Source organism: Pinus tabuliformis, chromosome 5_2 (genome assembly GCF_031772625.1).
Source record: "Pinus tabuliformis cultivar Carrire ecotype Pingquan chromosome 5_2, CPIR1, whole genome shotgun sequence".
Classification (NCBI taxonomy): Eukaryota; Viridiplantae; Streptophyta; class Pinopsida; order Pinales; family Pinaceae; genus Pinus; species Pinus tabuliformis.
The window spans coordinates 684983161-685055249 of record NC_142306.1 but is presented as its reverse complement, the minus strand read 5'-3'; the positions used below and the strand labels follow the sequence as shown (position 1 = coordinate 685055249).

The 72089-nt window shown below is 36.8% G+C and overlaps 2 protein-coding genes across 2 annotated transcripts; both read left to right on the top strand.

The window, feature by feature from the left end:
• The first annotated feature begins 24583 nt into the window (after nucleotides 1-24583).
• LOC149160963 (putative protein phosphatase 2C 8) lies at nucleotides 24584-26680 on the top strand. Its single transcript, XM_089436851.1, has 3 exons — nucleotides 24584-25406; nucleotides 25589-25694; nucleotides 25786-26680. Exons 1-3 carry the CDS (start codon nucleotides 24726-24728, stop codon nucleotides 26103-26105), a joined length of 1107 nt encoding a protein of 368 aa, XP_089292977.1. The 5' UTR covers nucleotides 24584-24725; the 3' UTR covers nucleotides 26106-26680.
• Nucleotides 26681-35926: 9246 nt separating this feature from the next.
• On the top strand, nucleotides 35927-38109 carry LOC149160962 (uncharacterized). The gene is made up of 2 exons (XM_089434744.1): nucleotides 35927-36116; nucleotides 37763-38109. Exons 1-2 carry the CDS (start codon nucleotides 35927-35929, stop codon nucleotides 38107-38109), a joined length of 537 nt encoding a protein of 178 aa, XP_089290870.1.
• The last annotated feature ends 33980 nt before the right edge of the window (nucleotides 38110-72089 follow it).

Sequence of the window (72089 nt, the reverse complement as noted above, 5' to 3'; positions counted from 1 at the left end):
TGGTTTGTTGTTTTTATTTATTTTATTATGGTGAATATTTGTTGGAGTAATTAAATTTTGTAGTTTATAAGTTATATATATTAGGAAATTATGACTTAATAAGAGCTTAGACTTTATAAGGAGTCTACATTCTATTGTTTTATTTTATTTTATTTTATAATTTTTATCTGTTTATTTTATTATGGTGAATATTTGTTGGAGTAATTAAATTTTACAGTTTATAAGTTATATATATCAGGAATTTATGACTTAGTAAGAGTTTAGACTCCATAAATTATGACTTAGCTAGAGCAGAGGCTCAACAAGGGTGGGGGAGCCTATTATTGGTCAAAGATGTCCCATATGTGATTTGAAACTAGGTGAAGGGGATAACATCCCATTGTGCCAACCACTCGGTCATCTTATGAGAAGACTATTTTTAGATTCTTGTTACATCTTTCTCCATCTTTCAAAGTATCTTGAAGTAAAAATGAATGAAGCCATGTGTCTAGATATAATACAACAAATTGAGTGTATTAAATTAACATAAAACAAGTTAGAAAATCTTGAATTAATTGATGTAGTTCAGTTGTATGTAATGATTACAAATAATCTTATGCAATTCAATACAAGAACTTCTCAACTTAGATTTATAGTTTAGTTGTATACAATGTATTTGTAACACCTACCACATACAAATCGAATTAAAAAATACAATAATTGCAAGTATTATCATTTACCTTACCTTGTGATTGTTGATCTTTACCGCGCATTGCACTTTCCAAGGCTTACCTATACCGAGGCTCAATGTATAAATATCAACGGGTCATATTGGTTTACAATTAATGATTCACGAGAAACTCCATTGGGATTGTCATACTTAATTTGATTTGATTCATTAATAGCAGTACTATATTATGCATTGTACTAGCATGGTTAATGCCTCTACATGAAATCGCCAGAGGGATTGGTTGGCATGCGAAATCTAGTCTGATCTGCCCCCTCCAATCTGGGGTTGGCGATTTGACGGCTCGGAGTAGCTAGGGTTTAACCTCGTAACTGTTTCTCCCGTGTTCTGCCATCACTGGAGTCATTTAGTGATGTTGTGTTCTGGATTCTCTGCTCTACAACTGTGCTGGTCATCTGCTACACTGAGAGGGTTTATGCCCATTCCGTCTGGTTTCAATGGGGATTTATCTTATGCCCCCTTCGGGAGGTACTCCATCACATCCATTTTTTCATTGTTATTATGTTTTGTACTTCTTGCTGCTAGATTTCGCATCGGGATTTTGCTCAATTTGGGTGTTTGATTGTTCATCGAACTGTACAGGGAGCTTTCGCTAGCTTTCCCAACCTATGCAGTTATCAACCTCAGAAAGGTGAGTAACATGGCCCTCTACAAGACGTGTTTAAGATTTGTTCCTTTATACCAATTTTGATCTCTGTTATTTATTCTTTGAGTTTGTCTGGTACAAGCGGGCTACCATCTTCTGGAATTACCCCAACTCAGGTAATCTCTAGAAGCATCCTCAATGTTTGACCTTTAAACTTGGTGAAGAACTTGTTCAGTTTTCCACATTGGTTCCTTATCTGGTTTCTGTGCATGGTGCAGGTATTACCCCATGTCGAGTTCATGTTGTTCATGGCCACGATGACTTCTATTGCAACCTTAACGCTTATGGGTTTTCGTCATTATTTACAGGTTGGAGATAGCTCTATTTAACTGTTTCTTTAGATGCTTAGCTGAAATCTTAGTTGGTGGTTCATCATGTGAATGTGCTTGATTTTTGGCGAAGGTTATACGCCTGTTACAGCCGGTTCATAATGTGTTTTTAATGGAAGGTTATAGTAAATTTTGCGAACTGCGTTAATGCCAGTTCTTTACAGCATAGTCTGTGTGAATTCTTGCCAAGGTTAAGTTGATTAAGTTTTTATGTTGATGAATGATTAACAGAGGTTTAGTGACACAATTTTATGGTGATCTGCCGTCAAGGGCATAGTTAAATTATTTTAAGGGTATATGTATTTTTGTTTCATTGAAAACTTAAATGGCTTCTAAAGCCAGACTTGTATCTGTTCATCTTGACTTTAATTTATGGTTTACAATTTTTTCATTAATAGCATGAATAGGCTATTGCCGCATTTATTTCATTTTGGAACTGAATGATAGATGGTTGAATTTTCGTTTGTTAAAAAGAACGAATGTAATATGATAGAAGGCAATATCTAGGTGCTTAGGGAATGTTTGTTTGTTGTAAATTACTTCTCCCTTTTCGTTTGACATTTAATCAAGAAGATTTGAACTTGTTATCGTAAATATTTATCGCCTGTTATAACAATACAGTCTTCAAGAAATTATATGATATGAGCAATTGATTTCTATAGCAATTAATATTTTCTGTTAATGAACTATACCGAGCATATAAAGTACTAGCATTTCTTGCCTCAGTATCTATGATATCAACTTTCTATTTTTCTAGTTTATTCAGTACAGTCCTTTAATTTTGGATAACATGCATTGCACTAGTTACCCATCTCTATCCTCTGTTTAAATCACAGATAGTTCTCTTGAATGTACATCTCTAATTAATTCAATTTGCAAAACTAATAATATCATCTTCAATTAATATTCCTTAAGGATAGATTTAGATCACTTATTTGTTCACAACCTTTGTAACCATGTAATTTCTCTTCCTACTTGGAAGGTCTCACCACCCAGCCTTGAGTTTGTAAATTATGTCTAGAATCTCCCCCGAGCTCTTCCTCCTCCACACAGTCAATTGAATCTATTATAGTCAGGTATCTTGGGCTTCAAGACTCACATTCTAGCCTCAAGTCACATACCTCTCTGACTGTATTCGCGTCTTTCCCACTGGTTTATTCCACCCAGCTCAAGGAAATCTGGGTAGCATTGCTTTTTCCCCTTCACTCATCTCCTCTCATCTTCATTCTGCCCCCCTTAGGCTTTTCTCCCTTCCTCTTCTTGAGGAAGCAAATGAGTAACTGTTTCTTTTATTTAACTGCTTCTGGAGGTTAACCACTGTTTCTTTTAGTTCTTGTTAAAATACTTTAACTCGTAATTATTCATTAATCAAGTAACAAAAATATGTCCTGGCCTCTCAGCGTCAGTCATTTAACATTTCATGTCAAAATAAGTAAAAATCTAATCCAGTAAAAAGATAAAGTAATAAGTAAAACTTAGTAACCACAGTAATTATTCATGCAGTATGGGGTGTTACATCTCCCCCCCCATGTGAGGAACATCGTCCCTAGTGTTCTTTTTGATTTAAGAAAATAATGTCAAGTAAGCTTTTCGCATAAATTCCTCTTCTTCCCAAGTGGCCTCTTCTGGGCCAAAGTGCTTCCATTGCACTTTAACCTGGGTGATGGCTCGCTTCCGCAAGGTGGTTTCTCTCCGATCGAGAATATGAAGAGGTTCTGCCAGAAACTCTCCTTCCAGTTCGACCTGCACATATACAATTTTCTGTCAAAAACTTTCCCAAAATAGTTAATTTAGAAGTTATGTATTCTATTAACTTATTACCTGTATATTTTCCCAGTTAATTATATGTTGAGGGTTGTACACATATTTTTTTAGCAAGGAAACATGGAAAACATTGTGGACCTGGATATGGCTTGGTAATGCAAGCTTGTATGCTATAGGTCCAATCCGTTCTAAGACTTGAAAAGGTCCACAGTACCGGGGTGCTAACTTAGCACAACCCCTCCATTGTAAGGTACTTTTTTGGGGCTTTACCCTCAGGTATACATGATCCCCCAACTGGAATTATTTGTATGTTCTTTTTTTATCTACATACATCTTCTATCTATCCTAGGCAACTTTTAGATTCTGATGAACCTTCTTAACTGTCTCCTCCATTTCTGCTAACATGTCAGGACCTAAGGTTAGTTTATTGACTGGACTATTCCAATCTATGGGCACCCTACACCTTCTTCCATACAACACCTCAAAGGGACTCATGCCCAGTGATTCATGATGTCCGTTATTATAAGAAAATTCCACTAAGTGGAGGTAATCTTCCCACTTATGTGGTTGTTGCATCACAAACATTCGTAACATGTCCTCCAGAACTTGATTCACTCATTCCGTTTGACCATCTGTCTGTGGATGGTAGGTGGTACTAAATTGAATCTGGGTACCCAACCCAGAAAAGAGTGTTTTCCAAAATGTGGATGTAAATTTTACATCCCTATCAGAAATTACCACTTTGGGTATTTCGTGCAAACGAAAAATTTCCTTCATAAATATGTCTGCAATTTCCACAGTTTTGTAAGTGGATTTCACAGGTATAAAATGAGCGGTTTTGCTTAGCTTGTCCACCACCACCATAATTGAGTCGTGCTTCTTCTTAGTGCGAGGTAAACCGGTGATGAAATCTAGAGAAATTGTCTCCCATTTCCACTCTGGAATGGGCAATGGTTGCAATAGCCCAACGGGATGCTGATGCTCTGCCTTCACCAACTGACACTCCAAACATTTGGATAGGTACTCGATGACATATTTTCTTAACTCGAGCAAGAAATAACCTTTTTTATGGCAGAAAGTAGCTTCTAGTACCCTGGGTGGGCAGCATACGGTTTCCTATGAAATTCATCCAATATCAATTGTTTGATGGAATTTTGATTAGGAACATATACTCGGTTTTTGAAGGTTAGCATTTTATCTGAATTTATTTCATAATTTGATGTTTCCCCCTTCATTTGAGCTTCCCTTACCTACTGCCAAAGGAAAGCATACTTTGGGTCCTTAAGGGAGGCTTCCTTAATTATTTAAGGGAGGTTTGATTGCACCTGGCTAAATTGAACTTCATAAATACAATGTAATTTTCTGCTTAATGCGTGGGCCACTCGATTGTCTTTCCCTTTAAGATGTTTCATTTCAAAATTGAATTCTCTCGAAAATGTTGTCCATCTGGCCTGCCAAGCATTTAAGCTAGATTGGTTAAAGAAATTTGTAAGGCTGATGTGATCTATTAATAGCATAAAATTATTCACCAATAGGAAGTGTCGCCGCATTTTAAGTGCATGCACTACTGCTCTGAATTCAATATCGTAGGCAAAATATCGTTATTCATATTCTTTCAATTTATGTGATTCATAGGCTATAAATTTCCCTTCCTGTGTCAGAACTCCGCCAACACTTTCTTTACTTGCATCCGTGCAAACTACGAAATATTTCTCCAGATCTGCTACCTTTAGCATAGGCGTAGTGGTAAGTAGTTGTTTTAATCTTTCAAAGCTTTGTTGACATTCAGTTGTCCATCGGAAGGTGCATCCCTTCTTCTGTAATGAGGTCATCGGAAAAGTGATTTTCGAAAATCCTTCAATGAACCGATGGTAATAACCGTCCAAGCCCAAGAATGATCTAATATCAGCAACATTCCTTGGGGTGGTCCATTCCATAATAGTTTTAATCTTTTCCGGATCCAACACTATTCCCTTTGCTGATATAACGTGACCCAAATACTGTATCTGACTTTTGAAAAAGTCACACTTTCTATATTTAGCATATAACTGATTTTCTCGCTGAGTTTACAACATTATCCTCAAATGATTTTCATGCTCCTCTTGATTCTTAGAGTAAATTAAATTGTCATCAATAAAAATCAGTATAAACTTATCTAGATATGGCTAAAAAATACCATGCATCAGACTCATAAAAGTAGCTGGGGCATTTGTAAGACCGAAAGGCAACACCATGAACTCGTAATGACCATAATGAGTTTGGAAAGCAGTTTTACAAATATCTTCCTCCTTTATCCTTATCTGGTGGTATTCGTACCTTAGATCATTTTTTAAGAATACTCTAGCTCCTTGCACCTAATCAAATAAATCATCAATACGTGGCAAAGGATGTTTATTTTTTATGGTTAGTTTATTCAACTGATGATAATCGATGCATAATCTCAAAGTTTTGTCTTTCTTCCATACGAATAGTACGGGGGCTCCCCAAGGAGACACGTTGGGGAAGATATAACCTTTATCTAGAAGTTCTTGAAGTTGCATTTTGAGTTCTGTTAACTCAGGTATGCTCATGCGATAAGGGGCTTTGGATACAGGGGTTGCACCAGGAACTAATTCAATGGTGAAATCGATATCACGCTTAGGTGATAATCGAGGAATGGATTCAGGGAATACATCATCAAATTCCTGAATAATAGAGATATTTTCCAAGGAAGTCATTTTACTCTTGGAGTTTGTCTATCCTACCTAGACTGCATAAATCTTACAACCTTTCCTAATACATTTTCCTAGCTGACTAGCAGTAATAGGAGGCAACTTAATTTTTTTCTTGATTCCTTGTATTTCCTTTCTCTACCCTGACTCGGTGATATAACTTATAGTTTTCTCTTTACAATCAACTAGGGACCAACGTCCTTCACACCAATCCCTCCCTATTAGAATATCGTATGAACCAAAAGGGAGTATATTAAGGTCAACATAAATTGCTTGTCCCGAAATTGTTACATGACAACGTTCTATTTTTGTACTTACCCTTCTCTTTGCCCCTGTGGCTAATTGAACTAACCAAGGTTTTTGGAACTTACTGCTCTGTAGTTAACAACTCTCTACGACTTTAGGACTAACATATCTTAGGCTAGCACCATGATCAAACAAAATAGAGATAGGTTGATTAGCAATCATACCTTCACACTCAATCATGGTGGGCTGGTATTCCACTTAATGGTTGTCCAAAGCGGCATTAATTCTAGGCATACTCCTTGCCACTTCCCCAACCATGGAAGCTTCTTGCATATTTGAGAGTTGTTCTATTTTAGCTTTATGCGGATAGATTTTGTAGTAATGGGGTTCTCCGAATCCCCAACATTGTAGAGGTTATTTTGGCTGTTGATCATTAACAGGTTTATTAGCCCCTTCCGACTGTCTATTTTTAGAGTAGGCAACTTTGGACTGGTTCCTTGCTGGAAATTTACTGAAGGGTTTTTGCTGTATATTCATACCATTAGTAATTTTTGTTTGTCTGTTTGGGGGTAGATTCCTCCCCCTCCTGCTCAATCCTCCTTTAGGTCCCTCACTTTTTTGCTTCACTTGCTGGTAGCAGATGCGAGCTTTCTGCACTGCATCATCCATGGTTCTTGGGTAGTCAAACTCAATTTTCTCCTTCATAAAATTAGGTAGGTTACTAATAAAACGCTGAATTTTGGCCTTTTCTTCCTGCATATATGGTACATATCACAATAAGGAGGTGAAACGTTTCACATATTCATCCATGGTCAAGGTTCCCAATCTTAACTCGTGAAATTCCATTGCTTTTTCATCATAATAACGTTCAGTTAAATACTTATCCTTGAAATGCTTTTGAAATTCTTTCCACGTAACTTGTTCTTCGTCGATTTTTCTCACAGTTTTGATTTTCTCCCACCAAAGAGTAGCCTTACCCCTTAATTGATAAACTGCCAGACATGCCTTAAGTTTATCAGTGTAATCATAAATCTGAAAGTATTTACTCATGTCAATTAGCAAAGATTCTGCTGCTTCTTCGGATTCTCCTTCAAAGAGTGACGGTTTTATCTTTTTGAATTCCCCTTATAATTATGATTTCTGTCTTTTTGTATTGCGTTGATCGAAAACATTGTTCGAACGTCCTTCTACATCTTCCCCATGTCTTTCAGCTAACTTAAGATTATCTTCTCCATGATGGGCCGTCGGGGTTTTCTATCTATCTTCAGCACTGGGATCTGGTTCTCGTTGATTCTGTCGATGAGATAGACTTTTAAGATTTCTCTCTTGTTCTTGTCGTAATCGTTCATTATCTGTTCTTATATTTGTCATCTCAGCAAGTAACTGCTGAATGGTTTCGAGTAGGACAACATTAGCTTGCTTAGATTCCTCTCCTAGCTATATCCATATGTCAAGGTTGACTTCCACATAAATTTCCTCTGGTTGGTTCGATGGCCTCGGGCTCCTTTGTATTCTGCCTTTTTTTTCTATTGATGTTGATCTTTGTGTTTACGTTCACATTTACTTAGTTGTTTATTACATTACATATAAATATATACATATACACAAATCTCCCAAAAGTCTTAGTGTGCGAACCTGAGCTCTGATACCATTTGTAACACCTACCACATACAAATCGAATTAAAAAATACAATAATTGCAAGTACAATCATTTACTTTACCTTGTGACTGTTGAACTTTACCATGAATTGCACTTTCCAAGGCCTACTTATACCGAGGGTTAATGTATAAATATCAACGGGTCATATTGGTTTACAATTAATGATTCATGGGAAACTCCATTAGGATTGACATACTTAATTTAATTCGATTTATTAACAATAGTACTATATTATGCACTATACTAGCATGGTTAATGCTTCTGCATGAAATTGCCAAAGGGCTTGGTTGGCATGCGACAACTAGTCTAATTTGCCCCCTCTGATTTAGGGTTGGCCATCCGATGGCTCGGAGCAGCTAGGGTTTAACCTCGTAACTGTTTCTCCCGCATTCGGTTGTTAGTGGAGTCATTTGGCGATGTTGTGTTTTGGATTCGCTACGCTAAAACTGTGCTGGTCATCCGCTACACTGAGAGGGTTTATGCCTATTCTGTCTGGTTTCAATGGGGATTTATACTATGCCCCCTTCAGGAGGTACTCCATCGCATTCATTCCCTCATTGTTCTTGTGTTCTGTACTTCTTGTTGTTAGATTTCACATCAGGGTTTTGCTCAATTTAAGGGTTTGATTATTCATCCAACTGTACAGAGAGATTTCACCGTCTTTCCCATCTTGTGGAGGGAAACCCAGGAACTATCGACCACGTAAATGTGAGTAACATGGGCCTCTACGAGACTTGTTTAAGATATGTTCCTTTATATGAGTTTCGATCTTTGTTATTTATTCTTTGAGTTTGTCTGGTACAGGCGGGCTACCATCTTTTGGAATTACCCTAACTCAGGTACTCTCTGGTAGCATCCTCAACGTTTGACCTTTAAACTTGGTGAAGAACTTGTTATGTTTTCCACATTGGTTCCTAATCCAGTTTCTGTGCGTGGTGCAGGTATTACCCCATGTCGAGTTCATGATTTTCATGGCCACGATGACTTCTATCACAACCTTAATGCTTATGGGTCTTCGTCATTATTTACAGGTTGGATATAACTCTATTTCACTATTTCTTTGCTGGTGGTTCATCATGTGAACGTGCTTGATTTTGGGCGGAGGCTATACGCCTGTTACAACCGATTCATAATGTGTTTTTAATGGAAGGTTCTAGTAAATTTTGCCAACTGCACTAATGCCAGTTCTTTATGGCATAGTCTATGCGAATTCTTGCTGAGGTTAAGTTGATTATTTTTTCTGTTGATGAATGATTAAACAAAGGTTTAGTGACACAATTTTATGGTGATCCGTTGTCAAGGGCATAGTTAAATGTTTTTAAGGGTATATGTATTTTTTTCATTGAAAACTTAGATGGCTTCTAAAGCGGACTTGTATCTATTCATCTCGACTCTGATTTATGGTTTACAGTTTTTTCGTTAATAACATGAATAGGCTATCGTCATGTTTATTCCATTCTAGAACTGAATGATAGATGGTTGGATCCTTCCTTTTGTTAAAAAGAACGAATGTAATATGATAGAAGGCAGAATGTAATATGATAGAAGGCAATATCTGGGTGCTTAGGGAATGTTTGTTTGCTGTAAATTACTTCCCCCTTTTTGTTTGACATTTAATCAAGAATATTTAAATTGGTTATCGTAAACATTTATCACTTGTTATAACAATACACTCTTAAAGAAATTATATGATATGAGTAATTGATTTCTACAAAAATTAATATTTTCTGTTAGTTATAGTCTCCCTTTTCGTTTGACATTTAATCAAGAAGATTTAAACTAGTTATCGTAAAGTTTTATCACTTGTTATAACAATACAGTCTTCAAGAAATTATATGATATGAGTAATTGATTTCTACAACAATTAATATTTTCTGTTAATGAACTATAATGAGCATATAAATTACTAGCATTTCTTGCCTCAATATCTATGATATCAACTTTCTATTTTTCTAGTTTATTCAATACAATCCTTTTATTTTGGATAACATGCATTTCCCTAGTTACCCATCTCTATCCTTTGTTTAGATCATAGTCAGTTCTCTTGAATTTATATCTCTAATTGATTCAATTTTCAGAACTAATAATATCATCTTCGATTAATATTCCTTAAGGATAGATTTAGATCACTTATCTGTTCACAAACTTTGTAACCATGTAATTTCTGTTCTTGCTTAGAAGGTCTCACCACCCAATCGCGAGTCTAGCAATTATGTCTAGACTCTCCCCCAAGCTCTTCCTCCTCTACACAATGAAATGAATCTGTTACAATCAGGTATCTTGGGCTTCAGGACTCACAGTCCAGCCTCAAGTCACATACCAAGTCACATACCTCTCTTTCCCACTGGTTTATTCCACCCAGCTCAAGGAAATCTGGGTAGCATTGCTTTTGCCCCTTAACTCATCTCCTCTCATCTTCATTCTGCCCCCTAGGCTTTTCCTCCCTTCCTCTTCTTGAGTAAGTAGATGAGTAATTGTTTCTTTTATTTAATTGCTTCTGGAGGTTAACAACTGTTTCTTTAAGTTCTTGTTAAAATACTTTAACTCCTAATTATTCATTAATCAGGTAACAAAAATATGTCTTGGCCTCTCACCCTTAGTCACAAAAGCTAATACAATGAAAAGCTAAAGTAATAAGTAAAACTTAGTAACCAAAGTAATTGTTCATTTAGTATGGGGTGTTACAGTATTACAAATAACCTGATGCAATTCAATATAAAAACTTCTTAACCAAGACATCACCATCACCTATACTTATTATAATAATAAGTAGCTGATGGACTCATTTGAGAGTGCTTATGTGAAGTTTAGTCATTTTAAGTAAAAAAATATTCATTAAACTAAGATTTGCATGGTGAAATTAGCAGCTAAACTTTTTGAATTTCCATACAATGAAAAAAACTTTGTAATCTCTAAAAAATTTAAAATTTTGAAAATGAATTACATTTTTTTAAAGATGGCCATAGAACAACTATATTACATATATTTATACTTTTACAATTACAATTTAATACATGAAATTTTAAACCAAAACAATAAAAGTAAATTTAAAAACTTTAAACCAAATCAATTAAAGTAAATTTAAAAACTTTATTGCGAATACAAATTCACACTAAAATAAATCTTTATATAAACAATTTCAAAATTTTAAATACATGAAACATTAAACCATTAAATTTAGAAACTTTATTGTAAATACAAATTCACACTAAAATAAATTTCTATATAAACAACTTCAAAATTTTAGATACATGAAATTTCAAACCAAAACAATCCAAACTAAATTTAGAAACTTTATTGCAAATTCACACTAAAATAACTCTTTATATAAACAACTTCAAAATTTAATTTATTAGTTTATTTATTTATTTACTTATTATATTTTTTCTAATCTTACAAATTAGATTGATTCAAATTAATAGAAATTTATTTCATTTCAAATTTAGCAGGGTTGAGAATGATAAAATCTCTAGAAGTGTAAATTTTTATTTTTTTATTTTTTTCAATTTAGAAAAAAAATAAAAATCACTACTAATATTTGATGTTTCTCTGCACATAATAAATTTATAAGTAAAATATATTTGTTTCATATTAAAAAAAAAAACAAAACTATAACTAATTTAATAAAACATCTACAATTTTACCATCCAAATTAATTCATACTTAAACATATATGACTTTCATCTTTGAAACAAGTCATATTTAACCTAATTTATATTCTATATTTAACATCAAAATAATTACACATCTCTTCCTACATATATATAAACTTTTTATTAATTTTTTATATTAATTAAATAAATATAAAAATATTTGCCCTGAAATTAATGCAAGAAAATATCTTTGAGCTGCGCTGGAGGTAGCTGTATCAAAATGAGTTAATATGGTGTCCTTATGGCTCTGTGTTGTTCATTTAGCCATAACTGTGCTTTGGGCTTTGATCCCCTACTCTTGAGTGGTTTTGATGTGCATTAACTGTGATCTGAGAGCCTTTAAATGGCTTCACCGCTTTCTTTGACTTTGCTTGGGGGCCTTTAATGTTCACCCGCTTTGGTATTGCAGACCTGATACACTTTGCCGCTTCACTGATACTCTTTGATTGAATTTGGGCTTTATCTTTCCTCTGATACTCTTTAACACTTGAATCGGGCCACTTTCTCTCGACCTGATATGCTTGAAACTGTCAAATCGCCCCTTTTTTGCCCTTTCAAGGCAAAAATGGCTGCTGCAAATGATTTCCGTGGCCTCTGGAATGCTACCGGCACTGGCCGATGAACATAAATGAAGAAATCCTATCAAAAACTGCGAATTTTTGGGCTTGCTGGTAGCCGATCGATATGAAGCCTTCCATTTTGGTCATTTTTTCTTAGCGATGCGTGGCATCGAAAACTGCCTCTGTTTTACATTCCAGGCTCTCTTTGCTGTGATTTTCGCCCTTCGCGCCTTCTTTCAGTGATGACATCAGCATGACGTGAGCGTGGGGTTCTGGTACGATAGTGACGTGGCAGGGTGATGTGGGAGTATGGCAGGGATTAAATCGGCGATCGGCAATTGGCGGGGATAGGGGGCAATGGATTTTATATATGTGATGCAATGGGAGTGATCGCTGATATCGAAAAAGCGATAAGGCATGCGGCTGTGCGAAAAAATGGGAAATATTTGCGGAAATGCCATATATTGAGGTAAAATGAGTTTAGTGGCAAAACTTAAGTTTTTTAATATAACCAAGTTTTACGGGGAAGTGGAGGCATATATGGATAAATGATGTGATTGCGATAATGAGTGGATCGCGATGCGATATGCTTTCGGGTGCGATAGCAATATCGCATCGGCGGATGAGAGGGGGGCATATGTATATAGGTATAAAAACCTTGCGACTGCCGATCGCGATCGGCGAAATGATATCGGGGAGTTATAAAAGGGGGCCGATGAATGAATGCTACGACCTCCGACAGCAATATCGCGTCGGAGGGGAGGAAAACTCATCGGAGGAGGGTTAATGCGATCGGAAAAGGCTTTTTAAAGCTTTGGAAGGGTTCTTGAGGCCTCGGAAGGGGTCCAATAACCAAAAAGAGGGACTTCATGCCTTGGAAGGAGTCCAAAGACACTTTGAGGGAGTTTAAGAAGCAAAACTGAGGGTTCTTACTTAAGTTTCAGGCAAACTTAGTAATTCCCAAGCATATTTATGGTTATATTTCAACCAGAGGAGGGGATATGTAAATAATGGGGATTTTTACTATATTTTTTAGTATGGGAAGGGGAAATAAGGAGGGATTTACATAATAGAGTTAAGAGTTAATATGAATTTTGTGAAGAAAGTGCTAAGGATAGGAATCTTAGGCTTTAAAGGGGAAACCGGACCTGTATAAGAAATATAAGCATCCTTAAGCAAAGCAGATCTTTACTTAGGCAATGATATGACAAATGATGAAACTTAAGAGATATCAAGCAGATCTTGACCTCTTTGGGGAGGTTAGTGAATGATTTGGGGAACAAGAAGAAGGGGGAGTTAGTCATGCCTCGCTTGAGCTGCTCCAAGGGAAAATTGCCTTGCACTTGTGATCTGAAGTAAAATAACACTTTGAGATACAAAATTGATCACACTTATTCATTCTGCGACCTCAAAAACTACTTACCCAGCCTACTTACCTAACATTTTTTCTTCTTTTTGGTTTGGATGCACTTAGACTTGTAGACCCTGATTATATTCTTTTCTTTTGACTGCCCTCCTATCTAAATGTACCCTTATATCTTCCAAGGACCCAGATTAAGCAGTTGGGCTCCTTTATTTCTCTACTAGCTACTGATCTGCCAAGCTTAAGCTATTTGGACAGATATCCATTCTCTATGTTCTACAACAAGAAATTGAAACCTAGGGAAGCCAGGATTAAACTGTTTGGCTTTCCCTTAACTGGAAATTCTTCAAAATGGAATGACTCATCAAAATTGGAGTACAGCAGTGGCATTTAGACTAGCACACTTTCATGGCCTCTTCTTTGGCCTCCTAAGGAAATATGGAACATTGCAGCATGCAAAGTATGACATATTTGGCATGTAAAAATGTCGATCATGAAAGATAAATACCTGTTGCAACAGGAGGCTAACAGTACCCAACCCAAAAAAGAGTGTTTTCCAAAATGTGGATGTAAGTTTTACATCCCTAACAGAAATTACCACTTCGGGTATTCCGTGTAGATGAAAAATTTCCTTCATAAATATGTCTGCAATTTCCACAGTTTTGGAAGTGGATTTCACAGGTATAAAATGAGCGGTTTTGCTTAGCTTGTCCACCACCACCATAATTGAGTTGTGCTTCTTCTTAGTGCGAGGTAAACCGATGATGAAATCTAGAGAAATTGTCTCCCATTTCCACTCTGGAATGGGAAATGGTTGCAATAGCCCAACGGGATGCTGATGCTCTGCCTTCACCAACTAACACTCCAAACATTTGGATAGGTACTCGGTGACATATTTTCTTAACTCGAGGCAGAAATAACCTTTTTTATGGCAGAAAATAGCTTCTTGTACCCTGGGTGGGCAGCATACGGTTTCCTATGAAATTCATCCAATATCAATTGTTTGATGGAATTTTGATTAGGAACATATACTCAGTTTTTGAAGGTTAGTATTTTATCTGAATTTATTTCATAATCTGATGTTTCCCCCTTCAATTGAGCTTCTCTTGCCTACTGCCAAAGGAAAGCATACTTTGGGTCCTTAAGGGAGGCTTCCTTAATTATTTCAGGGATGTTTGATCGCACCTGGCTGAATTGAATTTCATAAATACAATGTAATTTTCTGCTTAATGCGTCGGCCACTCGATTTTCTTTCCCTTTAAGGTGTTTCATTTCAAAATTGAATTCACTCAAAAATGTTGTCCATCTGGCCTGCCAAGCATTTAAGCTAGATTGGTTAAAGAAATTTGTAAGGCTGCTGTGATCTGTTAATAACATAAAATTATTCCCCAATAGGTAGTGTCGCCACATTTTAAGTGCATGCACTACTGCTGTCAATTCAAGATCGTAGGCAAAATATCGTTGCTCATATTCTTTCAATTTATGTGATTCATAGGCTATAAATTTCCCTTCCTGTGTCAGCACTCCGCCAACACCTTCTTTACTTGCATCCGTGCAAACTATGAAATATTTCTCCAGATCTGCTACCTTTAGCACGGGTGCAGTGGTAAGTAGTTGTTTTAATCTTTCAAATCTTTGTTGACATTCAGTTGTCCATCGGAAGGTGCATCCCTTCTTCTGTAATGAGGTCATTGGAAAAGTGATTTTCGAAAATCCTTCAATGAACCGATGGTAATAACCGGCCAAGCCCAAGAATGATCTAATATCAGCAACATTCCTTGGGGTGGTCCATTCCATAATAGTTTTAATCTTTTTCGGATCCAAACGCTATTCCCTTTGCTGATATAACATGACCCAAATACTGTATCTGACTTTTGAAAAAGTCCCACTTTCTATATTTAGCGTATAACCGATTTTCTCACTGAGTTTTCAACATTATCCTCAAATGATTTTCATGCTCCTCTTGATTCTTAGAGTAAATTAAATTTTCATCAATAAAAATCAGTATAAACTTATCTAGATATGGCTAAAAAATACCATGCATCAGACTCATAAAAGTAGCTGGGGCATTTGTAAGACTGAAAGGCAACACCATGAACTCGTAATGACCATAATGAGTTTGGAAAGCAATTTTACAAATATCTTCCTCCTTTATCCTTATCTGGTGGTATTCGTACCTTAGATCATTTTTTGAGAATACTCTAGCTCCTTGCACCTGATCAAATAAATCATCAATACGTGGCAAAGGATGTTTATTTTTTATGGTCAGTTTATTCAATTGATGATAATCGATGCATAATCTCAAAGTTTTGTCTTTCTTCCATACGAATAGTACAGGGGGCTCCCCAAGGAGACACGTTGGGGAAGATATAACCTTTATCCAGAAGTTCCTGAAGTTGCATTTTGAGTTCTGTTAACTTAGGTATGCTCATACGATAAGGGGCTTTAGATACAGGGGTTGCACCAGGAACTAATTCAATGGTGAAATCGATATCACGCTTAGGTGGTAATCCAGGAATGGATTCAGGGAATACATCAGCAAATTCCTGAATAACAGGGATATTTTCCAAGGAAGTCATTTTACTCTTGGAGTTTGTGTATCCTACCTAGACCACATAAATATGACAACCTTTCCTAATACATTTTCCTAGCTGACTAGCAGTAATAGGATGCAACTTAATATTTTTCTTGATTCCTTGTATTTCCTTTCTCTACCCTGACTCAGTGATATAACTTATAGTTTTCTCCTTACAATCAACTAGGGACCAACGTCCTTCCAACCAATCCATCCCTATTAGAATATCGTATGAACCCAAAGGGAGTATATTAAGGTCAACATAAATTGGTTGTCCCGAAATTGTTATAGGACAATGTTCTGTTTTTGTAGTTACCCTTCTCTTTGCCCCTGTGGCTAATTGAACTAACCAAGGTTTTTGGAACTTACTGCTCTGCAGTTGACAACTCTCTACAACCTTAGGACTAACATAGCTTAGGCTAGCACCTGGATCAAACAAAATAGAGACAGGTTGATTAGCAATCATACCTTCACACTCAATCATGGTGGGCTGGTATTCCACTTGATGGTCATCCAGAGCAGCATTAATTCTAGGCATACTCCTTGCCACCTCCCCAACCATGGAAGCTTCTTGCATATTTGAGAGTTGTTCTATTTTAGCTTTATGCGGATAGACTTTGTACTAATGAGGTTCTCCAAATCCCCAACATTGTAGAGGTTATTTTGGCTGTTGATCATTAATAGGTTTATTAACCCCTTTCGACTGTCTATTTTTAGAGTAGGCAACTTTGGACTGGTTCCTTGCTAGAAATTTACTGAAGGGTTTTTGCTGTATATTCATACCATTAGTAATTTTTGTTTGTCTGTTTGGGGGTAGATTCCTCCCCTTCCCGCTCAATCCTCCTTTAGGTCCCTCACTTTTTTGTTTCACTTGCTGGTAGCAGATGTGAGCTTTCTGCACCGCATCATCCATGGTTCTTGGGTAATCAAAATCAAGTTTCTCCTTCATAAAATTGGGTAGGCTACTAATAAAATGCTGAATTTTGGCATTTTCTTCCTGCATATATGGTACATATCGCAATAAGGAGGTGAATCGTTTCACATATTCATCCATGGTCAAGGTTCCCAATCTTAACTCGTGAAATTCCATTGCTTTTTCATCATAATAACGTTCAGTTAAATACTTATCCTTGAAATGCTTTTGAAATTCTTTCCACGTAACTTGTTCTTCGTCGATTTTTCTCACGGTTTTGATTTCCTCCCACCAAAGAGTAGCCTTACCCCTTAATTGATAAACTGCCAGATGTGCCTTAAGTTTATCAGTGTAATCATAATCTAAAAGTATTTACTCATGTTAATTATCCAAGATTCTGCTGCTTCTTCGGATTCTCCTTCAAAGAGTGACAATTTTATCTTTTTGAATTCCCCTTATAATTATGATTTCTGTCTTTTTGTATTGCGTTGATCGAAAACATTGTTCGAACATCCTTCTACATCTTCCCCATGTCTTTCAGCTGACTCAACATTATCTTCTCCATGATGGGCCGTCGGGGTTTTCTCTCTATCTTCAGCACTAGGATCTGGTTCTCGTTGATTCTGTCGATGAGATAGACTTTTAAGAATTCTCTCTTGTTCTTGTCGTAAGCGTTCATTATCTGTTCTTAGATTTGTCATCTCAGCAAGTAACTGCTGAATGGTTTCGAGTAGGACAACATTAACTTGCTGAGATTCCTCTCCTAGCTATATCAATATGTCAGGGTTGGCTTCCACATAAGTTTCCTCTAGTTGGTTTGATGGCCTAGGGCTCCTTTGTATTCTGCCTTTTTTTTCTATTGATGTTGATCTCTGTGTTTACATTCACATTTACTTAGTTGTTTATTACATTACATATAAATATATACATATACACAGATCTCCCAAAAGTCTCAATGTGCAAACCTGAGCTCTGATACCATTTGTAACACCTACCACATACAAATCAAATTAAAAAATACAATAATTGCAAGTACAATCATTTACTTTACCTTATGACTGTTGAACTTTACCATGAATTGCACTTTCCAAGGCTTACTTATACCGAGGCTCAATGTATAAATATCAACGGGTCATATTGGTTTACAATTAATGATTCACGGGAAACTCCATTAGGATTAACATACTTAATTTAATTTGATTTATTAATAGTAGTACTATATTATGCACTATACTAGCATGGTTAATGCTTCTGCATGAAATCGCCAAAGGGCTTGGTTGGCATGCGACAACTAGTCTGATTTGTCCCCTCTGATTTAGGGTTGGCCATCCGATGGCTCGGAGTAGCTAGGGTTTAACCTCATAATTGTTTCTCCCGCGTTCGGTTGTTAGTGGAGTCATTTGGTGATGTTGTGTTCTGGATTCGCTGCTCTACAACTATGCTGGTCATCCGCTACACTGAGAGGGTTTATGCCTGTTCTGTCTGGTTTCAATTGGGATTTATACTATGCCCCCTTCAGGAGGTACTCCATTACATTCGTTCCCTCATTGTTCTTGTGTATTGTACTTCTTGCTGTTAGATTTCGCATCAAGGTTTTGCTCAGTTTGAGGGTTTGATTATTCATCCAACTGTACAGAGAGATTTCACCGTCTTTCCCATCCTGTGGAGGGAAACCCGAGAAACTATCGGCCACGTAAATGTGAGTAACATGGGCCTCTACGAGACTTGTTTAAGATATGTTCCTTTATACGAGTTTCGATCTTTGTTATTTATTCTTTGAGTTTGTCTGGTACAGGCAGGCTACCATCTTTTGGAATTACCCTAACTCAGGTACTCTCTGGTAGCATCCTCAATGTTTGACCTTTAAACTTGGTGAAGAACTTGTTATGTTTTCCACATTGGTTCCTAATCCGGTTTCTGTGCGTGGTGCAGGTATTACCCCATGTCGAGTTCATGATTTTCATGGCCACGATGACTTCTATCACAACCTTAACGCTTATGGGTCTTCGTCATTATTTACAGGTTGGAGATAACTCTATTGCACTATTTCTTTGCTGGTGGTTCATCATGTGAACGTGCTTGATTTTGGGTGGAGGCTATATGCCTGTTACAACCGATTCATAATGTGTTTTTAATGGAAGGTTCTAGTAAATTTTGCGAACTGCGCTAATGCCAGTTCTTTATGGCATAGTCTGTGCGGATTCTTGCTGAGGTTAAGTTGATTCTTTTTTCTGTTGATGAATGATTAAACAGAGGTTTCGTGACACAATTTTATGGTGATCGGTTTTCAAGGGCATATTTAAATGTTTTTAAGGGTATATGTATTTTTTTCATTGAAAACTTAGATGGCTTCTAAAGCTGGACTTGTATCTATTCATCTCGACTCTGATTTATGGTTTACAGTTTTTTCGTTAATAACATGAATAGGCTATCGTCACGTTTATTCCATTCTAGAACTGAATGATAGATGGTTGAATCCTTCCTTTTGTTAAAAAGAACGAATGTAATATGATAGAAGGCAGAATGTAATATGATAGAAGGCAATATCTGGGTGCTTAGGGAATGTTTGTTTGCTGTAAATTACTTCCCCCTTTTTGTTTGACATTTAATCAAGAAGATTTAAACTGGTTATTGTAAACATTTATCACCTGTTATAACAATACAGTCTTCAAGAAATTATATGATATGAGTAATTGATTTCTACAAAAATTAATATTTTCTATTAGTTATAGTCTCCCTTTTTGTTTGACATTTAATCAAGAAGATTGAAACTAGTTATCGTAAAGATTTATCACCTGTTATAACAATACAGTCTTCAAGAAATTATATGATATGAGTAATTGATTTCTACAACAATTAATATTTTCTGTTAATGAACTATAACGAGTTCTATTTTTGTAGTTTATTCAATACAATCCTTTTATTTTGGATAACATGCATTTCCCTAGTTACCCATCTCTATCCTTTGTTTAGATCATAGTTAGTTCTCTTGAATTTATATCTCTAATTAATTCAATTTGCAGAACTAATATTATCATCTTCGATTAATATTCCTTAAGGATAGATTTAGATCACTTATCTGTTCACAAATTTGTAAATATGTAATTTCTGTTCCTGCTTGGAAGGTCTCACCACCCAACCGTGAGTCTAGCAATTATGTCCAGACTCTCCCCCAAGCTCTTCCTCCTCTACACAATGAAATGAATTTGTTACAATCAAGTATCTTGGGCTTCAGGACTCATAGTCCAGCCTCAAGTCACATACCAAGTCACATACCTCTCTTTCCCATTGGTTTATTCCACCCAACTAAGGAAATCTGGGTAGCATTGATTTTGCCCCTTGACTCATCTCCTCTCATCTTCATTCTTCCCCCGTAGGCTTTTCCTCCCTTCCTCTTCTTGAGTAAGTAGATGAGTAATTGTTTCTTTTATTTAATTGCTTCTGGAGGTTAACAACTGTTTCTTTAAGTTCTTGTTAAAATACTTTAACTCCTAATTATTCATTAATTAGGTAACAAAAATATGTCTTGGCCTCTCACCCTCAGTCACAAAAGCTAATACAATGAAAAGCTAAAGTAATAAGTAAAACTTAGTAACCAAAGTAATTGTTCATGTAGTATGGGGTGTTACAGTATTACAAATAACCTGATGCAATTCAATATAAAAACTTCTTAACCAAGACATCACCATCACCTATACTTATTATAATAATAAGTAGCTGATGGACTCATTTGAGAGTGATTATGTGAAGTTTAGTCATTTTAAGTAAAAAAATATTCATTAAACTAAGATTTGCATAGTGAAATTAGCAGCTAAACTTTTTGAATTTTCATACAATGAAAAAAACTTTGTAATCTCTAAAAAATTTAAAATTTTGAAAATGAATTACATTTTTTTAAGATGGCCATAGAACAACTATATTACATATATTTATACTTTTACGAATACAATTTAATACATGAAATTTTAAACCAAAACAATTAAAGTAAATTTAAAAACTTTATTGTGAATACAAATTCACACTAAAATAAATCTTTATATAAACAATTTCAAAATTTTAGATACATGAAACATTAAACCATTAAATTTAGAAACTTTATTGTAAATACAAATTCACACTAAAATAAATTTCTATATAAACAACTTCAAAATTTTAGATACATGAAATTTCAAACGAAAGCAATCCAAACTAAATTTAGAAACTTTATTGCAAATTCACACTAAAATAATTCTCCATATAAACAATTTCAAAATTTAATTTATTAGTTTATTTATTTATTTAATTATTATATTTTTCCTAATCTTACAAATTGCATTGATTCAATTAATAGAAATTTATTTCAATTTCAAATTTAGCATGGTTGAGAATGATAAAATCTCTAGAAATGTAAATTTTTATTTTTATTTTTTTATTTTTTTCCATTTAGAAAAAAAATAAAAATCGTTACTAATATTTGATGTTTCTCCGCACATAATAAATTTATAATTAAAATATATTTGTTTCATATTTAAAAAAACAAAACTATAACTAATTTAATAAAACATCTACAATTTTACAATCTAAATTAATTCATACTTAAACATATATGACTTTCATCTTTGAAACAAGTCATATTTAACCTAATTTATATTCTATATTTAACATCAAAATAATTACAAATCTCTTCATACATATTTATAAACTTTTTATTAATTTTTTATATTGATTAAATAAATATAAAAATATTTTATTTAAGATAAAAAATTACACTATTCTGTCACACTAAACTGTAAAAGAAAAAGTTTCTTAAACATAAAAATATTTATAAACATTAAATAAGAATTCCAAATTATATAAAAATAACAAAATCTCAAATAGTAAATATATAATCCTTTATAATATTAAAATTTTAATTCTTTATTCAAACTAAATAATAACCACACACCATAAAGGCTAGGTTTTTTAAATATAGGGGAGTGAACCATCATATCCCACCTAACCCATGACAGGAATTTTAAATGGCATGTTACATATAGATAACTTCTAACGATAACACATGGAACCACGCACAAAGACTTAATTCCACAAATATCCATGCAATTTACACACACGTAATATCTTTGCTAAATATGGATATTGTGTTATCTTTTAAAACCCATCGCTTTTTTTTTCAGTGGCGTGGAGAAATGTGGTTCAGTGGCAGATAACCATACACGTCAATATATTTACCCCAAATTCGGATAAGTTAACACTAAAATATGTTATTAATGTTTATATCCAATAAGATTTGGACACATAAATGCATTTGCATCTGTTATTTGAATAAGTTAACACTAAAATATGTTATTAATGTTTATATCCAAGAATATTTGGACACCTAAATATATTTGCATTTATTTTGAATTAATGGTTTATGATTAATTTCTTAAGAAGTTGTTTGTTTTTGGGATTGCCATGATAACTTGCTTAGTAGGTGTTTATTTTAAAAATAATTTAATTATTATAGATAAGTGATAGTTTTTTAGTTGGTTAGGTAATGTTTGTCTTGTATCTAAGTCATCAAAATTAATTAGAATGTCACTTGGCTTAAGTCACATTAGTCTTTAACAACGTTAGATTTGTACCTACATAAATTTTAACTGGTGATTTTTCACCACAAAATATCTTAAATTGTCGCTTTTGTTCTAGGCTCCATAAGCATAAGCAAGTGATAATTAGGTTAATAAGTGTATTTACTTTAGGATAATGTTTTTAGAATTTTAATTTAATTATTAGGTGAATGGTAAAGATTTAACCTATGTGGAATATTCTAAAATATTCATAATAATATACATTTATTAATAATTAAGATTTATTTTTGAAGTATTATGTCTTTTTTACTTTTTTAATTAAATTGTTTAATTAAAAAAATGTCATATGAACAAGTATCATATGAAGTGAGTTATAGTTTTTTTTGGGCATATCGTATTAATAAGCCATGGTATTGGTCCATGTTATTGTAACTAAGCCTATCTACAAATCTCCATGGTTAAGAATCTTGTTCCATATATAGATATATACCTATGTTAATTATTTTTACAGTAAATAATACTTTAAAATGGTGTTCTCTAACTTATAAACATAATAACATTTGGTAGTCCTGACGATGAACCACACTGGTTGGTTCGAAACGCGTCGACAAAAGATTGATTATGTGATTTTTGCCGAAGATTTTCTAACAATAATAACATTTTTTTACTAGAATTCAATAATACAATTTTAAACAAGAATGTGACTTTTTGTTACTTAAAATACATTTTTGAATGCATAAATGGATTAAACACCTTGAAAAACTTGTCGGCACTTTAATTCTACAGATTAAACAACTTAAACTCAAGGTTTTAAAAATCTCAATTTGATTTTAATTAAAATTAACTAAAAAAAATGTTGAAGAGGTCATTTAGTGTATAAATTAAACTACACCATTTAAAATAAATTTTTAATTTTAATTAGTTTTTATTATTTTTAAAATTTTACCAAACATAAGATGTATCATAAAATAAGTATTTTGATGCTTATCTACATTTAGTAACTATTTAATTTATATGGCTACTCTATCTAATTATAGAGTAGTATAAATAATATATTTGAGTGATTTTTTTTGAAAAAAGAAAAAATACATTATATAATGTAATTGTGCTAGTTGACGGCTAGTAAATTTAAATATTTTATAATAAAAAATTACAACCAACCTTATTAACGATTATTTAAAAATTATTTATTTAAAATAGGTGTAAAATTTATGAGCTTTTATAGTAATGATTCATAATGAATTTTATTAACGAACACGTATAACCTAAATAAAGGGCGAATTTATGACCTTTTTATAGTAAAGGCTACTAACCAACTCCACCAACTACAAACCGGAAGGAAAAGAAATTGAAAAATAAAGAAAAGAATTGAATTAAAACTATAATGTCAAAGATAAACATTCAACCGTAAGGGGATAAGTCCAAAGGAGATTGGATCACGTGGCGCAAAAGAAAATCAAAGGTCAAACAATAGAATAGGCTTTTATTTTGCGTGAGGGTGGCAGCACTGACGTGGTGCCACGCGTCCCAGGGGAAGGTTCGAATTTCACAAAGGGAGAGAAGGGGGAAAGGCATTTTGAATTCAATGAATTAAAAAATTATATAAAGGGGGTGGGGTGGGGACTCCGCCTCGAATTCTCTCATCGTACCAAATAAATACGTGTCACGTTGACAGGGGCGTGTCGTGTGGTGGTTGGGCCACGTTCACGTGCAATGCGCGGTTTGGCGGGTTTTAAAATAAAAAATTATCTGTCAGCGCGGCGTTTAACGTCGACACTAGGCACTGCCACAGCCTGGACCGTACACGTGGCCGAGATGTCGTGGAACGGGGTTCCTAACGCTACCAGGGCTCTTGGGCGCGGGGGCTTTATTATTAGCGCCCCGGGGAAATTCTCCGTTAACACACAGAGGGAGAATATGAGTTTGAGTTTCTGCGAGCAGCAGCAGAGGGAGAAGAAGAAGAAGAGGGATTTTGCTCTTTTATTTTTTTATTTTTTATTTTCTGGGGACCGGAATATGATCTGAATGTATGGGGTGGAACAATGAAGCGAAGCTCGATGGAGATCACCGGCGGTACAAATTTGTAGCAGAGGAGATTCGAGTCGTCGGAAAAAGGCCCCGCTCGTCTTTGCTCGACGCCTCCACGGTGACATACATCGTCAATTCCGGCGACGAGAACAGCCCGCAGAAGCGCAGCGGCAAGGATGTTCCGGCCGATGCCGGCCAGAACCAGGCCGGGGTCGTGGAAAATTGTGGCGGAGCGGAACCTGGAAACGGCGGCGTTTCGGTCTGTGGGCGGCGCCGGGAAATGGAAGACGCAATGACGATCCTGCCGTCGTTTGCCGACGCCGGGCGTTTGCATTTCTTCGGTGTTTACGATGGCCATGGTGGCCCTCACGCGGCGTTGCGTTGCAGGGAGCGGCTGCACCGTATTTTGACGGTGGAGCTCATGGCGGAGCAGCTTGACACGGCCACGATCGAGGAAGCGCAGTGGCAGAGGGCCATGGTGTCGGCTTTCTCGCGCATGGACGATGAGGTCAGTGGTCTGTGCTCTGACCACGATAACGATGCGAAGGTGCCTGAGACTGTGGGGTCCACGGCGGTCGTGGCCGTTGTTGGGGCGGATCAAATCGTAGTGGCTAACTGCGGGGACTCCCGGGTGGTTCTGTCACGCAGGGGCGAGGCGATCCCGTTGTCTATTGACCATAAGGTATATACACATTTAATATATATACTCAAAAAAAAAGTATATACACATTTAATATATATTTGAAAAAATGAGAGTTTTAACTGCAGCCTGATCTCGTTTTCCATAGACTATAAGGTATATACACATTTAATATATATTTGGGACCAAAAAGGTAGTATTTGATATGTGAGTTTTAACTGTAGCCTGACAGAGCAGACGAGATGGCCCGTATAGAGGCTGGTGGAGGACGAGTTATATTTTGGAATGGCTATCGTGTTATGGGAGTCTTGGCCACGTCCAGGTCTATTGGTAAGTAACCGATGTTTTTGACATATACACATTGAATATATGCTTTTTATTTTTCGGTATATCCATTGAATATACTGCGGCGCGCGTGCAGGGGACCGTTATTTGAAGCCGTACGTTATTCCCGAGCCGGATGTGACCTACCGTCGCCGGACACCCGACGACGAGTGCCTGATTCTGGCCACCGACGGGCTCTGGGACGTGGTGTCCAACGAAATGGCCTGTGACATTGCCCGGCGCTGCCTCGCCGGCCGCCTCGTGCGAAAACGCGGCGAAGGTTTGCCAGACGGGGCCGTTGATGAGAATCCGGCGGCCGTGGCCGCCGCGCTGCTCACGAAGCTGGCGTTTGCGCGGGGGAGCTCCGACAACATCAGCGTCGTGGTTGTCGACCTGAAAAAGCCTCTCGTAGTCTAGAAGGCCGCCGGTGGCGGCGGCGGGCCGCCGTGGTTACTGTGTTCACAAAAGTGTTTTAATTGACAATGTGCGTTTTTGCTGTTATTATCAGCGCGCTCGCTCGCCTGTGTTGTGTTTTCTCTTTTTTCGCTGCCGCGCCGCCAGCGTTTGCGCGCGGGAGCTCCGACAATATCAACGTCGTGGCCGTCGACCTGAAACAGCCGGTCGTCGTCTGAAAGCCGACGACGGCCGCCGTGTTTATTTTTGTTCATAAAATGTGATTTTAATTGACAGAACCGATAATTATGAGCGCGCTCGTCTGTGTTGTGTTGTAACTGTTCGTTCACTTTATTTATCCTTTCTCTGCATATAAAATTTGCTTGTAATACATGCATGCTGCAAGCAATTGAAGAAACATTAAGGGCCGTGTCAATGTTATGGCCATGACGATATCGCGCCCAACCTATGAAAATATTTTTGCTTTTCAAAGGGAATTGTCGTCGCCTTAATTTTTGACCCTTAATGTTAATCATAATAATATCAACTTGGAAGAAATATTATGTTTTTCAAATAAAATGGCTATACAATCTCAAGAATCTGGTTCTCTTCGCAATTTGGAAGTTGGTGGTGAGAAATATTATGTTTTTCAAATAAAATGGCTATACAATTTCAAGAATCTGGTTTTCTCTTCGCAATTTGGAAGTTGGTGGTGAGAAATATTTTGTTTTTCAAATAAAATGGCTATACAATTTCAAGAATCTGGTTTTCTTTTCGCAATTTGGAAGTTGGTGGTGAGGTAGAGGTGGTTTTGGACCTCCTTGATCCTTGGAAGTTGATGGTGAGGTAGAGGTGGTTTTGGACCTCCTTGCCTTCCGTGTTTGCATTGGGGTAAATCTCTATCATGATAGATCCTAATAACATAATCACTAGGTTAGAATTTTTTGTTGGGGGCTGTTTATTATTTTTCATTTTACATAATGTTGTATTGTTATTTATGTAATGTTAGGATTGTTATTTACATATCTGGTTTTCTCTTCGCAATTTGGAAGTTGATGGTGAGGTAGAGGTGGTTTTGGACCTCCTTGCCCTGCATTGGGGCAACTCTTTATCATGATGGATCCTAATGACATAATCACCGGGTTAGAATTTTTGTTGGGGGTGTTTATTATTTGTCATTATAATGGTTATTTACATAATGTTGTATTGTTATTTATGTAATGTTAGGATTGTTATTTACATAATGGTTTAGTATGGTTATTTATGTGATGTTATAATGTATTTTGCTAAATTTTGAAATTTTGGTATTATTGTTTTGGTATTTAAATATTTAAATTTAAATTTAATGTTATATAAATATTGTAAAGTATTGTATTGTTAATGAGATTGTTTTTTGGATTAATTACAATATTAGCTGGATTAATTTTGTGATTAATTTGAAAGACAATCTCATTATCAATATGGATCACAAAAGTCTAAGATCTAATATTGTATTATTGTTATTTACGTGACATGTTATAATATATTTTGTTAAATTTTGAAATTTTGATATTATTATTTTGTTATTTAAAAATTTAAATTTAATATATATAGTATTTATGTGATATGTTATAATGTATTTTGTTAAAATTTGAAATTATATTTTTGTTATCTAAAAATTTAAATTCAAATTCATATTTAATACATATGATGATGATGATACTGATGGTTAACGTCCAAGACCAAACTTTGGTCTATCAGACCTAAAGAAATGAATTATTTAGTTTGATTTAAGATTTTATTCCTATGCTCAAAAAGCTTGGAGAGAAACCTCTCGAGCTCACTATAATTTTGACATCGTAAAAGGCTAGGAAGGTCAGTGTTGCCACAAAGATTATGAAACTGAGATCTAATGTGGTTGTACGCGGGGCACTCTAAGAGGAAGTGATTTTCATCCTTTCCATCCATAGTGTTTTAGAAACTGCCCAATGACGAGTTTCACTATGGAGCTCATGAGAGTTCATTCTAATCTTGGCCATATTAATTTTCTTCTTTGAGTTGATAAAATAGAGAGACACTTTTGATCTTCTAGGGTGGGGTTGATGACCTCCTTATCACCACATTTTTTCTTTGAATTGAGAATAAACAATATTTTTAATGTTATTAATATTTTGCAATGCAACATTCTCGTTGATCTCTCAATGTTTTAACCAGGCCTTCATGTCTTTATACCAACCTAGTTTGAGCCTTAAGTGATTTTGGCTGGAATTTAAAACTAGCTTAAGAAGTCTTTAGTCTCAGTATATAGAGTATGGTATTGTATTGTTTTGTTAATTTATGTGATATGTTATAATGTATTTTGTTAAATTTTTTAAAATTTGGTATTATATTTTGTTATCGTTGTTATATATATAATATTATATTGTTATTTATATGATATTGCAAAGTATTGGTTAAATTTAAGAATTTTGGTACCATATTTTGATATTTAATAATTATTATCTATATAATGTTTTATTGTTATTTTGGTATTATATTTAGTTATTTAATTAGCGTTGTTATGTATATAATAATATATTGTTATTAATGTGATTTTGTAAAGAATTAGTTAAATTTGAGAATTTTTGTATCATATTTTGATATTTAATAATGGTTATTTATGTAATATTGTATGGTTATATTTATGATCTTGTAACACAAGTTTATATATTTTATACGAGGAATATATATATTTTGTCTATTACATTAAAATTTGTCATCTTACTTACTAGAAGAATTAAATTTGGGTGAAGAAAGTTCCAATCATTTTTACTAAAATAATTTCATTTAACATTTATGTAATATTGTAATATATTTTGTTAAATATAAAAATTTGAATATTATACTTTGTTATTTAATGATTGTTATCTATGTAATGTATTTTGTTATTTAATGATTTTTTTTTTTGTAAGTGTAGGTGGTGCCTTCCTTTTCTATTTATATTGTCCAATAAGACCAGATACATCGTTTTGGTGGCCTCAACCTGCCTCGAAGGGAAACCAAGTCTGTTGGCCACCTAAGTTTGCTATAAGCATTCCAAAAACAAAATTTCACTAGTCTTTCCATCCGGGCTATGTGCACTAAACAGTTAAAAATACTTAACAAACTAAGAGCTAGCATAAAAACAACTGAAAAAAAGAGTTGTTCGCTAAAAACAGAAGAAACATTGAAGGATCATTCCTTCCGGTCATCAGCAGTCGGATCAGCATTGGCAGGGGTATCCATGGGTTCTGCATGAGCTTGAGTCGTCTGAGCCATCTGAGCCAGCCTCTGTTGGATCTCATCCAACTTGTTATCCTGCATAATCATAATCACCTGCAAATTCTTCATTTCTTTTTTGAGGTTTGGCATCCCTTGGGCGATTTCAGCCACTTCCCCTGCCACCTGCTCCAGTGCCTTCGCAAGAAGGCGTTTTAGAACCCAATAGACATGAAGAGCTTGCCGGTAGAGCGTCATCCATCCTCGAGTGTTACCAGGATCTTGGATTATTTCTGCCCACTCTTCTATCTCAGGGTCAGACTGTTCTTCCATCACGTTTGCCTCCATTTCTTGTATAAGCTGGCAGATGTCTTCATCCGTGCCCTCTCTGTAGGCTCTTGCAGCTTCCTGGACTGCAGTCAGCATGGATCTCCTCCCCCTGCGTTGGCTAGCCGGTGATGCGGTTGACGGGTCTTCTCTATTCTGCTGGCTTGGACGTCCTCTGCCTCCACGCCCCCTTCCATGGCCCAGGCGTGCCATCCTTCCTTTTATTGTTTCCTGTTTACAATTTTCATTCACAGAGGTCAGATTTCGAAGATTTATAAAATTGCCCTCCTCCTTAATTTTCTTGGTTTTTATCCCACCTCCCCTGCTCCAGTCACCTTCATTTGTCTGGGGATTCCGGTGATTATCTTCTCTCGGATGTAGGAAGGTAAGAAGGCCTTCCGTCATATGAACCAATTCCTGAGCCAGGTGCATGGTTTTCATGTCTTGCCTTTCTGCCTCCCTCTTGTCCTTCGTTGTGGGTTGAGCGGTTCGACCCTCAGTATTTCTCCCCAGACTATCTTCTGGGCAACATTTTCTCCACCCGTCTTGTACCCTTCCCTGATTCAGCCCCATTTCTCTTACATAGTGCATGGCAGAGTAAAAGGCAACCCCGCGCCTACTCTCTTCTTCCCCAGAGGCAGCCAACATTCCGTTTTCGTCCATCATACCATTCAAGACAGAGAAAAAAACAGAAGAAGGTCTAGAGATGACATACCCGAAATCGCAATTTTCCATTGAGGCTCCCTCTGTTTGCGTTGCTCCCTGCTCCTCTTCCTCCCAACGCGGCTTACCTATCCTTCTACACTTCGCCACCTTTGAATGATATAACCCACCTGTCCCACTTCCTATCCCACTACCGCCGCCAAATCTGCGTTTCTCTTTCATTCCACTCCTCCCACTCCATTTTCTTGAGATGTGCGCTGACATGCAGTACGCTACCATGGTGGAATGGACGACGCTTCGGCTAGGAAATGATCCCTCTATTCTGTTGCATTCATGATGTTTCTTGCCACCCTCACTTGCTTTTCTCCACACCCTGATCGGGGATCATCTGTATCTATTGTCTTTAGATCATGTCTTCATTATGATCTTGGGTTAATATCATTCTAAGCGGTTCTAATTCTGGCTTCTCTGAATGTGTCATCTAGATACTATCCAATTTCCCTCCTTGTTCCTGGCTTCCCCAATTTGCGAGAAAATCCGCTGCTTTGTTGCCCTCTCTTCTTACATGCTTAATGATCATGTACTCAAATCTTTTTAAGATAATTTCCAGCTCTTGGATCAGGCTAGCTGTCCTCCAACTTTGAGTAACTTTGTCCCATGAGGTCCCATTATTAAGTTTTTTAATTATGTGCGTTACCATTTGGGAGTCTCCTTCCACTTCCAGGTTGTTGTAGCCATTTCTGATTGCTATCTTCGTTATTTAATGATTTTTATCTATATAGTATTGTATTCTTATTTATGTGATGTTGTAATGTATTTTGTTAAAACTAACAATGTCGGTATCATATTTTTTGTTATTTAATAATTATTATCAATATAATGTTCATTATTATTTAAGTGATGGTGTAATGTATTTTCTTAAATCTAAAATTTATTTAATAATTATTATTAATATAATGTTTATTATTATTTAAGTGATGGTGTATTGTATTTTCTTAAATCTAAAAATTATGGTATTATACTATATTTTGTTAAATTTAATATTTTTGTTGTTTTATTTTGCGAAGTCTAATCATTTAATATAATGTTTTGGGGATTGTGTTTAGTTTAAAATTGTTATTTATGTGTTATTAAAAATATTTTGTATTTAGTTATTTTGAAATTGGTTTATAAGTATGTTTAGTGTTTTTTTCAATAAATATAAATAAATTTAATCTTATTATTGATTTTGGTGTAAGTCTAAAAAATTGTATTTAAATTAGCTAGATTGTTTTTTTGCTATGAAAATCATCAAAATTTTAACAATATTTTAATAAAATTTAACATTCCTCCACCCTAGTAGCCGACACCTTTAACCTATAATTAATTAAATTCTTAATATAAATCTACCATTTCTTTCATTATAATATAAACCAAATAATTTTACCATTGACTTTGGTGTCTTCTGTCTTAGCAATTATGTTTGTTTAACTTATTATTATGGTACAAGATATTTTATTTTACTTAAAAATATTTATCTAAAATATTTTATTATATTTCATAATTTTAATATGAAGTTCTTAAATTTATTATATATATATATATATATATATATATATATATATATAATTATAATAATAATTCATATGTTATAATTCTTCCTATAACGAAAACCTTATTCTAATTGTATTGGTTATTTTTTTTTTTTTTTAAAATATTTAATACTTTATTTTTATACTTGTCCAACCAAGAGTATGTTGTAATCACTTTGGATCAAATTTTTTTGGCTCTTAATTAATTTTCAAAATTTTAGAAACTATTTTTAAAATTTATTAAAGTTTTGGTAAAATTAAATATTAATTTTTTTTTTTAATTGAGAATTATTTTTTGAATTTTAAAAAATTGGATTATTGGCGGATCACTAATTTTACGTGGTTTAAAATCAAAATTTTAATTAAAAATTGTTTAAAAAAATTAAAAATAAAATGTCGTCATAAATTAATTAATTTATGGATTTTTCCATAATTAATATTTATTTAGATAATGCTAATTGAATATTCGGATTTAACACGGATCACGGAGCACGAACAGGGAAGAGCGAACAGAGTTCAGCACACGCAGGGGCAGTCAAAGAACCCTATGAAGGGTGGCAGAGGAGGGGGCTCCACTCCCTCCTACAAGGAGGCCATGGCCAGCAGGGGAAAGAAGCCTCTAGAAAATGCTAGGGAAACAGGGGTGGAAGGAAAAAAAATCACGGAAGAGGGAACAGAAGAACCCATAGAAAAGGATCAACATGGCACAAAAGACAAGGAGGTAGAAGACAAAAAACAGGAAACTAAAGACAAGAAACACAAGGGACCCTGCAAACCCAAAACAGATACAACTCCCAGGGTGATTTTAAATAATCCAGAGCTGCAGGCGTACAGGGAACACATGGGGACATATGCCATCATCTGTAAGTTCATGGGACTATGGCCCACTGAAAAAGCCCTACAGTCGTGGATCAAATACCACTGGAAACCTAAAGGAAGCATAGATCTTCATCTTGGGTCTAAGGGTTTCTTTATGGTGGTGTTCACAAATATTGAAGACAAGGACATAATATTTGAAGGAGGGCCCTACTTCTATGCTGCTGCAGGGCTCTACATGAGACCATGGATAATGAACTTTGTCCCAGAAAAGGAGACTTTTACTTCAGTTCCGGTCTGGGTAAGGCTCTACTCTCTACCTCTTGATTACTGGCAAAATGAATCGTTAGCAGCCATAGGCAATAAATTAGGTCGCTATGTTAAAGCCTCTGAAGCCACTAGAAGAGGAAAATACACTTCCTTTGCTAGAATATGTGTGGAAATGGATCTATTAGGAGCTCTATCGGAGGAGATAATCTTGGAAGTTTTTGATGAAGAATGGGTGCAAATAGTAGATTATGAGCACATTCCATTCAGATGTCACAAATGCCATGAACATGGACATCTCTTCAAAGACTGTCCGCTCAACAAAGAAATAAACAAAAGTAGAAGCAATACAGTGAAAGAATCAGATAGCTTTCAGAAAGTGGTTAACCGAAGTAAAGGAAGTAAAAGAGGACCGAAAAATCAGTAGCACGAAGGACAACAGTTTAGGCAGAACAATTTTCAGGTGCTTCAGGAAGAGGAAGAGATTACTAAAGAAGATCAAACAATGGAAGGGAGTTCTGCAGAAAAGGAGGAAGGGAAAAACCTAGAACAAACACAAAATGATGAGTACCAGAAAGAAGCCACTATGAGCGATGTTGAACAGGAAATGGATCAGGAAATGACCCAGAATGATACAGACCCAGAGGACCATGAACTACTAGAAATTCTTGACAAAGAAAACCTAGACCTAGAAGGCTTCTTGAGGCAGGGTACCACGGGGGGAGTGGATTCGCTACCTCAAGAGGAACTCAGCAGAATACAACAACTGTTTCTATGGAGATCGCAAACTGGGAAGCCAGAGCGATGTAACAACATAGACAAGCAGGACAACAGAGGAGTGAAAATGATGAAAACTACACTGGGACTAGTTAATAGAAACCCAGGCAAGAAAAGAGGTAGGAAAAAGCAGAATGAACTCTTGATGGAGTGTGGAAAGCTGATGATTGATTCAGGTAAGATGAAAGATCTAGCCAGCTACTCCTTTACAAATCTTTTATAATGAAGTTGACATCTTGGAATATTAGAGGTCTAGGGAGTAAGAGAAAGCAGAGAATGCTTAGCAACAGAATGAAACAAGAAACGCCGAATATAATGTTTATCTAAGAAACAAAATGTTCCATTCAAAAGGTAAGACAAATCCACAGTAAATGGCTCAGCAGCTATGAGTTTCTTGAAGTAAAAGCAGAGAATACAGCAGGGGGTTTACTCACTCTATGGAATCCCCACAAAATTGGCATTCTGGATGCTGAGGCATCCAGAAATTACTTATCGATTGTCATTCAACCAGTAGGAGAAAGGGATACCTTTCTGGTCACAAATGTTTATGGTCCTCAGAGAATAGATGACAAACTTAAGTTTCTGGATACCCTGGTGGATCTCAGGAGCAGACATGCAGATATACCCTGGATCATGGGAGGGGATTTTAACATGATTAAATCCCTTTCAGAGAAGAAAGGAGGAACAAGATCTCTAAGTAAAGACTCCATGGCTTTCCAAACTTTTTCTGACAACATAAAGCTTGTTGATACTAATTGGAATACTGGCCTATTTACTTGGAATAACAGGAGAGGAGGAGATGCCCTAGTCGCCTCAAAGCTAGACAGATTCTTCATCTCTAAGAATCTTATGCTAGATGGGAAAGAGATAACAGCACGAGTTCTTCCCTTTAGAGGCTCAGATCATTGGCCAATCCAATTGGAAATCAAGGGTATAGGTACTCCTAGAAATATACCCTTTAGATTTGAAAATATCTGGCTGTCACACCCAGACTTCACAAGCAACATTGAGAAATGGTGGTCAGAAGACTTGAAGATTCAGGGAACCAGAATGTATCCTCTTCACAAGAGACTAAAGCACATAAAATGCCGGCTTAAGGAATGGAATAAGAAGGATTTTGGTAATATTTTTGAAGAAAAGAGAGTAGTTGAAAACAAAATGCAGGTTCTCAACCAAGCTCTAATCAAGGAAGGCTTTGATAAAGATATCAGTGAACAAGCGGATAAACATTATCAAAAATGGGAGGATCTATGTAGACAAGAGGAAATATTTTGGAGACAAAAATCCAGAGTTCAATGGTTAAAATAAGGAGAGCGCAACACTAAGTTCTTTCATAGAACCACCATGGCCAATAGAGTTCACAATAATATCTCTTCAATCAAGAATGAAGCAGGGGAACTTCAGATATCCCATAAAGCTATAGAAGCTGTGTTAATCCACCACTTCCAAGGTATAACACAGGAGAACATTTCAGATAGAGAGCAAGCCATTAGGGAAATTACTAGAAACATATCGAAACTGGTATCCAGGGAGGACAACTTCAACCTTAATAGACCAGTAATGGAAGGGGAGCTAAGAGATGTAATCAAGGACATGCAGAATGGCAAAGCACCGGGCCCAGACGGTTTCAATGTGGACTTTTTCAAAGCTTGTTGGAATATTGTTAAGCAGGACATATTGAATGTTGTGGAGGATTCCAGGTCAAATAAAACCATTCTGAAAGCCCTCAATACTTCCTTCATCGCCCTGATCCCCAAACAGGAGATTGCTCATACACCAGATAAATATAGACCCATAGCCCTATGCAACGTAATCTACAAGATTATATCCAAGGTTGTGGCTAACAGACTCAAACTTTTGCTTCCGGTCTTGGTTTCTGGGGAGTAATCAGGTTATGTGGAAGGCAGACAAATTCTGGATAACATCATTCAAGCGCAAGAAGTGGTGCACTCTTTAACTAGCAAGAAGCAGGCGGGTATGATCATGCAATTAGATATTGCCAAGGCTTATGACAAGGTAAACTGGGTCTACCTTAAGAAAATGCTGATTGCATTTGGTTTTGATCATATCTGGGTTAGATGGGTAATGGCACTGGTGACCTCCTCCAGTTTTTCTATTTTGGTCAACGGCTCCCCCTCAGAGATTTTCAGTCCTTCTAGAGGCCTCAGACAGGGGGACCCGCTCTCCCCCTTCCTTTTTATTATCATGATGGAAGGGCTGGGGAGAGCTATAAAGCAGGCGCAATCTTCAGGAAAGATTAAAGGCCTGCAGCTTACTGATAATGGGCAAGCTCTGACTCACCAACAATTTGTAGATGATACCATGCTTCAGGGACTCCCCACAGTCCAAGAAGCTTCAAACTACAAAAGAATTCTGAATCTTTTTGCCTCGGCTTCAGGTATGGAAGTAAATCTCTCCAAATCAAAAATCTTTTTCTTCAATACCAATATTGCTATTCAGAAAAACATCTCCAGAATTCTTGGCTTCCAAAGGGATTCCCTTCCTTCAAAATATTTAGGAGTCCCTCTAACGGCAAAACCAATGCACAAAAGTATATGGGAACCTTTGATCAACAAGTTACAGGATAAAGTCAGTAAATGGACCATCAGATCTTTAAACCTTGCTGGCAGACTAGTTCTTACAAAAGCAGTGCTTCAAGCAATCCCCATCTTCATGTTATCAGCCCTCCCAGCTCCAAAAGGGGTCCTTCAGCAATTTAGAGATATTCAAAGAAACTTCCTTTGGGGTAGGGAGGAGACTAAGAGGAAATGGCCCTTAGTGTCTTGGGATAAAATTTGTAAGCCCAAGAACCATGGAGGGCTAGGATTGGATGATCAAGAGATTCTCAGTAAGGCTCTAGGGGCCAAACTTTGGTGGCGCTGGGTCCAGCAACCAGATACTCAATGGGCAAAGATCTGGAAAGAAAAATATGCTAATTCCTGGCAGAACAGTGATCTTATAAGAATGTCAGGAAATATAAAAGGTTCTTATATTTGGAACAAAGCTTGGGAAAATAGAAGACTAGTACAAGAGAATAGCTTCTGGGAAATCAGAGATGGAGATCTTGCTCTTTTCTGGGAAGATAAATGGCAGCAAGAATCAATTCTGGTAAAAGAAGACTTCCTAGATCTTAAACAGGAGTCAGACTCCCAAGGTTTAATAAAGGTTAAAGATTTCTGGATACATTCTCATCTTACGGAAAAGTGGAGAATCTGGAGAAACATAGATTGCAGAAATAACAATCTCCTAAAAACTAAAGCAGAGGAGCTCAGGAAAATAATAGAACAAAGGAAGATCTTAGTGGCAGAGGGACAAGACCAACTGAGATGGGGAGATAACAAAGAGGGCACCTTTAATCTTAAGGAAGCAAAAAACATTCTCCTTGAGCTAAAATCTAGCAAAACCTTTGGAAACATCCAGGGTGGATGAAAATAAAACTCTTCATGTGGGTTGTTTATCACAAGAAAATTCTGACTTGGGACAACATAAGGAAGAGAGGTGTACAGGGGCCTTCAAGATGCCTGCTATGTGAAGCTCAAGAAGAAACCTTGGAACATTTACTCAACAATTGCATTTTCACATCCTGGTTATGGGATTTATTTGCTGCAATCTTTCAACAATCTGATAGGGACAGAAGGAGCATCATTAGTACCCTCATCAATTGGAGGAAATTTTTTTCGGATAATGAAATTCTTAACTCAGCATGGGCTCTTATACCAAGCTTCATCATATGGAACGTGTGGAAGGAGAGGAACAAAAGAATTTTTAAGGGAGAAAAAAAGCCCCCTCAACACCTGCTGGAGTTAATCCTGAAACAGCTCAAGGAGACTGTGAGAACCATTGTTCGCAACTTCCCCAAAAATCCCCCCTCAGACGCAGATTTAAAAATTCTCAAGCAATTGGGGTTGCAGAGGCTCACCCTCCTAGGCATTGATAGGAGGATCATTTCGTCGGATACGGAAAAGGAATTTTGGCATCCTCCTCCGGAAGGCTATTTAAAATACAACATTGATGGGGCTTCAAAGGGGAACCTGGGAATAGCAGGGTATGGAGGTGTACTCAGAAATTCAGAGGGAAGTATCGTTAGCATCTTTCATTACCACCTAGGTACAACCACCAATAACATGGCCGAGCTAATGGCTATGGAACAATGCCTGGATTTGCTGAAGCAGGACAACTGTCAAAATGTCATGATAGAGGCAGATTCAGAGTTAATTATCAACTCAGTGCAAAAAATTCACAATGGAACTGCACCGGATAAAGTCTCTAAACATTGGAAACTAATTCGAGTTTTCCAAAGAATTCAAAGCCATCTTCAGGGCCTGCGCACTATCAGTTTCCACCACGTTCGCAGAAAGGCAAACAAGCTGGCGGATCTTCTGGCCAACTAGGGGGTCAGCTGCACAAGGAAAAATGGGTTGACGAAGTGGCAGGAGTTGAGGCCTAGTAGACTGAGAGCTCTATGCTGCGAACAGGCGGAAGATGATAGGGAGGTGTTTAGACTCAATACCATGGGGAATAGCTCGATTTGATTTTCCCCTGGTTGAACCTTCTTTTTGGGTAATGTTTGCGGAAGAAAAAGAACCTTGTCTGGTAGCCCAGACTCAAGGTGTAAGAGTGATGCAGATCTCAGATGTTTCTCTTAAGTCTTGGCTCGATGGAACACTTTCACCCTAGCTTTTTCCCAATCCAAGGTGAGGTAGTTCTGCATTTGCTAGAGGAACCAGGTCTTTCGACACTGGGGGTTTCAGTCTATGGGGTTCAGTTTGCAAAACCACCTCCCAGGTGGTTTCAGACTGATCGCGCGGCCCTCAGAGTGGGAATGGTTTTCGCGTTTCCGCAGCGATCCCATTCATCCTGCGACACGTGGCAGGGTGAGGGGGCGGAAAACCGCCCTCCATCGCGGACTAACTTTCCTCCTTTTTATCCGTCGCGAAATCCTTCTCATCCGTTGGATTCGGGTGCTGCTAATCAACGGTGGTCCGATAAAGTGCAACTTAGTGGGGCTGGGCTGGTAAAATTCGGGCTCTTTAGAGATGTGTATTTTTCTCGGCCGTCGATCTTCTTGTTTTGATGGGTCGGTTTGTTGGGTAGGGGTTTTCCGGAGGGAGGCCGTGCGATAGCACGCGGGCTTTCCGTAGGTTGGTCTGGGGTCTTGTCAGTAATGTCTTAGGCTTAATTTTTTATACGTAATGTTGTACGGGGTAGCCCTTGGAGGCTTTTGCTTTTATTTCCTTTCTGTCTCTTCGACGTCGAGTGGACGGTGGTATATACTGTACAATATTTTTTGACTCAATGATATAGAAGGATCCATACTTGCTTAAGCAAAAAAAAAAATAAAAATATTTATTTAAAAAAACATTTGTCATTACATTTCAAGTTTTTACTAACCATAGAAACTAGTCTTTTTAAAAAACTTACTAACCATAGAAACTCATAAAAGCAAAAGATTTTTAAAAAACAAAAACAACAACGTTGCATATTACACTGATTTTTCCTTGCTGATTTTCTTCCTATTTTCCCCTAATTTTTATTATTGAATGGATTCATTTTCCTCAATAAACCTTACTTATATTATTGAATGATTAATTTTCCTCAGTAAACCTTACTTGTATTATATGTTTTCACAATTCAATTTTAAATCATGATGCAATATAAAAAATAAAATTTAAATCAACACTATAATAAATCAGATTTTTTTCTTTTTTCTTTTTTCTTCACAATTTTAATTATAAATTAAAAATATAAAATAAAATAAATCTTTTGCACTCACACTTAAGCTTTTCTGTAACTATCTTTTTATTTTAATATACTGTTGTAATTTTTGTATTAGATATTTTATTGCATATGAATTCTTTGCCACTTGATTAAGACAATACATTTCATATCAATTTGATTTTTCCGACAGAAATTCTACCATAGATTATTTAGTTGTTGTTGAATTAAGATGAACATAAATTTAAAGTTAAATAAATAATTTATTGATGATGATGATGGTTAACGTCCACTAAGACCAAACTTTGGTCTATCGGACCTAAAGAAATGAATTATTTAGTTTGATTTAAGATTTTATTCTTATGCTCAAAAAGCTTGGAGAGAAGCCTCTCGAGCTCACTGTAATTAGCTTTTTTAAAAATGATTTATTTTATTTATATTATATATATACATGATTTAATATAAAGATACTAGGCATTATAATTTTGTTTGGCTGTTAAGTTTTATAAGCTAAAGATAGAATAAAATATGCACAAACACATTTCAATAAAATCTTAAATTTTGTAATAAATGATAATATTAGAGTTAACATTTTATCCAAAATTATCTATATACTTGTCTCTATTTAAACATCAATGCTACATATTACATTTATTTAAATACAAAATAACCTTATATTTATAATATTTTAAATTAACAATAAAATATATTATTTTTTATCATTTATAATTACTTAATTTTTTTAACATTGCACACACTCTTTTTATTACAATTTTTTAATGAAATATAATGGTTAATCATTTGTAATGTCTTTAATTGTATATCAAAATTTTAAAATTTCCTTTCTATGGTTAATTCTATCATTTATTTTATAAGAAAATAAATATGTGATATACACATTTACATTTTTATGTTATTTTATTACAATTTTTTCATTTATTTTATAAGAAAATAAATATGTGATATACACATTTACATTTTTATGTTATTTTATTACAATTTTTTAATTAAGTGTAATGGTCAAATGAATTAATGTCTTTAATTATATATCAAAATATTAAAATTTCCTTTCTATGGTTAATTCTATCATTTATTTTATAAGAAAATAAATATTTGATATACACATTTACATTTTTATGTTGTATGTAAATTCTCATTAATGTTAATATGGTTTAACTATGTTGGTGTTGGTCGTCGTCGTATGTAAATTCTTGTGGATGTTAATATGGTCTAAAATTGATATTCGTGTTTGTATGAGTTATGATTTGATATAAAATTATTATTAATAATTATTTTAAAAGGTGTAAAGATAGATAAAAGGAATAGGAAAAATTGGGAAGATTATCTTTTCGAGAATAAAACTAAAAACAAGTTTATAATTAAATTTTAGAATTCGAAATCAGTGATATAATTTCAACAAATTCTTTTAATAACATAAATAATTATAAATTTTTATTTATAAAATATAAATAATTAAATAAATTTAATTACATTCACTATAATGATGACAAACAAATATTCATTTTTACTAAAATTTTACATGGACACAAAATTTGTAATAAAAAAACCTCTAAATCTTCCAGCGTAATTAATTTTACATAGTGTGAATGCATATTCCAAAGTTTCTTTGACACTGGTGTGCTCGTCACCGAAAGGCCTTAAGAGATGTATATCAAGGCCATTGGCATTATATTTCAAGCATTGGAAAAGTTAGTCCTTGCCATCACTTTGCGGAAAGACATTTACAATAGGTAAACATTTCCATCGTATTGCCTTTTTGAGAAACTGTGGCATTATATTTCAAACATTGGAAAATTTAGTTCCAACTCTGCCATCACATTGCAGAAAGAGATTTACAATAGGTAAACATTTCCATCGTATTGCCTTTTTGAGAAACTGTGTTTGTCACTGGCCAATGATATATCTATAATTATAATTCCCGTTTTATTTGTGAAAGATGCGTGTGACGAACTATTACTATGGATTTTGTGTTACTTTGTGTGATTGTTGAGGTTGTTGGTGAGATAAAATAGACCACATAATATTATTCCTATGGTGTTGTCTATCAACTCAACAAATTTGCCTAGACGACAAATTTCTTGCCGAACTCCGGTAAATATTTTTTTCATAAAAACATAATGCTAAAGTGTTTGAATCATTTTTGTTTTATGGTGGAAATGGATTCTAAATGAAATGTAGTTCCATTTATTTCATCGAGAGATTAGAATGGAGGTAGTATGAGCTAAAATTACGAAGAAAAGGGACCAGCAACGAGCAAGAAACCTGGCACTAGGAACTCTTCTAAGAATCTTGAGCTAGAAATTGACTAACAACCTTAGGAAGCCATTAAAACGGTCGAAGGTCACATGCACATGTCTTACATTTGTTGGCCAAATTATCTCCATGTTCGAAGACCCTTCTTGGTTTGCTCAACAAGAAACTAAAGATCACTTGAATGTCATTAAGAGAAATATTAGAATAGATAATTGTTCATTACTATTGTTATTGCTTCTCATTATTGTGTTCATTTTTGCAAATCTTCATGTCAACGACTTCGCTCTTCTACTAAATGACAAATGTGGAATGTGGTAGAGGTTTTCATGGTGATGTTGTTCGAAATGGGTTTGATGTGAATATCGTGGTTAGTGGTGTGCTTATTAACATGGATTCCAAATGTGGGCATATAGAGGTTGCACAACAAGTTTTTGAAAAAATTCCAGAATGAAATGTAGTGTCACGCACTACATTAATTTTAGGCTATGTGTAAAATGGTCATGGTGAGAAGGCCTTGGAACTATTTTACGAAATGCAAAAGGTTGGGTTTAGGCCAGACAAGTTTACTTTTGGTAGTGTTTTTAGTGCGTGTGCCAGCCTCGAAGATTTGGATCTCGCTATGTAGATTCCCGACTTATTATAACTGAAATTGAGTCAAATATAGTTCTGGGGAGTGGTCTTGTTGATATCTATGCTAAATGTAGGAGAATTAATGGTGCATAACAAGTGTTTGACAGAATGGTTGAACATAATGTTGTGCCTTGGATTGCCATTTTGATAGGGTATCATTATCACTCCAGGAAACTCTCTTAGGTTGCAGCTCGGAGATGCCTGGTAACATATAATCTTCAATATTGTTCTCTGAACTATTGGAATGGATGATGGTTTGGATCAAGTCAGATGACTGTTTCAACTCTGTTTTTACTCAAGACATGCATGAACACCCTCAGCTTTACAAGGCTTTAGACCACTCATGCTCAATAGTTTGTAGATTCAATGGATAGATGGAGAATACCGACTGTACCAGTAGATGCATACATAAACACATATGAATGGCCAGCTACAGGAAGTAAATGAAGTTTGCAAATCTAATTTATCAACGCAGAGATAAGATGACAATTATCTGGCATTAGACACAAAAGAAAACATGAACAACCTGTTCAAGTGCAAGCTTAGAACATAAGAGAAAATGGAAATTGAACATGTAACAACAAAAGAAGCTTATATTGCTAGAATGAAGATGAGAAGCTTGAGTAGCAAAGTATCCACAGTCCCCAAAAGTTGAACCCTTCATACATTTAACTTTCAGCCATTTATAGGCCTTTTACAATGCTCCTGAGCTCTCAAAGGCTTGGAGTGTCTTAATCTATCCTCTCTGTCTTTTCAACAACTTGATGCCATGACTAGGCATGCATGAGCTCGACGGTTTCTTTCCCAACAACAGGGTAACCGATTTCTGGTAATTTTCTACGCTGTCAGGGAGCTTTCTCGTGCCAGTGATGCTCCATGATCTCTTTGGGTTGATTCGGCTGCATCATGCTGGGATTTTTCCTCTATCGGTCTCTGTTCACTGGCAGTTGTCTCCCAGCCAAATTCTTCTTCTGGCATTAGAAATCATGGCTAGACGCTTCTAAGGATATGTTGGCCACCTGTACCTGCAATGGAATGGCTATCGGGCTTATGAAATCCCTGCAACGGCCCCTTTCAAATGATAACCATGACTGTTTTTATTTTATACAGAAAATGTTGCAGCATTGTAAACTCCCGCCAAGCTTGCTTATTTTGGACTTAAAAAGTCCTTAAACACTGTCTATTCCCCTATTGGGCCCATCCTTATCGCTATCACAAATCGCAAGTGGCCTGTTCCCTTGCTTCCCTTTGTATTTTTGGAATATATTAAAAAACACTGAAAATACATGAAAAATTGGCTTTGGCGGACCTGAAATATTATATATTTCCCTTCCTGAACCCTTTCGGGTCCGGGTCTTATCACATATCGCAAGTCGCTCCGGTCCCGCTCCAAGGTTCCCCTTTGTATTTTATAAATACGTCAAAACTGCGAAAATGCATTGAAAATGGCCTTTCTGCAGACCTCAGATATTATGAAATAATATTTAGAATACCATCAGGTCCGGTTCATCGGGTCGTACACATATATGTGTAAAGGCCCCACTCCATGGTGTTGCCCCGATGCGATATAGCGATGCGATCTGATCGCAATCGCATATTGCTCATGCCTCGGGCCATTGATAGCGCTCTTTGTTAATCTCCGATAGCGATCTTGTGATGCGATGTGGGCTGTCGATCTGCACACTTTATTGACGGTCCATGTTGCATCGCTGATCGCCATCATAATTTCCATATGGTCCATGCCAATATCCGCTGATTGCCTTTACTGATTTCGACCCACCAATCAGACCTGGACCGTTGATTGGCCAGATCGGACGGCTGCTATGCGTTTGACTATTTATGCCTCCTGATAGTGCTTTTTCGCCATTCTGAGGGCTCTTGGCATGCGATTGTTTTGATCTTTGAATGATCCTTAAGCAAATTTTGAAGACTTCGGGAGTGTTTTAGATTCATTTTTGGGCCATTTGCCAACAAGGCTAACACTGGCTCCTTCTGGGGATGAAAGCCTCCCTGTGAGGTTTCAAGAACTACAGAACAATGCCTTTCCTGTAAAACCAAAATCAAATCTTCCTCCTAGTGTTCCATTGGGCATGGAGTCTATTTTGCAACAAATTTTTTTTTGGAAAAACATATTTACAATACCAAGGCTTTAAAGCCTTAAATGAAATAAAGTTTCAAGAACCGCCCATTGACTGGGCTACCAAAAACATCTCCTCCTTCTAGACTATGCAGAATAAAGGTATTGTTCTACTGAATTTGAGCAATGACAAACGGACATGTCCATAAGGAGTCAAACTTACCATGATTACCTTTCTTTTCCTTAAATGCATCCCATTTGAGAACCCAGTCACCAACTTAGAAATTGTCCACTTTTGCCTTCCTATCAAAGGTTTCTTTGATTTTATTCTGATGAGCTTTTGACTTATCAACCAGCTACTCTATGATCTGCTGTAGTTCAACCAGGTTATTCATTCTCCTTACCATGTAATTCTCTTCATCTTGTTCTTCTTGCAAGAATTTGGCCACAGGGAGAATCAGTTGGATAGGGAAAACAACATCAGCACCATAAACTAGCTTAAATGGAGAATTTCCTATGGACTTTTTGATGGTAACTCTGTCATCCCATAATGCAAACTTCAACTTGGAATCCCAGCTTTTTTTTTTGTCCTCTAACAGTTTTTTGATTACCCTTACCAGACTCTTGTTAGATGATTCTGCCATGCCATTGCCTTGAGGATAATATGAGGTAGAATGCACCAATTGAATGCCCATGGATTCAGTCATGTTCACCAATTCTTTTGCCTTGAAAGCTACTGCATTATCAGTGACTAGTTTGGTTGGGCAACCAAATCTAGTGAAAATATTCTCATTCAAGAACTTTATGACAACTTGATGATTGGCATTCTTAGTGGGTATAGCCTCAATCCACTTGGTGAAATAATTAGTGGTTACCAAGATCCATTTTTGTTGGCCACTATAATGTGGGTTGATCTCACCTATAAAGTCCAAGCCCCACTGCTGGAAGGGACCATTGACATGTACTGGCTTCAAGGGTGGAGATTTTAGCTACTGTCTTCTTGCAAACCTCTAACATTTGTCACAAGATTTCACAAAAGAAAATACATCAGAGAACAGAGTAGGCCAATAATACCCAGCCCTCAGGATTTTGTGGGCTGTGGTTTTCCAATAATGATGCCCTCCACAGATGCTAGAATGGAACTGGTGCATGACTTCCACAGATTATCCTTTATCTAGACATCTCAAGAGGATTCTTGATGGGTATTTCTAATAAATCAGATTTTTATTAATGCATAATTTGGCTAATCTGATTTTAATGGCCCGGGCTTGACTTGAGCTAAGCCCTGGAGGGACTTCTAGCTCCTGCAAAATATGAACTATGCTAGAATACCATTCATAGGTGGCTAGATTTTCAGCCAAAGACTGATTCTGCTTTTTCTCTTCTACTGCTTCCTATGTCTGCTCATCATTTGAATTTGGACCCATGTAATTGATGTCTAACAAACTTCAATTTTCCTCAGCCATAAGTTTAGCCAAGCCCTGGCCTTTGACAAGCTTAGTGGGCTTCACCTCTATGTTAAACTCTATGAATTTTGCAATCCATTTAGCTCTCTTTCCATCAATATCTGGCTGAGTTAAGACATATTTTACTGAGGCTGAAGGTACATATGCAACCACTTTGGAATGCAGAATATAAATTCTAAATGCCTTTAAAGATTTTATGAGAGCATAAGCTTGCTTTTCAATAAGGTCATACCTTAGTTCAGTGTCCCTTAGAGTTTTGCTGAAAAAGGCCACGGGGTGCTCTATGCCTTCATCATTTTTCTGCAACAGAACTGCTGCAAGTGTATCATAAGAGGCAAAAGAGAAGATATAAAACTCCTTAGTGTAATCTAGGCTGATTAGAGTGGGAGCTTCCATGATAGCTTGTTTGATGGCTTCAAAAGAGCTTCTTGCAGCATCTGTCCATTTTATTTTTGATCCTTTCTTTAGCATGGAAGTGATGTGCTTCACTAGGTCTACAAAGTTTGGAATGAACCTCCTTACAAAGTTAATCTTACCCAGGAAGGATTGAATGTCCCTTTTTGACCTTGGGATGGACAATGTCTGAATTGCTTGAACTCTTGTTGGATCAATCTTCACACCTTTAGCAGAAACAATATGTCCCAGAAGTTTGCCTTCTTCTAGAGAAAACTGTGACTTCTTTGGGTTCACCGAAATTCCAAACTGTTTTCACTTTAGAAAGACCTTCAAATGCTGCAAATGGTCCTTGTGACTACTGGAGAAGACTGTTATGTCATCAAGGTAAATAAGGACAAACTTGTCCTTCTCTCCCACAAAGGCTATGTCCATGGCCCTCTGAAAAGTAGCCCCAACATTCATTAGTCCAAAAGGCATCTTGGAGTACATGAAAGTGCCCCAAGGAGTAGTGAAGGCGGTATTTTCCTGATCTTCTAGATGTACAACAATCTGATTGTAACTTGAAAATCCATCTAAGAAAGACATGACTCTAGCTCGTGAAACTCTTTGCAACAAGTGTTCCATCTTAGGCAAGGGGTAGTTATCTTTTTAGAGCATTTATTCAAATTTCTTAAGTCAACACAAAGCCTGATTTCTCCATTTTTCTTTCTTACTACCACAAGGTTAGCTATCCACTTTGAATACCTTAGGGGAACTATGATTTTGGCATCCAACAGCTTCTTGATTTCTTTCTCAATCAAAGGCAATAAGAGAGGGCTGATAGGTCTTAATTTCTGCTTAAAAGGGATGGTGTTCTTTTCCAGTGGAATCTTATGTTGAATGATGTTTGTGTCATAGGTTTTAAGATCACTGTATTCCCAGGAAAAAATATCAGTGAATTGCTTCATGAGGGTGCAATACTCGGAATTCTGGGCAAAAGACAAATGAGTGGACAGATTTATGTATTTCGGATGGGCTAGGCTCCCTATATTATGTTTACGAACAACAGACTCATTTTCTTTTTTGGCAGGCTTATAAGGTACATTGTTATGATCGAACAGCTTCTCTAGAGGCACCAATCCTTTGGGTATATGGTTACTAGGCAGCTGGACAATGCTTCCTCAACCAATCTCGTCCTTTAGCTTGGACTGGCCGCATTCTTCCATGGTTTCATTTTCTTGGTCGATGTGTGTTTCAGAAAATTCATCAACAACTTGTAAAAACCTATTAATTTCATCATCGTCTTCAAAAAATTTCCAGTATTTGACATTGTTAGGTAGAGACAGTCTATATTTCACCTAAACTTCATATGTCAATTTAGGAGGCAAAGGAGGAATAAACATACTAGCAGACACAGTAAGGGAATCGGCAAGCTGGTTCTTCATTCTCGAGATGTAAGAAATGCTGAAAATATTAAAAGAGTCCTTGAGTTTCCATACCTCATCTCTGTATGCTTTCAGCCTTGGATGCTTTGCTTGGAAAGTTTTATTGACCTGCTGAATGATGAGGTTTGCATCTCCAAACACTTTCAGGCCTTTGATGCCCATTTCTTTAGCAGCGTTTAAGCCCAATATCAAGGCTTTGTACTCTACTATGTTATTTGTGACCTGAAAAGTTAATTTGAAAGATAAATGAATGCATTCCTGTGTGGGGGACACAAGGACTACACCTGCCCCTGCAGCTTCCTTAGAGCAAGCTCCATCAAAGAACATGTCCCAAATCTGTGGGCCTTCTTCCTCTGTGATCTAGCAAACTGGGTTTTTAAGCTGCGTGGAGGCCAACTGGGATTCTTCAATCTGAAGAATACAGGCTCCAAAATTAGTGTCAACAGTGTAGATGGGATGATTAGTGGGATTCTTCTCATCACTGATGATATAAGCCAACTGAGCCTCTCTGTACAATCTCCTATTTTCACCTCCAAAAACTAGGATAGTAGCATAGGACAGATCATTTTGCAATGTTCCACCTAATCTCTTGATCCAGCCTCTGGAAAGCAACATGCCAAACTTGGGGGGTACATCTGCTACCACAATATCCATCATCATGCTTTTCATGGGCAGCTGAGACAAGGTGATGGCTAGATCCTTGATTAATCCCAAACATTTCACTTTTCTAGAGTCAAAAGAAAACAGGTCATGATAAGGCTTGGTAATTTCAAGACCCAACTCATCCATGATAGCCTTGGGCATTAGATTATGGCTGGCTCCAGTGTCCAGAAGGCAGTTGTGAAGGATTTTATCATGAATAGTTAGAGAGACATAGAATGATGGGGAGTTGTCTTCACAATTTTCAATCATTGGGCTGAGAATAACAGCTGGTTTGTCATCTTGCAGATTTACATAGTCAGTGGAGGCTTGGATGGCTTTAGGCTCAAGGGCCTCGAGGATGGATCTTTTGAAGGACTCATTCTTCACTAGTTCAATCAGAGGCATAGGTATTCTTAGCTTCTGAATTTCTGATTGAAAACTGAAAGGAGAAGGAGACTTGTCAAGGCCTCTTACCTTGTGAGCTGGAGCTTTGAGGATGATGGGATCAACTGTTGGTCGCTTCTGCTTATTATCTTGTTGTACTGCAGGGACAACAGCTCTTTGAATAGGAGTTTCCTTGGCATTATTCATCTTCGACCTCAGATTATATCTTTGCTGATCTTTAGTTTGCAGAGCAGCTTCACCATCCCATTCTTGGTTAATCTGGTCATTGAATAATGACTTTTCATAGGCAGCTGAGGTCAAAAAGGAGGCATTGCCTTTGTCTTCTAGACAATGGATCTCATCATCTTCTTCAAACTGCTCTTCTTCCATGACTACATTCTGGAAAGGGGTCTTCACCCTTAGGTCTTCATTGGCATCTTTGCTTCTTTGAAAAATCTGCAACTGCTCATTAGTTCTTTTATATGGATTTGGATTTCTAGGAGAAAAGGTATTAAAAACCCTTCCTTTCCCAGAGTGTTGCTCAATTTTTAATTTGGAGATTTCAGAGGCTAATTACTCTATCATCTTAGTCATTTTATCTATCTTGGGATCTGAAGATGGTGAAGACTCGCTCCTCTATCTCCTTCTATCAACATTTCCCTTGAGCTTCTTACAACCATGATGTTTGATTCTACTTCCAAGGTTGCATCCTGCATATCAGCCAAAGTAGCACATCGCCTCTCCCTCAATAGTAGGCAGAAATTAGAATCAAAAGCACTGGCATAGGTGAGTATAGCAGAGGTAGTGGTGGGTTTTACTTCAGCTGGTATCTTGTTGTACATGCGGTTAAACCTCTTATTAAAATTAGACAACAGCTCACCATTTTCCCTCTTTAAGTTCCCAAACTTAGTGTGGTAGTAGAGGAGATCTTTCTTATCCCCCCAATGCTTTAAGAATGCATCATCTAAAGCCTTAATATCTGCTATAGATCTTGGGGTTAGTTCTCTGAACCATTTTTGAGCCTCTCCATCTAGGCTTTGGACAAAGACTCTCATCCACACATCATCTTCACTAATGTCCAGGTTATCAACATAGCTATAGAATGACTCAAGATGTTCCTTAGCTGTAACACCTTCAGTCCCAGTGAACTTAGGCCTATATTTCTGATATTCTCCAGTAGGCATGGCATTCAAAGGAGTGGGCAGTACTAGAGGTCCATATCTAGCAGCTATGATTCTTTCCATTTTGGTAGGGGCTTGTGGTCCTGCCATAACTGTGGTGGCTATAAGGGTACTGACAGTATGAATGATAGAGGGCTGAGGAGTGACTGATAAGACTAAAGGAGTATGATGGAAAGGAGGTGAGGTTTCCTTTGGGCTTACAACAAAAGGAGGACCTAAAGAATAAGGAGCTTTATGAATCTCTGAGAGTTTTTCTTCTCTGCTAGTATTAGATGCTATACTCTCAACATGTCCTTGTTCTATTGTAGGATTTTCTTGAAGAGATATGGAATATTGTTTAGGTTTACCTGAACATGATGCTCCTTTCTACAATGCCTTTCTTTCTTTGATGATTTTTTCAGGGTTAGGTACTGGATCAGCTTGTGACTTTTGAGGATTTCTCCGCGTATGCCTCACAAACTGAGACAAAACTATGAAGTGGAGTCGCCAAGAGGTTCGTCCTTCAGTAGAGTCACCAGATAGATGATTACAACCAAAAAAGTGCCTAGACTTTGTCTATCATCAAAGCTAGATCTGTGTCGTCTCCCAGGGAAGCTGAGCTTCAGTCTCCTCTCCTTGGCAATGGCACCAATTATGTTATCACTCCAGGAAGCTCTCCTAGGTTGCATCTGGGAGATGCTTGGTAACATATAATCTTCAATATTGTTCTCTGAACTATTGGAATGAATGATGGTTTGAATCAAGTCGGATGAAAATTGAACAGAAGAGAAAATGGAAATTGAACATGTAACAACAAAAGAAGCTTATATTGCTAGAATGAAGATGAGAAGCTTTAGTAGCAAAGTATCCACAGTCCCCAAAATTTGAACCCTTCATACATTTAACTTTCAGCCATTTATAGGCCTTTTACAATGCTCCTAAGCTCTCAAAGGCTCGAAGTGTCTTAATCTATCCTCTCTGTATTTTCAACAACTTGATGCCATGACTAGGCATGCATGATCTCGAAGGTTTCTTTCCTAACAGCAGGGTAACCGATTTCTGGTAATTTACTGTGCTGTCAGGGAGCTCGCTCATGCCAACGATGCTCCATGATCTCTTTGGGTTGATTCGGCTGCATCGTGTTGGGATTTTTCCTCTATCGGCCTCTGTCCTCCGATAGCTGTCTCCCAGCCAAATTATTCTTCCAGCATTAGCAATCATGGCTAGACGCTTCTAAGGATATGTTGGCCACCTGTACCTGCAATGGAATGGCTATTGGACTTATGAAATCCTTGCAACGGCCCCTTTCAAATGATAACCATGATTTTTTTCTGTTTTATACAGAAAACGCTGCAACACTGTAAACTCCCGCCAAGCTTTGTTTATTTCAGACTTAAAAAGTCCTTAAACACTATCTATTCCCCTATCAGGCCCATCCTTATCGCTATCGCAAATCGCAAGTGGCCTGTTCACTTGCTTCCCTTTGTATTTTTGGAATATGTTAAAAAACAATGAAAATAAATGAAAAATTGGCTTCAACGGACCTGAAATATTATATATTTCCCTTCCCGAACCCTTTTGGGTTCGGGTCTTATCACATATCACAAGTCGCTCCTGTCCCGCTCCAAGGTTCCCCTTTGTATTTATAAATACATCAAAACTGCGAAAATGCATTGAAAATGGCCTTTCTGCAGACCTCAGATATTATGAAATAATATTTAGAATACCGTTGGGTTCAGTTCATTGGGTTGCACACATATATGTGTAAAGGCCCCACTCCATGGTGTTGCCCCGATGCAATATAGCGATGCGATCTGATCACAATCACATATCGCTCATGCCTCGGGCCATTGATAGCGCTCTTCGTTAATCTTCGATAGAGATCATGCGATGCGATGTGGGTCATCGATCTGCACGCTTGATCGATAGTCCACGTTGCATCATTGATTGCCATCGCAAGTTCCATACAGTCCGCATCGATATCTGCCGATTGCGACCCGTCGATCAGATCTGGACCTTTGATCGGCCAGATCGGACGACTGTTGTGCATTTGACTGTTTATGCCTCCCGATAGTGCTTTTCCGCCATTCTGAGGGCTCTTGGCATGCGATTGTTTTGATCTTTGAATGATTCTTAAGCAAATTTTGAAGACTTCGGGAGTGTTTTGGATTCATTTTTGGGCCATTTGCCAACAAGGCTAACAGGTATTATCAGAATGGGTATAGTGGGGAGGCCTTGAATCTTTTTTACCAAATGCAAAAGGCTTGGATAAATCAAGGCCAATACACTTTGGGCAGTGTCTTGGCCACTTGTGTTGAACTTGTAGCTCTGGAACAAGGTAAGAGATTCATAGTGCTCCAAATGAGTAGATCTTGGGGAAGTAGGTTGGAGAACTAACCTCATCCAAGAAGAAGGCCACCATCTGACTCTGTCACTCCTCTACTTTCACACATATGATAAAAACCCAAAGAATGTTTCCTAGTGCCCGTTGTGAAGACTCAAGTAATCACAAAGTTGCTTATGAGTGTAGATACACATCTATACATGCGAATAAAATATCCCCTAACTAGTGCCGTTACTAGAAATCGGGGGTGATTGGAAGCAAATCCCACCTGCAAACAATATTTTCAAGGCAAGATGGGGCTTGGAATGTGTGATGCAACCAACTCACAAAAAGATAGACCAACAACTTAAAAATCATCCTCTTTGAGGGGGAGACCTCCTTTACATTACATAAATGAACAATTCTTGGATGATACAAATGTCAAGACCTCCTTTGTATATATAGGAGTCTGAGGGATCACAATATAATCAGAGCCTACATAACAATTATAATGTAAGGCACGACAATAACAATAGTAGGCTTTTATGGGGCACAACAATAACAATATGGGGGCTACATGGGTAGAAAAATAACAATAAGGGGGATACACTAGTATTTTAGGGACCTAAAATGCCCCTTTCCTTCAAAAAAGTGTTTTCCTTAATGCTTTAGTAGTTCTGGATGCTTCTATATAAAATTCTCATCCCCCCATGTGGAATCTTCAATGGGTAAGTTCTTCCACTTAATGAGATACTCTGAAATTAATCGATTCTGTAGTTGTTAGGTTCTTGTTTCAATCGTTGCTTTAGGATCAAATATGATTTTTGCTTCTTCATCATGTTTTGGAAACACTGTTTGAACTAGAAGCTTGTCATCGATAACCTTCTTTAAGCATGAAACATGGAAAACTAGGTGTACTTGGGAAGATGCAGGAAACTCCAATTTGTATGCCATAGTACCAATCTTTTGCAACACCTTGTAAGGACCGTAGTACTTGGGTGATAATTTATTATCCTTCTTAGCTTGTTTGAGAGACAATTGTTTGGATGGTTGTAGCTGTAAAAATACCCAATCACCTCAAAACTTCTTTCACTATGATGTTGATCTACCTGTTGTTTCATTCGACTATGTGCCAGAGTGAGGTTATCATTTAAGAGTTGGAGAACTTGTTGTTGATGCTTGATGTGATCTTCCACTGCTTGAACCTTAGAATTTTCTCTTAAATATGATGTGATGGATGGTGGATGATATCCATAAAGTGCCATAAATGGGGTCATTTTTTCTGTAGTATGGAAGGAAGTGTTATACCACCATTCAGCTAGAGGTGACCACTTGACCCATTGTGTTTGCATATTGGATACAAAGCAGCAAAGATATCCTTCCAAACATTTGTTCACTATCTCAATTTTCCCATCAGATTGAGGATGATAAGATGAGCTATGAGCTAATTGAGTACCAAGACAAGAAAATATTTTTGTCCAAAAATTTCCAGTGAAAATGGGATCTCTGTCACTCACTATAATCTTTGGATTTCCATGAAGCTTTGGAATTGTTTCCATAAATGCAGTAGCAATTGTACTAGCTTTATAAGGATGAGATAATGTACAAAATTGTGCATACTTGGTAAGTCTATCAAATACCACCATGATGACTCCCTTTCCTTCAGACTTGGGTAAACCTGCGATAACATCCATTGAGGCCTCCTCCCAACACTGACTTGGAATGGTTGAAGGTTATAACAGGGTCGGGGTATTAATTGTCTCAACTTTATTTTGTTGGAAAACCAAACATTCTGCCACAAACTTCTAAATATCATATTTAAGGCCATCCCAAAAAAAATCCTTCTTGACCCTATGTTAAGTTTTTAAAACTCTTGAGTGCCCTCTTAAGGGAGAGGTGTACAATTCCAAAAGAATCTTTTTTTTTGAGTTGGGAATTCTTACAAAGATATAACTGATATTTGTACCATAATGAATTATTTTTCCAGCTAAATGTATTAGATGTACTGGGATCTTGCTACAACTTTTGAATGAGTGACCACACCTCTTAATAATTCTTCTATTCATCCCTTGTTTCAGTTACCCACTCAGGTTGGATAGTATAAATGGAACAAAACAATGCTTCAACATCCTCATCCTTTCTAGAGAGTGCATCTGCAACAAAATTTTGCTTCCCTTTTTTGTAGATGATTTCAAATTCATAACCCGACATCTTTGTCACCCACTTTTGTTGCTCTTCTGAAGATAATCTTTTTTCCAAAAAGTATTTAAGGCTATCATGATATGTTTTTACCTTGAAGTGTCTTCCCATTAGGTAAGGTCACCATTGCTTTAGTGCATGTAGTATTGCCAACATTTCCTTCTCATAAATATGTTTGTGTAAATACTTTCCTTTGATTCAACGAATTTCAAAAGCAATGGGTCTTCCTTCTTGCATTAAAACAACACCAATTACATTTCCTAAAGCATCACATTCCACAATAAAAGTTTTTGTTAAGTCTGGTGTAGTTAAGACTGGTGCTTGGCACATTGCCTCTTTAAGATGTTCAAAGGCCTTCGTTGCTTCTGGAGTCCAAGAAATGAATCTTTTTTCAATAATGATGTTAGAGGTGCTGCTATTCTCCCATAATTATTAACAAACTTTCAATAATACCTAGTCAACCCAAGAAATCCTTGAATATGCTTTATGGTTGTGGGTATTTTTCATTCCTTAATGGCTTTAATTTTTTTAGGGTCTACCTTAACACCCTCATGAGATACAATATGACCAAAATATTCCACCTCCTGTACTCCAAAGAAACATTTGGAAGTTTTTGCATATAATTGTTTTTCATCCAATAGTTTGAGCACCCTATCAACATGTTGAACATGATCCTTCCAAGACTTGTTGTAGATTAGTATATCATCAAAAAATACTAACAAAATTTTTCTAAGGAAGGGTTTGAAAATGGAATTCATCAAACCTTGAAATGTGGAAGGTGCATTAGTAAGGCCAAAAGGCATGACCAAAAATTCATAATGACCCTCATGAGTTCTAAATGCTATTTTCTAAATGTCTTCAGTATTCATTCTAATTTGATGATATCTTAAACAAAAATCCGGCTTGGTGAAGTAAATTTCTCCATGTAATTCATCCAACAATTCATCAATCACAGGAATGGGAAATTTATCTTTAATAGTGAGCTTGTTGAGCTCCTTATAATCTGGACACATACACCATGATCCATCCTTCTTACACGTCAATACTCTTGGAGAAGAGAAATAACTTTGACTAGGTTGAATTATACCAACCTCTAGCATTTCTGCAACCATACGTTCAATTTCACTCTTTTGGGCATAAGGATATTTGTAAAGCCTGATGTTTGGAGGAACACTTCCTGGAATCAAGTGAATAGCATGATTATGATAATGAATATGTGGGAGGCCTTTGGGAGTCTCAAACACCTTGGAATGATTGTCCAAGACATTTTGGAGATATGGAGAAATAGATGATTTCAATGTTTGAACCTCTAGTGAGCATAATTGTGCAATTACACCCCATTTTTCTTTCTTTAGAAGCTTTTTCATGCCATTAGAGATGATTATCTTTCCTAGTTTCCCTGTGATACCCCTTAATTCAACTTCCTTTCCTTCCCAAAAAATTCAAGAAAAGTTCTTGAAAATTGAAAGTTATCGTCCCCAAAGATTGTAACCATTGGACTCCTAGTACAACGTCAACACCACCAATTGGAATGGAAAGAATTGAACTATTCAATACATATTCCCCCATGGTTAGCTTGATAAATCTAAGTTAAGATGGAAAATCTATGGCTTTAATTGATTGGATTTAGTGGAGAAACCATAATATTAGCTACATAAATTCCCTTATTGTCTCATTACTTGGCATGGGTTAACACCTACTAGAACTAATGCCTATGATCAGGCGTAAAAACTCTAACTTGGAGCTATTTCCCAAATGTAGATGATGGTTAAGTTATTGATTTGCTTTATTTATATTTTTTATAATAAGGCTTGTGATAAGTGTTGTATGATGATTATGTGTTCACTATGGAAATGTTGGGTCCCTATAAGACTAATGATTCCCCCATTACTATTGTCAATGTAGCCCTTATTGTTATTATTGTGCCCCTATTGTCCCCATATTGTTATTATTGTTCCCCATAGAAGCTCACTATTGTTATTGTTGTGCCCTTATATTATTATTGTTATGTCAGCTTTGATTATATTGTGACCCCTTAGACTCCTATATATAGAAATGAGGTTTTGTCATTTTTATCATCCAAAAATTGTTCATTTGTGTAATGTAAAAGAGGTTTCCCCCTCTAAGAGGCGGATTTTGAAGTTGTTGACCTATCTTTTCTATCTTTTTGTGAGCCGGTTTCATAACATTTGGTATTAGAGCTTTGGATTCTAGGGTTTTGCTACTCCAAAACAAGTCATCTTGGAATTTTTGCTATAACGTTTTATTTGCGACGTTTCAGAAGATAAAACAAAAACCCATTTGAGAGGAAATCTCGGTGATCTTTGGGTCCAAATTTCAGATCTTGTCTTGCTATATTTTCGGAGATATGATCCAAAGAAGTTAGGGTTTTTGCAGGATCCCGAATTACGTCCCAAACAAGTGACCTTGGGAAAATTGTCATAACTTTGTCATGGAGTATCATATTGAAATTTCATAAGAAATTAAAGTAATATGACAGACTTTAGTTTTCTATGCATCGTTTTCAGGTTTGAAGGTTGAAACAATGACACGTGGCACTTCATACAAGTTCTCTCTACTGAAAAAGTGTATAATCAGGTCATCTTGGGAGATTGGGCATAACACTTTCTGGGAGAATCTAGTTTTGTTTAGACTAGTGGCGTTAGAAAGAGGACTTAGAGGGCTACCACAGTTCGTAATTTCAGACCTTGGAGATCCGAAATTTCAGAGATACATCAGATTCAATATCAAACTCCTACAAAGTGAAAAAATGTGTGTAGTTTTTTTTAAAATTTTGCATAGGTTTGGTTTGAAAAATTAGTTTGAAGGAATTCAAAGGACATAGTGAAGAATAATTACCATTAATTTATGCCCCGAAGAAAGAAAATGGAAACACCTAGTAAGAAACCTGAAATATCTAGCATGACTCATGAAGAAGAGGAAGAAATACAACATGATATATCAAAATTACGAGACCAAGTGCAACAAATTTCACTCTAACAAAAAGTAACAGAAGCTAAGATGGATGGTTTAAAGGAAGGTGTGGAAGATAATATGGATGGTTTAAAGAAAGGCATGGAAGCTTAGATGGATGGTATGAAAGACAACATTGAAGATTGGAAGAACGACATGGAAGGTTGGAAGGAAGGTTTGATAAAGGTGCTACAAGAAAGACTTACTGATGGCGAAAAGGAAGTAGAGAAAACTCAAAATGAGAACAAAATAAATGTTAATCATGATTCAAAGAATGACAACATTGAAGATTTGAAGAAATACATGGAAGGCTTGAAGGAAGGTTTGACAAAGTTGCTACAAGAAATGCTTCCTAATGGCGAAAAGGTAGTAGAGAAAACTCATGATGAGAACAAAATAAATGTTAATCATGATTTCATAGACTCTAACATTGGAATAAAGACCCACCATGTTCCAAAGATCAATATGAGGAAGTTTGATGGAAAGGATCTCGTAACATGGATACTACAGATGGAACAATATTTCAATCTCCATAATGTGCAAAACACACAAAAGGTACGCATTGCAACTTTATATTTGGAACCCAATCAGTTTGTATGGTATCGATGGTTTTGCTCCCATAAACAAATTTTCACTTGGTCAATTTTTACGGATGAAATGATAGCACATTATGAGGATACAAAGAGCAACACCTTCTTTAGCCAATTGATAAATCTCAAACAAAAGGGTCCAATGGTGGAGCATATTGAGGACTTCCAAAAATTGAATATAAGGGTAAAAGATATCTGAGAGGAGCATAGGATTGATGTGTTCATAGAGACTTTAAAGGATAACATCCAACATGAGGTTCGCATTTGGGAACCTGATTCATTGGAGAAGGCATTCAAGTTGGAAAGAAAAATTATGGCAACAAAGAAGCCTACCAATCACAACTATAAAGATGGAAGTGTTGTTGCCCCTAGCCTTCCACAAACTACAAGGTTGACACCACAACAATTGGAAGAAAAAAGAGCAAAAGAGCTTTGTTACAATTGCGATAAAAAATACACTAAAGGTCATAAGTGTGCTTAGAATAAATTATTTTACATAGATTGTGAAGAGGAAGAAGAAAAGGAACAAGAAACATAAAAAGAAGAGGATATACACCAAGAACAAAACCTAGAGAAAGAAGAAATGAATCCAGCCATATCTTGTAATGCATTGGTTGGAGTAACCTCTCCTCAAACTATCAAGATAGAATGGCATATCGGGAAGAAACATGTAATAGTGTTGATTGATTCAGGCAGTACCCATAATTTTATTCATTGTAAGATAGCGAAGGAATTGAATTGCTTCCTATATCCAACACCAGAGTGTCAAGTGATGGTTGCAAGTGGAGGAACCATAAATTTCTCTAGTAAGAGCCATAATATCAAGCTATCCATGGGAGAATATGTATTGAATAGCCCAATTCTTTCCATTCCAATGGGTGGTGCTGATGTTGTACTAGGAGTCCAATGGATACAATTCTTGGGTACAATATATTTTAATTTTCAAGAACTTTTCATGAATTTTTTTTGGAAGGAAAGGAATTTGAATTAAGGGGTATCACTGGGAAACTGGGAAAGATAATCATCTCTAATGGAATGAAAAAGCTTCTAAAGAAAGAACAAAGAGGCGTAATTGCACAATTATGTTCGCTAGAGGTTCCGACATCGAAATCATCTATTTCTCTAGATCTCCAAAAACTCTTGGACAATCATTCCAAGGTGTTTGAGACTCCCAAATGCCTCCTACCTATTCGTGATCATGATCATGCTATTCATTTGATTCCAAGAAGTGTTCCTCCAAACATTAGGCCTTATAGATATCCCTATGCCCAAAAGAGTGAAATTGAACGTATGGTTGCAGAAATGGTAGAGGCTGGTATAATTCAACCTAGTCAAAGTTCTTTCTCTGCTCTAGTAGTGTTGGTGCACAAGAAGAATGGATCATGGCACATGTGTCCGGATTATAGGGAGCTCAACAAGATCACTATTAAAGATGAATTTCCCATTCCTATCATTGATGAATTATTGGATGATTTGCATTGATCAATTTACTTCGTCAAGTTGGATCTTCATTGAGGATATCATCAAATCAAAATGAAGACTGAAGACATTCCGAAAACAAAATTTAGAACTCATGAGGGTCATTATCAATTTTTGGTCATGCCTTTTGACCTTACCAATGCACCTTCTACATTTCAAGGTTTGATGAATTCCATTTTCAAACCCTTAGAAAATTTGTGTTAGTATTTTCTGATGATATGCTAATCTACAACAAGTCTTGGAAGGATCATGTTCAACATGTTGATAAGGTGCTCAAACTATTGGAGGAGAAAAAATTATATGCAAAAAGCTCCAAATTTTCCTTTGGAGTACAAGAGGTGGAATATCTGGGTCATATTTTATCTCATGAAGGTGTTAAGGTAGACCCTAGAAAAATTAAAGCCATTAAGGAATGGGAAATCCCCACATCCATAAAGCATTTGCAAGGATTTCTCGAGTTGACAAGGTATTATCACAAGTTTGTTAAGAATTATGGGATAATAGTAGCACCTCTAGCAACATTATTGAAGAAAGATGCATTTTCATTGACTCCAGAAGCAACAAAGGCCTTTGAACATCTTAAAGAGGCAATGTGCCAAGCACCAGTCTTAGCTACGTCAGACTTCACAAAAACATTTATTATGGAATGTGATGCCTCAAGAAATGGAATTGGTATTGTTTTAATGCAATAAGAAAGACCCATTGCTTTTGAAAGTCATCTAATCAAAGGAAAGTATTTACAAAAAGCTATTTATGAGAAGGAAATGTTGGAAATACTACATGCACTTAATAAATAGTAACCCTACCTAATGGGAAGACACTTCAAGGTAAAAACGGATCACGATAGTCTTAAATACTTTTTAGAACAATGATTATCTTCAGAAGAGTAACAAAAATGGGTCACAAAGATGTTGGGTTATGACTTTGAAATCATCTACAAAAAAGGGAAGCAAAATGTTGTGGCAGATGCACTCTCAAGAAAGGATGAGGATGTGGAAGCATTGCTTTGTTCCATTTATATTATCCAACCAGATTGGATAAATGAAGCTAGGGATGAATGGAAGAATGGAGAAGAAGTGTGGGTACTCATTCAAAATTTACTACAAGATCCCAGTACATCTGATACATTTATTTGGAAAAATGATTTGTTATGGTACAAAGATTGCCTATACCTAAGTAAGAATTCCCAACTCAAACAAAATATTCTTATGGAATTGCACACTTCTCCCTTAGGAGGGCACTCAATATTTTTAAAAAATTACCACAGGGTTAAGAAGGAATTTCTTTGGGATGGCCTTAAATCAGATATTCAAAAGTTTGTGGTGGAATGTTTGGTTTTCCAACAAAATAAAGTTGAAACAATTTATATCCCAGCTCTATTACATCCTTTATCCATTCCAAGCCAACGTTGGGAGGAGGTTTCAATGGATTTTATCACATGTTTACCCAAGTCCAAAGGAAAGAGTGTCATCATGGTGGTAGTTGATAGACTTACCAAGTATGCACACTTTTGTGCATTATCTCATCCATTTAAAGCCAATGCAGTTTCTACTGCATTTATGGAAACAATTCAAAAGCTACATGGAAACCCAAAGATTATTGTAAGTGACAGAGATACCATTTTCCATGGAAATTTTTGGACAGAATTATTTTCTTGTCTTGGTACTTAATTAGCTCATAGATCATCTTATCATCCTCAATCTGATGGGAAAACTAAGATAGTAAATAAATGTTTGGAAGGATATATTCATTGCCTTGTCTCTAATAAACATACACAATGGGTCAAATGGTTGCCTCTGCCTGAATGTTGGCATAACAATTCCTTCCATACTGCAGCAAAAATGACCCTATTTATGGCACTTTATGGATATCATCCACCATCCATCACATAATATTTAAGAGAAAATTCTAAGGTTCAAGCAGTGGAAGATCACATCGAGCATCAACAACAAGTTCTCCAACTCTTAAAGGATAACCTCACTTTGGCGTAGAATAGAATGAAACAACAAGCAGATCAACATCGTAGCAAAAGAAGTTTTGATGTAGGTGACTAAGTATTCCTATAGCTACAACCATATAAACAAATTTCCCTCAATCAAGCTAAGAAGGATAATAAATTATCACCAAAGTATTATGGTCCATACAAGGTGTTGCAAAAGATTGGTACTATGGCATACAAATTGGAGATTCCTGCAGCTTCCTGAGTGCACCCAGTTTTCCATGTTTCATGCTTAAAGAAGGTTATAGGTGACAAGCTCCCAGTTCAAACAATATTGCCAGAACTTGATGAGGAAGGAAAAATAATATTGGAACCTGAAGAAATCACAAAAACAAGGACTCGACAACTATGAAATCGATCAATTTCGAAGTATCTCATCAAGTGGAAGAACTTACCCGTTGAATATTCCACATGCGAGGATGATACTTTTATATAGAAGCATCCAAAACTACTCAAGCGTTGAGGACAACACTTTTTTGAAGCAGAGGGGCACATTAGGTCCCTATAATACTAGTAATTCCGCCATCACTATTGTCATTTTAGCCCTTATTGTTATTATTGTGCCCCTATTGTCCCCATATTGTTATTATTGTGCCCCATAGAAGCCCACTATTGTTATTTTTGTGCCCTTATATTATTATTGTTATGTCAACTTTGATTATATTGTGACCCCTTTGACTCCTATATAGAGAAAGGAGGTTTTGTCATTTGTATCATCCAAGAATTGTTCATTTGTGTAATGTAAATGAGGTTTCCCCCTCGAAGAGGCTGATTTTGAAGTCGTTGACCTATCTTTTCTATCTTTTTGTGAGCTAGTTTCATAGCAGGAAATTGCATGTCTAGGAGTGGAAATTAAGACTCAAGAGCGCATGTTGAGTTTTCTGGTAGTGATTCATGTGCAGAGTTGGGTGGTTTCCACAACCACATATTGTAGTGTACATGGTTTAGCTTTCCCTTTATTTTGTATATTAGTTTCTAACCATGTCAAATAGTTTTAAATGGCCTTCTGGGATTCCTATATGGAGGCATAATCATGAGGAGAATATAATAATATCTACGTGAAAGAACCATGTAAGTAGTGTACTTTAAATGTATAAGAATGTTGCAATCACTTCGCATGTATCAACTATATTATTTATTCAATAAGCATAATTGTGTTTTATGTTCTAATATGGATGATTGTACTTCTCGGTAGTGGGTTAATTGATCATGGTTAATGTTCCGCTATCGTTAAAATGTATTATCCATGAAATACATCTAAAAATATTGGTTACATCTTAATTATGAAATTGTATGCATTACATTGTGGTATCATAAAAATAAGTTGGTGACAATTGATGGTTTCAAGAAGTACCCCATATCCTTAATAAAACATAGATGTGCATATATGGTATTAGGTATGTTATAGGTTAGGATTAGTGGGCTTATAATAGTTAGGGGTTACCATTAGTTTGAAATTTATGGGCTCAGCGAGGTTGAGTTTAAGAGTCAGTAAGGGGATTAGTGTGTCATAGGGGTTAAAGTTAGAGGATTAGTGAGGCTACAATATATAATGATTAATATTGATTAGGGGTATGTGGGTTTATAAAGGTTTGGCGTTAAGATCAATTAGGAGTCATTGTAGTTGTAGAAAATCTGTGATAGGTTAACCCGATAATACAATATAAATCAAAGAAGAATACTATAACCTACTTCTACTATCAATTTGTGGAAGCTTAAATATTGAGCTGAACAATATAACCAGAAGAAGAAGAATCAATGGCACAATACACATGAAAATACTTTGGGGGAAGTCTTAGATAAAAACCCCACACTAGTGTATTATCATACATGGTGGAAATGCATAGGAATTATACAAATCCTTAGCTCTCATAGCTAGCCAGCTCTCAGTACAATCCTCACAGATGCTCACAGGCAATCTTGGCTTCTCTCCAACCTTCCTCTCTACCTTCCAAGCTCCTATTTCCTTGCATTGTTCCTTGTGTATGATTAGCCTATTACCAAGTGGAAAAACAAGCCTTCAAAACCGTGCAATCCTCAAGGATGAATCCTTGACTGCATGCATGAGTTTTCTCCATGAGAAAACACATGAAACTAATAGTACACTGTCCTTGAAAATTAATCTCAATTGGATCTTTCTCAGAATAGACGTGCATGAATTTCTGATGAGGGAATCTTCAGTTAACTGGAGTAGCACTAGTTGAGTGCATTAATGCATCAACTGACTGTTAACTCACTATTAGTTCCTCAAACAATTTGGAACTAATGTAACTGGACTTAGCTCAGTAAACTATGTTAACTAATTACAACTCAAATATAACTAAATATTATCTCCTTAATTTAAGGGATAACTCTTGCATGACTTCAGAAAGACTTCTAACTTGAATTTCTCCAACTAATTAATTTAAAATAAATTAATTAATTATTTCCAAGTAGTTGTTAAGACTAAATTCAATTTTAATTCAAAATTTAATTCAAGGACAAATTAAATTGGAATATTCTTATTGCCATATTTCAACACTCCCTCTCAACAAGAAAGGGATTATCTGCCACCCTGATCCTGTCTCTATGGAACTCAAATTTACATGTTGACAATGCCTTTGTCAAAATGTCAGCATCTTGCTCCTCTGTCGAAATATACTGCAGCAACATGATCCTCCTCGCTACACAGTCTTTGAGATGATGATACCAGATGTCGATGTGCTTGGACCTATCATGAAATACTGGATTCTCAGAGAGTTTGATACAACTCTGATTACTACAATAGATCACAGTTGGATCCATCCTCTGATCAAACAACCCAACTAGGATCTTCTGCATCTAGATGGCCTCACATGCTGCCTGACTTGTAGCCATGTATTCTGCCTTTGTCGAGCTGAGTGCAATCGACCTCTATTTCTTGTTGTACCAAGAAACTGCCGCTGACCCAAGGTTGAAAATCCATCCTGATGTGATCTTCTGATCTGATGGACTCCCTACCCAATCTGCATCAGTGAAGCCCTATAGCTTCACTCCCTCTATCTGTATGTACCATAATCCATACTGAGATGTGCCTTTGAAGTATCTCAATACATGCTTTTATGCCTTCCAAAACATTTTGGTAGGCTGAGCCATCGCTTGACTCAGCTGGTTCACCGCATAGCACAAATCTGGTCATGTGTTCCTTAAGTACATCAGTGAACCCACAAGCTGCCTATACATAGTATTTATGTTCTTCCTCTCAACCACCCCATTCTACTATGGGTTATAAGGTGCCGTCAACTCTCATTTAATTCCTTCCACTGCACAAAAGTCCTTAAGCTCTTGAGAGACATATTCTCCACCATTGTCGCTTCTCAAGGCCTTGATCTTCTTCCCTGACTCTTTCTCAACCAAAGCTTTGAACTCACAAAACTTTGTGAAAGTTTGGTCCTTCTTTTGCATGAAATAAATCCAGCATTTACGAGAATAGTCATCAATGGAAATCACCTAATACCTTTGCTTCGCTGTGGATTCCGTCGAGAATGGTCCACACAAATTAGTATGAACTCACTCTAAGATAGCCGCTGCTCGACTGTCTCGATCATGAAAAGAAGACTTGGTGTAATTTCCCAAGGTACATCCTTTGCATGTGTCGACTTGCTCAAGTTTACCTTTGGGAAGTCCTATAGATATCTGCTGCATTATCTTCAAAGCCCCATGATGCAAATGGCCCAACTGCCTGTGCCACAACTCGCCAATGTCTTGTCTTTGCACCAATTCTACTTTCGTACTCAATGCTGCACAATCATCTACCTATAGTTTATAAAGATTCTTCACCTAAATCCCTATCCTCTTGGTCTGACCCATGGCTATGTTTCTTAGGAATGCCTTTCCTTTACTGAAGACAACATCGTAGCCTTTGTCCTCCAACATCGCGACCGATACCAAGTTCTTCTTTAGTCCAGGCACATACATCACATCTATCAAGGTGAGAGGAGCTCCATGCTCCCTCTGAAAAGCAATCGTGCCCACTCCTGAAACACTATACCTTCCGTCGTCACCCATTTCTATGCGCATCTTGAGGTGTTTCTCCTCCAAGGCACTGAATAAATTTTTATCACCAGTCATGTGGAATGAGGCTCCATTGTCAATATACCAAACACAACCCATCATCGATGACACCATGCATGCAATGAGGGTAAAGTCCATTTTGAACTGAGAGGCTAATGCCTCACCTTTCGATCCTTCCGAGGATCCCTTCTTGGACTTCTTCGATGGGCAATTAGTCACATAATGTCCCATCTTGTGACAATTAAAGCATCTTACTTTAGACATGTTACCTTTCTTCCCTCCATGAGAAGAATTCAGTTTGAAATGGGAAGCCTTCTATTTTGGGAAGTTTTAGTGTCTACGGATAAACACTTAAACCCCTAGACTAGTAGCTTAGTCTAGAACAATAGTGCAAAGCATTCTCTACCTTTTCTATAACCAATATATTAAATAAGATAGTAAAGAAGCCTACCTGTAGCTTTCACTTACTCCTTATCTTCCTTGACAAATTCTGTTGCTCCTTTTCGTACTTAATCCGCTTGAAAAGTACTCGCACACCAACAGAAGACAAAAACCGATCAAAGCATATGATAATGATCTATTGATTAAACATATAATGGAATCAAGTTCATAATACACATATGAAAGCATCAATGAACAATACAAACATATGGAAAAAGCTTTGAACACTTTATTAGTAAAAGGAAGAGTTACAACCCAATTTGCTTGATTCAGTATCACTCCTCCCATTCAATCCCATCCTTTCCTCATAACAAGCAAGACATTTTGACATCATTACAATACTTGAAACCAACTCAAGTCTCATACTAATAGCATCTCCCTATAATTCAATGATTTCCAGCCCCTGATCACTTAGATGAGTGGTCTTTTTATAGGTGAATGAAGGAAGTTATGCCATAAATGGTGATAATGAATGCCCTCCTAAACTTAGGATTTAATTCCATGGAGGAAGGGATAAAGGGATTGATGTTCCTTAACTCCTCCCTCATCCAATTTTGAGCCCAAAGGAGTAGATAAACTTGGGAAGCTTCTAGATGCATCCAATGGATAAGAATATTCCCAAACCCCAATGAAATTTCGCTCAAATTTTCCCAACGCAGGCCAAAGAGGGCTCAAGTGCATTGCAATGCACCCTGGCAGTGTACTGGACTGCACTGTAGTGCACCCTAATAAAGGCCTTCCTGCGCTGATCTTCTTAGAGGCAGTTTTTGGATGATTTCAGTCATGAAATCTCTTGGGAAGGAGGCATTCTGATGGTTGACTTCATTTAGGGCATGTAACAACTGAATTAGGGTTTGATGGGCCCTAATAGTATTGATCTGTAAGTTGGGGTTGATGTGCCCAAATGGATCTGTAACAATTGCCCCCTAAAGCATGAAGTCGTAAATATGTATGTCGAGTGAAATGCTTTATCATGTGGAGAGGAGGTTTCGAAGCGGAAGGTGACTTGCATCAATTACAATACATATATCATGATAATTTGATTTTTTCTCATGAACTTGCTGAGGGAAGGCATACCCATGCTCAGCTTATAAAATTTCATTACATGTACAAATATAGTCGTCTACAGATATAGACCCATGAATGGATGACCATGAATGTAAGGCCATTGTACATTTGATTTAGTACTCCTAAAAATATCGCAGCACGAATGGATGAAACTAGATATTGGGTATTCAATCTCGTTCAATCTTTCACTCAAGTACAATTCTAACCATGTGAATAGATGATCTGAAGTCAAATATGGGAAGACATCATCTGATTACCGGCCAATGATGTAAGCCGTTAACAGATGCGAGAGAAATCACTGATAATGATAATGACCCTCAAGGTACTACAGTACATTTCACATGGTGTGAATAAATGATTTGATGTTGAACACCATACAAAGTCTTTCGGTCAAAGGCCAGTGATGTCAACCTATCGCCAAAAGCGAGAAACCTGCCATTGATGTATGCAAGCCTCAAGGTACTGAAGGGGTGTTTCTAAGTCAAATTCTTGGATAATGTGCTGATGTCAACAAGAAGCGACTCATCGCAGGAGGGCCTTGATGTATCCCACATCAACGACACGGAATAAGGTAAATGATTTTGGATATGAAAAATCGACTGACGATAGAAGGTTCAAGAATTGTGGTCATGAAAATGAAGGTTTACGGTATTGCAAAGGATGAAGTTTGAACTGAATGACTTCTCTTGAACATGCCAACAAAACTAATATGAATTGGTGGCATTGACCCAAAACAAAGTAATGGATGATATGATAGACCAACGATGTGATAACCATCAAGATGAATGACCTAACCCACATAGTCACGGTGATGAGGTGAAAGTGTCATGTTCAAGAGCGACTTGCTACCATAAAGTGTTTTCCCCTTTTTCCAATTTTCCCCAGTCATTGCTGACCAGTGCCTCTTTATTTTTTATCAAGCTTGAGGAGGATAACATATTCTTGTTGTATAATTCCACCCTTCAGGTGAATCCATCACTATTTTATGCTTTAACGAGTCTAGCGAAGGTGAAACTCGATCTTGTCTAGATGGACAAGTTTTTCTCTATTTGATGCTTTTAACGAGTTTAATGACAAAGATAACTCGGTCCTTTTCATGTTTAGAGAGTTTGAAAAGGGACGAAAAGGAAACTCCAAAAGTTCTTTTTCGTAAATTAATCTCTCAAGTCCAAAAAAGCGTAAAATAATACAAGAGAGATATCGTTTCCAATCCGTTAACGAGTTGGAAAGGACAAGCACTCAACAATCTTTTCATGTTTAGAGAGTCTAAAAAGAGCTTAAAGAGGACTCCATTTTGAGGAACGAGTGGTGTCTAGGATAGCAACTGGTTTCGGTGATGTTGGAACTTCTCAAAACATGTTGATTTATGTGAAGAGGTTGGCTAATAAGAGCACTCATTGCAACTATTCCTCAAAAAGGGTAAAACAACCAAGTGAAAGCATATGACCGGCCAAAGGGAAGGTGGCGATGGGATGAAAATAACCAAGGCTCATTTGACGAAAGAGGCTGATAGAATGGTGATCACAAGGGTTAAACTGGAAATGGGTTCATTTTTAGACAAGCTTGAACCATATGGAACTATGCTTGGGTTCATTTTAATGTTTACACAAGCTTGAAATGAAAAAACTATGCTTGGAATTGGTTTACACGCCCCCAATATGATAAAAAGGGGGAGTCTCCTGTAACTAGATGGAAGTCGTTGTGGTGAAGCAGGACGATTATCCAACACTTTTTTGGCTTTGTCCAGATAGGGACAAAGGAGAATGGGGTGATTCCCTTCACATAACCTACAGGTAAACTTAACTTTACCATTAGGTGCATGCCCCCTGAGCTTCATTACATTCACCTAAGTAGACTACTTGCGGCTATCAGGTGGATGGAATGAAGGTTCATATACGAGATCAAGTGAAAGACTCGATTCGGATTTAACAAGATCTACTCAAAGACACGACTTGGAACTTTGGACCTTGTTTCATTTTTTAAATGAGCTTAACACAAGACAAGGAACTCTGCTCATACTCCTTGTTTCATTTTTTAACGAGGTTGACACAAGACCAGGATCTATCCTCATATTCTTTGTTTCATTTTTTAACGAGGTTGACACAAGACAAGGAAATATCCTCATGGGAGTTGTTTCATTTTTTAAACGAGGTTGACACAGTAAAAGAACTATCCTCATGGACCTGTTTCATTTTTTTAATGAGGTTGAAACAGTAAAAGAACTATCCTCATACCCTTGGTTTCATTTTTTAACAAGGTTGACACAAGACAAGGAACTATCCTTGTATCCTTAGTTTCATTTTTTAACGAGGTTGACACAAGACAAGGAACTATCCTCATGGGCCTGTTTCATTTTTTAACGATGTTGACACAGTAAAAGAACTATCCTGATACTCCTTGTTTCATTTTTTAATGAGGTTGACACAAGGCAAAGAACTATCCTCATGGGAGCTTTCGATCACAACTGATAAGTGGTCATGAAGGAAAGATCTAGTTCTAATGCCCCCAATACATGACGTACAACATCATTGAATTGATCGTCAGTTGATGTAGGTATGGAACGGGTTGCCATATAATTAACCCGTGGTAGGGATGATACCATTGGTACAAAAGGACCATTTAGGGAAGATGGTTGACTGGAAGCCATATTTGGACCGGGAAATGAAAGCTGGTCAATGGTGACAATTCTACCTTCATGTGGGAAACAAATCACTCGAAAGAGTGTTGAAACAATAGCTCCCATGTCATAAACATAGTTGCGCCCAAGAAGTAAATTGTAATCTAAAGGGCTTGGGACTACCATCACATTCAGATAAATGATTTTTCCTCCCAAAGTAATAGGCAACTGAGGAAGGATCCCTAATGGTTGATTGGTTCCTCTGTTAAAACCCAACAGATTCTGGGTAACAGGCACAAGCGGTGGCGAACCAAGCGCTTGCCAAGAAGTTGAGGAAAGGATACTCACAGATGCACCTTCATCTATAATAGTGCCAGATACAATCATATTACAAACTTGTACTATGATCTGGAAAGGCACATAAGAAGGAAGACAAAATCCTGCCAGTCAGTTCTAATCAAAGGAAGTGACTAGACTACTTGGAAGGGGTACCGTAGAAATAGGAGAATTAACCCCTTGAGTTACGAAAGCGGGAGGATTTTCCTCCTATCTTGATGGAATAGGAGGATTTCCCCCAAGCTCATTGGAATCTGAAGAAACAAAAAGAACTTGAGTGGTATCATATTCACTCTCTTTGGGAAAGGTACGATTTACTGAAGGTGAAATTGGGTCAATTGTTACCTCGACTTGTTGATTTGGGTCGGGTATAGACTCATAGGATTCACTTTCAGAGAGAGTGGGTTTGATCGACAGTTGATTTTGGTCAGTCAATTCCTCAATTAACGAAGGATTTAGGGAGAGTTTCCTGTAACCAGATGGAAGTCGTTGCGGTGAAGTAGGACGGTTATCCAACACTTTTTTGGCTTCGTCCAAAGAGGGACGAAGGTGAATGGGGTGATTCCCTTCACATAACCTACAGGGAAACTTGACTCTACTCTTCTGTCCATGAACTTTACTACCACTAGTTGATGGTGTGTCACCAACATGATCTCTAGAAGTTGATGACACAGGATGATGTGAACGAGAAGACCATTCTTCTAAGATTTGAGGAATATCAGGACAATTTCGAAGAAGATGGTCTCCCGTACAAAGTTTGCATGGATATCGAACTTTGTGGGGCTTGATGGATGGTTTCTCATCGGATGTTACACTCAGAGCAATGGTTGCTTGGTTGCCCTTCTGCTGAATTTGCTTCTTCTTCTTCTTCTTAGCCACTTGGTTACTAGTACAATTACTTTCACTAGGCGAAGAGGAAGAAGTGGAGGAAGAAACAACCGAGGAAGAAGGCAAAGGGTTAACTTTAGGATCAACTGGAGGTTGATTTTGCCCAGTTGAAGGTGTACTCGATTGTAGAGAAGTCACGACATTTTGAACCAAGGAGGTTGAAAACAACCATACTGGCAAGCCAATGGTAAATCTCGGAAGGGACAATGTGTTGGAAATAATACTGAGAGGGGGGGGGGTGAATCAGTATTATCAAGCCAAATATTACCTTTTAAAAATCAGAGGATATATGCTACTTCAGTTAGTAAAACCCGCGTATATACGCAACTATGTAGAAGGAAACCCGTGTATACAATGCAAACTTATGATTTACTTTATCTTTCAGATGTTGATTATTAATCTGTGTATCTGAGTGAAATAAACAGTAACCAGACCAGTAAAACAGAATAGAAGACAGTCACACACAAGAACACAAGATATAAGGTGGAAACCCAATGTGGGTGAAAACCACCTGCTGCAATTCGTCTCTATCTTTCTTTAATTAGAAACTTCCTTTTACAATGTACTGGTGCAGTCCTTTACCAGTACGCAGGCTACAACCTGCAGAGAGCTACAACCCTCTCTCATTTTCCAGCTTCTCCTGGAAGGGAGCTACAACCCCCTTAGCTCTTGTACTAGCCAAGGTACTAGTACGTAGGTGCTGGCCTACTGAAGGCTACAACCTTCTCTTTCTTCCAGGGACCACGTTTCATAAATTTTCAGACTGGATCCATGAACATCAATCAATCATCAAGTATATCTGCATCAAACAATCTCCTTCTCCCCAATTAGCACTGAATCAAGTAAACACTTCTTTGACAGTTGTACCCAGAACACAGTAACAGTAACCACACACCAAATTCTGAACCCAAAATACTGCAACAATAAACAGAGGCAGCTAGATCATAATTTAAAAGATATACGCTACTTCAACAATCTGAAACCTACGTGCATACGCTCCTGTGTTTGGACCAACCTGCATATACGCCGTTTTCATTCACTGAACCAACGTGTATACGCTCTTTCACTTCACTGAACCTGCGTACAGATCTATAAAGGATAAATCATTCTTTCAAATATTCAGACACTAATTAACCCAGATTGTCAGATTTATAGATCAAGCATGCGCCTCATATAACAGATCGAAATCATACAAAGATACTATTATTCAAGCTTAAAGATTATGACCCATCAATAGAACTTATCCTTCTTTATGCGC

What these genes read in the sequence shown, in the direction of transcription:
- LOC149160963 (XM_089436851.1), top strand. Translation starts at nt 24,726, where the DNA reads ATGGGGTGGAACAATGAAGCGAAGCTCGATGGAGATCACCGGCGGTAC. An exon ending in CGTTGTCTATTGACCATAAG is followed by an intron (nt 25,407 to 25,588) that starts GTATATACACAT and finishes TTTTAACTGTAG; the next exon opens with CCTGACAGAGCAGACGAGAT. An exon ending in GGCCACGTCCAGGTCTATTG is followed by an intron (nt 25,695 to 25,785) that starts GTAAGTAACCGA and finishes GCGCGCGTGCAG; the next exon opens with GGGACCGTTATTTGAAGCCG.
- LOC149160962 (XM_089434744.1), top strand. Translation starts at nt 35,927, where the DNA reads ATGGAAGGGCTGGGGAGAGCTATAAAGCAGGCGCAATCTTCAGGAAAG. An exon ending in TCTTTTTGCCTCGGCTTCAG is followed by an intron (nt 36,117 to 37,762) that starts GTATGGAAGTAA and finishes TGGGAATAGCAG; the next exon opens with GGTATGGAGGTGTACTCAGA.